The following is a 52,589-nucleotide window of genomic DNA, read 5'->3' as shown; positions in this document are numbered from 1 at the left end:
GTGATTGTCTTCCCCCCCATCTAGGTGTTGCTTATTTTCCCCAGTGTATTTAACCCTGTGTTTCCGCTCACTGTGTAAGTTTGTCTTGTATGTTTCCAAGTCAACCAGCGTTTTTCCCGTTCTCCTGCTTTTTGCATTCTCCTTTTTCTAGTCTCCCAGTTTTGACCCTTGCCTGTTTCTGGACTTTGTACCCACCTACCTGACCATTCTGCCTACCTTGACCACAAGCCTGTCTGCCACTCTGTACCTCCTGGACTCTGATCTGGTTTTGACCTTTTTGACTGTCCACGACCATTCTCTTGCCTACCCCTTTGGATTAATAAACATTGTAAGACTCCAACCATCTGCCTCCTGTGACTGCATTTGGGTCTCGCCTTGTGTCTTGATACTCCCTGGCACGCTCCAGTGGGGAATCTCCTTCCTGTGCCTCAGCGTACCTGGTCTCATCTATTGATTTGTCACTGATCTCCCCTCTGCTGGTTTCACCACCATTTTGCTGGTTGTGGACAGATTCTCTAAATCCTGCAGTTTTATCCTTCTTTCTGGTCTCCCTGCCGCTCTCCGGTTTGCTGCGGGACTGTTCCAGCAGGTCTTCCAGCAATGACATTCCGGAGGACATCGTCTCCGACCATGGCCCCCAATTCATGTCACAGGTATGGAAAGCCTTCATAGAGAAGCTGGGGGTCATGGTCAGCCTCACTTCTGGGTACCGGCCTCTGTCTAACGGGCAGGTGGAGAGGATGAACCAGGAGCTGGGGAGGTTCCTGAGGAGTCACTGCCAGGACGGGCAGGGGGAGTGGGCCCAATTCCTTTCCTGGGCGGAGTACGATTCATTGCGTCACTCCTCCAACGGGCTGACTGCCTTCCAGTGTGTTCTGGGATACCAGCCAGCCCTGGCTCCATGGACCCTGGGCCAGATCAAAGCTCCTGCGGTGAATGAGTGAGTGGTTCAGGCGCACTGAGGAGGTTTTGAACGATGCCCAGGTGAGGCTCCAGCACGCCCTCCGCAGCCATGTTCGCGTCTGGCTCTCCACCAGGAACCTCCCACTCTTCCTGCCCTGTATGAAGCTGAGACCCCAGTTTGTGAGGCTGTTCAAGGTTCTCCGGAGGGTCAACAAGGTAACATATAGATTACAGCTCCCCACTAACTACCGGCTCTCACCCTTTTCATGTTTCCTCCCTCAGGCTGGTGGTTCCTGGTCCGCTGGCTGATGCCGTCCTCCACCTCCCCTAGACATCGATGGGAGCCCCGCCTAACGTCATGGGTGCCGACTCCAGTACCTGGTGGACTGGGAGGAGTACGGTCCAGTGGAGCGGTGTTGGGTCCCGGTGGACGATTTCCCCCTTCGCCCACTGGCCTGCCCCTCGCCCTCGGACGTCCCCCTGACCGGCATCCCCCTGGGGCTGGAGCCGCGCGTCAGGGGATTCTGTCATGCCTACTCCCACACCTGGATTTTATCACTACCTTGATTACTACTCCTTTATTTAGCACTCTATAGCCTCACTCATCAGGCATTATTGGTTCTGTTTTCTTGTTCAGACACTTCTTTTGTTTTGTATATCTCCATGTTCGTTATTAAACTCACCAACTGCACCTGCTTCCCGACTCCCTGCATCTCCTTAACAGGCAAACAGGTAGAGCAAACATCTTTAATGGGTTTTTAGTAAAATGTCTACTTTTTGGTCAGTTAGTAAAAGAAAATGGAGCATATTTCCAGTATGTTGAGACTTTTATTTTTTTTATGTATGCTTAAAGTGAGGGTTTGAAGGTGTCTAAACTTAACAATAACCATACGCCTTAAAATGACACCCACCAATTGAACAGGGATGGTTTGACAAAATAATTAATGTTATATTTTCAAACATAAATTTGGAAAATGTACAGTCCCTATGCTGTTGCAAAATGAACTTATGCTGTTAAAGTGATGTGCTACATACCAACTAGTCATTCCTGTTGAATTTAAACCAAAAAGAATAGGTTGATAGACTTAGTGGTCATATATGAAAGCTGAAATGATTAACATAATTGAAGAAATGCACATCAGTGTGTCAAAATTATTTTGAAAACAATGGCTCATCTTTTTTAATTCAGGATGCAGTTCCTGGATCAGCTTGGTGAGTCACACTAGCCTATGAATACTAACTATGAACACAATTAGTATGATCACTCCTTTGAGTAACAGCAGAGAGACAAATGTTTGCATTTGGACAATGTGTGCTCAAGCTACTGAGCCAATAAAGTGTATTAATGTATTATTAATCTGTTATACATTGCCAGAGTTTGGGATGGCCATGGAGATACACCTTTTTGTTCTATCAAACCTCACTACTTATTATGAATGTATCTGTAATTATACATTAATCTACATTACATAAAGAAAAAGGATGTATTGTATTGTGGACCCCAGGAGGAGTATCTGCTGCTTTCGGAATAAGGGGGATCCTAATACAATACCAAATGCTTAAACCACTGGAGTGGAGATGCTGCCTGAGATAGATACTGAATGAGGAAGGAAAGGAAATCACATAAGACTAAGTAAATTATCTTGAGCAATATAATAAAGGACGTTATGAACCACCTGAGTTTATAATAACAAGAGGTACACAAATAATCCCAATAATAGAATACTTAATGAAAATGTCTAAATCTGTATGTAAATGCTCATGCTTAATGTACTGTTAATGTACTGAAAAACCTCATAAGACAGAACATTGAAGTCTTTAAGTCATTGAGTCATGTTTAACCTGTGGCCCCACCTTTGTGCTAACCTTTAAGGTCCCTCCTCAAATACAGGTGGTTATAAAGACCAGATCCATCCTAAGCACCTCTCTCATATCACCTGTGTAGGACCTGTTCACGACCCACAGGATCACCATGGGGACAACCAAGGATACACTGATATGGAGGCTGATATGCCTGGCACTACTGATCAGATCAACACAAACAGGTTGGTAGAATATTCATTCATTTGCCTAAATCAGAAACTTTTATGATTATTATTATAATACAATTATTCTACATTTTTAAAAGTCTGACAAATCTGTAAAATCTACATATTATGTCATAAATCACACTGAATATGAATTACAAATAGTAAGTATTCAGGACCACACCACATTATTATGATTATTGATACTTGAATGTATGTATGAAAGAATGTCATCGACATAATCTATGTTAATTCAGCAGGTCTATAGGTTTAAAATCTGTAACCACAAGTTTAGTTTACAAATATACCCTATCAATATATGATTAGGTGACTTTCAGATTTGATAATATATCTATATATTTTATGCAAAATCTCATTATCAAAAAAATGTATGTGTTAGCTATTCAGAAATGTACTAACATACAGAACATTGATTACATGTATTATACATGCATTATACATAGCATTTTGAAGAATTCGACAGTAGGTATACAGTAGCAGTTTTTACGCAATCAGTAATAACGGTTTTCCTGTTTTCTGCTTTAGGGCAGCATACACATGTACTACGATCATATGATTACATTATTCATCCAATTTCTGTTCCTTATACACATTTGCTTATGAGATTGTTTCCATCTAAATTTGAAAATGTTACATGTGGTGAAAAATGTGTAAACTTATAGAAATCATTATCATTAGTGATTGTTATCATGAGTGGTTGTAGCATAGTTTATAGTGTTATAAATACATAAAGCACTCCCCACACTGGGTGTGAGTTAATACTTTTGAAAAAAAAAGTTTGATCGGGAACGAAAACAAGAACAGAATACAAACTCAAATGTATATCTTTAAAATAACAGTTGTGGTAAGTAAGTCTGATGTCTGATATTACTCAAATAACAGGACAGGAAACTGACAGGATACTAACAGGAAACATCTGATGCCTAAATATGTAAAATAGGGAAGTGAACAGTCATCGGAGTTCAATATGTTTAGTTTACAAAGCAGATGACATTTGATAATGGAATCTTTAGGTCTGTTTTATTTGTCGGATGACCTGCAGGGCTGAGCTTTCCAAAAGCTTTGACCACACCTATGCGATTCAAAAAACATCAAAGTACTGTAGTTCAGGCACAGAATACTCCGCGTACGCAGGAACATTCCCTTTGAAATTAAATTGCATGATAGCACTGAACGTCGGCGATACGAATTGATTGGAGCCTTAGGTTCGCTGCAAATATTGAATGGGTCACATCATGCCTCAAATGTCTCTTTGTCTGGACATACTGCTGTGCAAATCAAATACACTTCTAAAAGCTCAGTGCAACAATCTATATCTGCAATTATTGAATTCCATCCGGAATATTCATTTAATATTGTAAAATACTCATGAATTGCTTTTATTTCAGTGAGCCCCACCACAAGTGTAACAATCATCCCGACTATGATCACAACGATATCCACACTTTCAGGTAAATCTCTGACAGAATGCACACCAAATAAATGACTGGGTATCCATCAATAATCTAAGAAGGAACTGACATTTGTATTCCTTGTCCCTCAGGAGTGAATGCCTCACACAATGACCAGGTCTGCAGCACGTGGGGTAACTACCACTTCAAGACCTTCGACGGGGACTTTTTCCAGCTCCCCTCCACCTGCAACCATGTTGTGACCTCACTGTGTAAGAGCAGCTATGAGGCTTTCAACATCCAGATGAGGCGGCAGGTGGTGGACAACCAGCCCACCATTAGCAAGATCACCATGAAGCTGGATGGTGTAGTGGTGGAGCTATCCAAGGGTGTTGTTGTGGTCAATGGGCAGACGTGAGTTTCCCTGTCATTTGACTTATACGCCATTCTGCAAGCACCTCTCTTGAGGATTTTATATGCTACATTCTGGAGTTTAATAAACATTACAATCATAATGTATAGGATGACCTTTAAGTATATTTTTCCTCCTGAAGGGTGACCCTGCCATTCAGCTTGTCTGGAGTCAGCATCGTGAAGACTACATCCAATGTGAAGGTCGTAGCCAAACTGGGGCTGGTTGCTGTTTGGAACAAGGATGACTCCCTAATGGTAAAATACCTGCTTTTCTAACTTTCCTCTTCAATGGTTGATTAGTTAATAATGCTACATTTTTCTTTAGATTAAAAGCATAAAATCTTTGTCATCGTTGGCAATGATCAGCAGTTGATCGTGAGTGAGAGACACCTATTTTTGGCTGCACCTTCTCTCACTGTATACTCCCCTCCTAAAATGTTAACAATGAAAGGCAGAATTACCTGAAGAACGAGGATGAATTTAACAGGATCTGTGAAGATGTATAGGCTATACACACACAGGCTAATGTTCCAATGTTTATTTGAAGAAGTGTTTGCAAATACTTGTAGATTTGAATTAGATTTTCTGTCACTCCCTAATATAAAGACTAACAAAAAGAAAGGTTTTAAATGTGGAAGACAGCCAGGACTTAGAACACGTGAATGGTGCTGAACAGGATGAGATTTTATGTTTTACTAAACACCTTGCGTCTGGTCATTCTACAGATTGAAATGAACGATAAGTACAGAAACCAGACCTGCGGACTGTGTGGTGACTTCAATGAAGTCCAAACATACAACGAGTTCATCATCAATGGTAAAATAAAAAATCAGACCAAACTATTGAAATTTAACTACATTACATACCGTAGGTGGAAAGGCTAATTGTCAATGTCTGTGTTGTTGCAGGTGGGAAACTCTCTAGCTCTGACTATGGAAACCTCTGGAAACTGGATGGTCCTCTGGAAGTCTGTGAGGAGCCTACGCTAACTTCTGAGGAGAGTTGTGGAGATGAGGTATTCCATTTCACACCACAGAAGAAGAATACAAAAACAATATTAATAGAAGTTAGAAATGGTAATTATTCCATGTGATCCATCAAATGTTTTCTATATGGTAACCTTTTGTGGTTTGTCTCTATTTGTAGGAATTTTGTCAGCAGCTGTTCTCCAGTGCAGCTTTCAGTAGCTGCACTAATTATTTGGACAAGGACGCCTTCGTCGAGACCTGCCTGGCTGACCTGTGCCACTGTGATAACAGCACCAACTCCTTCTGCCTGTGCAACACCATCTCAGAGTACTCCCGTCAGTGTGTTCACGCAGGGGGGAAGCCCCAGCAATGGAGGACTAAACAGTTCTGCTGTAAGCATGCAGATACTCTTCAACATGCCCACCAAACACTTAATAATCATGTTCACAATCTATTTTAAGGAAACTGTTCATCACAATGTTTATTTTGTCAGATAAGACATGCCCCTACAACATGGAGTACCAGGAGTGTGGAAGCCCCTGTGTTGACACCTGCTCCAACCCAGAGGCCAGACAGTTGTGTGAAGACCACTGTACAGGCGGCTGCTTCTGTCCTCTAGGTACCACATAGGTTCAACTCTGGTGTACAAGTTAACCTTAAGCACATCATGAAAAAACGTAACTTTTACCCATTATGCCTTTTATGTCAATGTGTGCAAAGTATCTGAATAAGGTGACAAAGGAAGGAGTAAATAATGAATGTTTTTCTCAGTTACTTCTTGGAGGCAGTGCAGTTTTCTGTGTAAAGTAAACATTAGAATAACACTCCTTACTGAATGCAGTTATAGCAATCTCTTAAACAGTGAAAAGGAATAATTTTCTGTCAGGAACTAAAATCTTTCTGAATATATATTGTCTTAAAATTCTGCCTGATCTCTCACCAAATAGGTACTGTTTTCGATGATGTCAACAACAGTGGCTGTATTTCAGTGAGCGAATGCCTCTGTGTCCACAATGGACAATTATACAAATCTGGAGAATCTTACACCAGCAACTGTAAAGAATGGTATGCCAAGTACATCACCTGATTTAAACATGACATATCCCATGCCTCATTTTCATGAATCATGCCAAATCATTCCAAACAGATGAGCCTGTATAAATGTTCCCTTTAGCACCTGTGCTGGTGGTCAGTGGGCCTGTACAGACAAGGACTGTCCTGGGATCTGCTCTGTGGAAGGAGGATCCCACATCAACACCTATGATGGGAAAGCCTACACCTTTCATGGGGGCTGCTCTTACATTCTGACCAAGGTCAGCGCAAATGGTGCAGTATAGCAAAGCAATATAAACTAGTAGAAAATATTCATAACTTTTCAGTGCAAAGGTGAGGTAAAATAGCTTTTCCTGCCATATGTTGAAGTAGATGTGTCCAAAGGGGTCATTCTTTAAGTGAGTCACTCTCATTTCATGTTTTTGTCTTCAAACTCATACTTGTTTTTTTCAGCAATGCAATGGAACTGAATTCACCGTGCTGGGAGACATTATGAAGTGTGGGTTGACTGACACTGAGACGTGTATGAGGGCTGTTACCCTTGCCCTCTCCAGCAGATCCACCGTAAGGCAACTCTCCAAATATGTTTCAGAGCAAATGATACAAGGACCTGTCAACTAATTTCCAAACAAAAACACTTATTTAAGATAATCATACTGGTTTGCAAATAAATGTTCCTCAAACATTTTGTCTTAACACACAATAACCTTATTTAAAATTGCCCTGATTTGGCAAATATTGCTGGGCTGTTTGCAACCTTATAAAATGCTCATGTATGGAAACAAATGAGAATTTAATACAATATATCATCTTATCTAATTCACAGGTGATCCGAGTCCAGTCATGTGGAAGTGTTTTTGTAAATCAGATTCTTTCTCAGCTCCCACTCTATACAGGTGAGATAATCCATTGTAATGCCAAATTAAACTGTAGTGTGGATCAGCGTAAAACTCCATATTATTTATATTCACTAGATGAAACATTAATGGTTTCCCTCTATTTATTTAATGTATTGCAGCTGAAGTGACCGTCTTCAAGCCCTCCTCATTCTACATTGTTATCCAGACAACTCTTGGAGTTCAACTTCAGATCCAGCTTTCACCAATTATGCAGATCTACATAACTACCATCTCATCCTACAAAGGAACAACCTGTGGTATGCTTCAGATTCATCCACCAGTTTCATACCTTTTTCTTCAGTATCACTATTCATAAAAATATAAGACATCATATGGCTTCAATTATTTTTCCTCAGGCCTTTGCGGAAACTACAATGATGTTCAGGCAGATGAGTTCAGAGTCATCAGTGGATTGGTGGAGGGCACAGCTGTAGCTTTTGCCAACACATGGAAGACCATGTCTAGCTGCCCTGATGTCAAGACTAGCTTTGAAAACCCCTGTAGTTTGAGCATTGAAAATGGTACATATTTATTAAGCCTACAGATGAATCACTTGTTGAATGATTATAACAAATGCATATAAGATAGTATATGCGTATGTGGAAATGATGATTGTCTTTTTCACAGAGAAATATGCCCAGTACTGGTGTTCCATGTTATCAGATCCTAAAGGAGTGTTCTCCCCTTGCCATTCTGAAATAAGACCTGACACCTACAAAACCGTAAGTTAGTTAAGAAGGATACAATCACAAAGTAAAACCATTAAACTCTTATGTGATGAGGTTATAGTCCTGACATACTTTGACTCTTTTTCCAACAGAACTGCATGTATGACAGCTGCAACTGCGAGAAGAGTGAGGACTGCATGTGTGCTGCCGTCTCCTCTTATGTCCACGCTTGTGCTGCCGAGGGTATCCAGCTCAGAGGCTGGAGAGACACTATCTGCAGTGAGTAGACAACACGGCATCAATGTGTCATTTTAATGATTGCTGAAAATGTATTAGAATAGAATGATTTACTGAAACAACAACTGTAGTGTTGAGTTACTAAATACAAACAACCTGAAGAAATAACTGCACAAATACAAAGATATAAGGAAACCAAAAATGGTCTTGCTAATACTACTCATATCTAATGACTTTTCTCAGATAAATTCGCCACTTGTCCAAGTCAAACAGTTTATACCTACAACATGACCAGCTGTGGACGCACCTGCCGCTCCCTGAGCATGACAGACCAATCTTGCCAGGTGGAGTTTGTCCCGGTGGACGGCTGTGGCTGTGCAGAGGGCACCTACATGGACGAGGCTGGCCAGTGTGTTGCCCCCACCAACTGTCCCTGCTATGACAAGGGCTCAGTGGTCCCTGCAGGAGAGACTATCAGCAGAGACGGTGCCACCTGGTAAGCACCTCCCTCATACGTATAAAGATAGGAGACCAGAATAAATACAAGTACTAATGAAACCTGATGGATATATTCAAAAATTTGTATTAAATTATGTGACAATGATATTTGCTGTTCATTTGATTATCTAACTATAACTATTAATACTGTAACTATTTTACAGCACTTGTAGACAAGGGACACTGAGTTGCACTGGGGGAGCAAGACTATTTAGTACGTTTTATGTTCTTTGCTTCCAATTTAGTAGTTATTTATAAAATATATGGCTTGATATGATTTAACCCTTTACATGCATCCTTCACAAAACAGGTACATTTGAGACGACCCAAGAGGATTCAAGCAATTCATGTAAGACAATGTGATTAATGCATGTGGATATTTCTGTACTTATTACAATTAAATTCTGCTTGTTTGAGAATTGAAAATCGTTTTTATAACTTGTATTCTTATATCATTATCCCCAGTATGCACACTGCCTATGGTTTTCTTCAACTGCTCAACTGCACCTCCGGGAGCTTCAGGTTCAGAGTGTCAGAAGAGCTGCAAAACTCTGGACATGACCTGTGTGAGTCCCTCATTCACTCTAAATGGGATTGTCAAACACTGTCACTATTATACAGATTTGTGTTGAATGAACATAACCCTTGGAAAATCGAAATTATGTCAAATAGACCCCCACATCTGCGCACAAAAACATAGTCCACATCTCTTTCATTTGCCATGACTTATTTATGTACTTTTTTTTGTTAAATCCCTTTAGATTAGCACAGAGTGCACATCAGGTTGTATGTGCCCCAACGGACTGGTGTCTGATGGAAACGGAGATTGCATCAAGGAGGAACTTTGTCCTTGTTCTCACAATGGAGCTACTTACCAAGCTGGAGAGACTCTTAAGGTTGACTGCAATACATGGTATGCCTGTTTTGTGTCTTACGTCTCATGGGGGAGAAAACATAATAAACACAGACTTACAAATAATGAAAAAACTGACATTATGTGTGTGTTGTTCACAGTACTTGCAACGACAGACAATGGCAGTGTACCACACATCTTTGTGATGGAGTTTGTGCAATCTACGGAGAGGGTCACTATATCACTTTTGATGAGAAAAGGTTCAACTTTAATGGAAACTGTGAATACACTCTCATTCAGGTTTGTGTCTCTTTATTTGGTAGAATTGTATCAGCATTGAAAAGTGTGAATTTTAACCATATTAATAATATTTTCCATTCGCACAGGACTACTGTGGCAATACTAACGGCAGTGGCAGCTTCAGAGTTCTCACTGAGAACGTTCCTTGTGGAACTAAAGGCACCACCTGCTCCAAGACCATCAAGCTCTTCCTGGGGGTAATGAGCAATTTGACTTCACACAATACTGTACATTCCATCCCTCATGTAAAGAACAATCAACAAATCATCAACCAAACATCAGGTTGAGATCCGATTTCAGACCAAGTTATGTACGAAAACATATTTCTCTTCTTCAGACCAGTGAGCTCATACTGGCAGATGGGAACGCTCAAGTTGTCAGGAGTACTCCAGAAGAGCAGTTTCCTAAACAGATCAGCCTTCTGGGGAATTATCTGGTCATTGAAGTCAAAAGTGGTCTAATCCTCATGTGGGACAAGAAGACCAGTCTCTTTATTAAACTTAGCCCACAATACCAGGTACATTAAGATACTCTGATAAAGAACTGCATTCAGTATTCAGTCAAAAGTGATATTACCAAGACTTTTGTAGAACCCTGCCAAATGAATCTCTTTAAATCATGATCTCTTTTCTTCAGGGGCTGGTGTGTGGTCTGTGTGGAAACTATGATGGCAACGCTAACAATGACTTCACCACTAGAGCCCAAGCGACTGTTGTTGATCCTGTGGAATTTGGAAACAGCTGGAAAGTTTCATCAAGCTGCCCAAGTGTATCCGCTGTAGTGCACCCATGTGCCTCCAACCCGTACAGAGCGTCTTGGGCCCAGAAACAGTGCAGCATCATTAACAGTGATGTCTTCGCAGCTTGCCAGAACCAGGTATGGATATATTCAACTAGGATATATTACTAGTAAGATATGTGGTCTTGTCTTTTGTGGACAAAGAAATGTACTTCACCATGCAACTTCTGTATATCTTACTGTATCATTGCTGTGCTTTTAAGGTGGACCCCTCTCCTTACTACGATGCTTGTGTGAGAGACTCATGTGCTTGTGACAGTGGTGGAGACTGTGAGTGCTTCTGTACAGCAGTGGCAGCTTATGCAAAGGCCTGCAATGAAGCTGGAGCCTGCGTAGCCTGGAGAACCCCTCGAATTTGCCGTAAGTTTCTTCACAATCAACAGTGAATGTGATTTTCAACTACATTAAGGCGCTTGTCAATTCAATACTGGACTAGGTTGACACATTATCATATAGGACAGTTGATCATGGAAAGGCATCATTATTCTAGTTCAAACAATGACACCTTTTTTGTCCACCATATTTTGTCCACCACAAACAGCACTGTTCTGTGATTACTACAACCCTACTGGAGAATGTGAGTGGCACTACAAGGCATGTGGAGCTCAGTGTATGAAGACCTGCAGAAACCCTTCCGGAGACTGTTCTAGTTTAATTCCAGCATTGGAAGGTAAGGATATGACCATCAAACTCATATTTTGTCTCATTTTGGATATTATTTCTGAATAACAATTGTAACTGAAACTGACCCCAACAATTGTTATACATCTACATGCTGTGTGTCTGAGCAGCCTCAGGCTACATTTACACTGACTACTGTTATCCTTAACAAGACTTGACCTTTTGTAACCTCTTGGCTATTGTGCTTATTACAGGCTGCTATCCTAACTGTCCTGCGGCACAACCTTACGTCAATGAGGAGACAATGAAGTGTGTGGAGAGGGAACAATGTGGTTGCTATGACAATGAAGGAAACCAGTACACCAATGGACAGAATCTTCCGGCACAAAATTGTGAAACATGGTATGTTTGAATAATTCAGTTCACAGTACCTGTACTATTTCAGAACATATTCTGAATGTTCCATCTGTGAAAGTACCAGGTACTCTGTGCTATCTTAATTCTAGGGAAGAGGGTAGGAGTTCGGCAAAGATTAGAAGGGTCATGCTAGTTTTTCCATAGTGATGCTAATTATGGTTGTATGACAATCTGAAAACGTGCCCTGCTCACAACTTACTTTATTACCAAGTCCTGACTAGTCTTATCTCTTTACTGTTATTTTGAACAATACATTTATATCTATATAATTTGAACCTGTGAATAATTTCAATGTTTAAATATTTTTTCTTGTTTAAAGCACCTGCACAATGACTGGAGTGAGTTGTAGTTATGATCTAAATGGTAAGGATGACATCCCCAAATAAAAGTAACATATTTAGCAATGACCAAAGCAACATTGATTAAATCTAATTGTAAAATACTTTCCCCCCTGTAGATTGTACATGCTTGCATAATGGTAAACAGCACCCATATGGAGAAACCCTCTACAATACAACAGATGGGATTGGTAACTGCATAGTTGCTGTTTGTGCCGCGAACGGAACCATTACCAGGAACATTTCCCCTTGTAAAGTGACCACAACTCCAGTACCAACCACAACATCCCCTCTGACCACAACAACTGTCCATGCAACTACAACACAGGCCTTTACAACAACACTAAAGCCCACAACTGTCTTCCACTTCTCAACACCTGGTAAGCAGCAAAACTCTTGAATGATTAAAGTGCAGCCAGATTTTTTCTAAATATCAATCTGGATGGCAATTAATAGAAATTGGTATGTAACGTGTTAGTAAATGCCTTTTCGGGTCCAAAACGTTGGACCCGAACCCGAACAAACCCGAGGACAATCAAACTCGGACAAGAACGGACCCAAAAACAATTATACCCAAACCCGACGACAACTAGATCTAGACCCAACTCATACCCTATCGGGTCTGGGTCTAGACCAAACCCGATTGGACCCAAGTGTCAAAAAAATTACGTTTATCAGCCAAGTTTCTCCACTGGTTAACAAAAAGGACTTTATATTTTGCCTTCTATAAGTATGTAATTTAACCTTATTAGCGTAATTTAAATATGCTATAGGCTATGCAGAGCTTTGATTGGGTAATTTCGGGCCAACTCAGGTTGATCAGCTGTACTCACAATTGACTCGAGACCTGATGACAATCAAACAGAAATCCACCCGAACCCGGGAAAACCTTTGCATTTTGGACCCGGACCCGCTCGGGTCACAGGTGGGGTCTTGAGTATTCGGGTTTGGGTGGACCCGTGAAGACCTCTAGGTGGTAATGATAAGTTAAATTCATATTAACGATATATTAACATTTTGAATTGTAAATACGAGCTATTTGGTAAACTAAAATGTCATTTTTCTGGCCGAGTTAACTAAAGATATATATTTTTCAAATACAGAACCAACATCTACATCAACATGGTCTTCAACAACAATGGAGACGACAACAACATCAGAACCCTCAACAAGTGGAGAAGCTACATCGGCCACAGCTGAAATTTCAACAAAGGAAGAAACCACAACTGAGATCATCGCATCCACAAAGCCGCCTAAAGGAGTCACCTCCGGCCCAACAACCACTTCCACCACTGTAATTGTTGAAACCTCAACATCACAGGCCACAGCAACAGGTGAAGAAACAACAGGGCCAGTTGTCATAACTTCCAATCCCACAACATCAACCACAATTACAAAGGCACCCATTACAACTACAGAGGTAACGACACCTACCACAGGTGGAACTACAACAGTTGAAGAAACCACAACTGAGACAAGTCCAACTACATCCACAAAGCCACCTAAAGAAGTCACCTCCGGCCCAACAACCACTTCCACCACTGTAAATGTTGAAACCTCAACATCACAGCCCACAGCAACAGGTGAAGAAACAACAGGGCCAGTATTCATAACATCCAATCCCACTACTTTTACAACAACTACAATTGCACCCACAACAACTACACCTACCACAGGTGGAACTACAACAGTTGAAGAAACCACAACTGAGACAAGTCCATCTACATCCACAAAGCCACCTAAAGAAGTCACCACCGGCCCAACAACCACTTCCACCACTGTAAATGTTGAAACCTCAACATCACAGCCCACAGCAACAGGTGAAGAAACAACAGGGCCAGTATTCATAACATCCAATCCCACTACTTTAACAACAACTACAGAGGTAACTACACCTACCACAGGTGGAACTACAACAGTTGAAGAAACCACAACTGAGACAAGTCCATCTACATCCACAAAGCCACCTAAAGAAGTCACCACCGGCCCAACAACCACTTCCACCACTGTAAATGTTGAAACCTCAACATCACAGCCCACAGCAACAGGTGAAGAAACAACAGGGCCAGTTGTCATAACATCCAATCCCACTACTTTAACAACAACTACAATTGCACCAACAACAACTACACCTACCACAGGTGGAACTACAACAGTTGAAGAAACCACAACTGAGACAAGTCCATCTACATCCACAAAGCCACCTAAAGAAGTCGCCTCCGGCCCAACAACCACTTCCACCACTGTAAATGTTGAAACCTCAACATCACAGCCCACAGCAACAGGTGAAGAAACATCAGGGCCAATAGTCATAACATCCAATCCCACTACTTTTACAACAACTACAGAGGTAACTACACCTACCACAGGTGGAACTACAACAGCTGAAGAAACAACAACTGAGACAAGTCCATCTACATCCACAAAGCCACCTAAAGAAGTCACCTCCGGCCCAACAACCACTTCCACCACTGTAATTGTTGAAACCTCAACATCAACATCACAGCCCACAGCAACAGGTGAAGAAACATCAGGGCCAGTATTCATAACTTCCAGTCCCACTACTTTAACAACAACTACAATTGAACCACCAACAACGACACCTACGACAGGTGGAACTACAACAGCTGAAGAAACCACAACTGAGACAAGTCCATCTACATTCACAAAGCCACCTAAAGAAGTCACCACCGGCCCAACAACCACTTCCACCACTGTAAATGTTGAAACCTCAACATCACAGCCCACAGCAACAGGTGAAGAAACATCAGGGCCAATAGTCATAACATCCAATCCCACTACTTTAACAGCAACTACAATTGCACCCACAACAACTACACCTACCACAGGTGGAACTACAACAGCTGAAGAAACCACAACTGAGACAAGTCCATCTACATTCACAAAGCCACCTAAAGAAGTCACCACCGGCCGAACAACCACTTCCACCACTGTAAATGTTGAAACCTCAACATCCAAGCCCACAGCAACAGGTGAAGAAACATCAGGGCCAATAGTCATAACATCCAATCCCACTACTTTAACAGCAACTACAATTGCACCCACAACAACTACACCTACCACAGGTGGAACTACAACAGCTGAAGAAACCACAACTGAGACAAGTCCATCTACATCCACAAAGCCACCTAAAGAAGTCACCACCGGCCCAACAACCACTTCCACCACTGTAAATGTTGAAACCTCAACATCACAGCCCACAGCAACAGGTGAAGAAACAACAGGGCCAGTATTCATAACATCCAATCCCACTACTTTTACAACAACTACAGAGGTAACTACACCTACCACAGGTGGAACTACAAGAATTGAAGAAACCACAACTGAGACAAGTCCATCTACATCCACAAAGCCTCCTAAAGAAGTCACCTCCGGCCCAACAACCACTTCCACCACTGTAAATTGTTGAAAGCCTCAACATCACAGCCCACAGCAACAGGTGAAGAAACATCAGGGCCAATAGTCATAACATCCAATCCCACTACTTTAACAACAACTACAATTGCACCCACAACAACTACACCTACCACAGGTGGAACTACAACAGTTGAAGAAACCACAACTGAGACAAGTCCATCTACATCCACAAAGCCTCCTAAAGAAGTCACCTCCGGCCCAACAACCACTTCCACCACTGTAAATGTTGAAAGCCTCAACATCACAGCCCACAGCAACAGGTGAAGAAACATCAGGGCCAGTAGTCATAACATCCAATCCCACTACTTTAACAACAACTACAGAGGTAACTACACCTACCACAGGTGGAACTACAACAGATTGAAGAAACCACAACTGAGACAAGTCCATCTACATCCACAAAGCCACCTAAAGAAGTCACCTCCGGCCCAACAACCACTTCCACCACTGTAATTGTTGAAACCTCAACATCACAGCCCACAGCAACAGGTGAAGAAATTTCAGGGCCAATAGTCATAACATCCAATCCCACTACTTTAACAACATCTACAATTGCACCAACAACAACTACAACTAGCACAGGTGGAACTACAACAGTTGAAGAAACCACAACTGAGACAAGTCCATCTACATCCACAAAGCCACCTAAAGAAGTCACCACTGGCCCAACAACCACTTCCACCACTGTAAATGTTGAAACCTCAACATCACAGCCCACAGCAACAGGTGAAGAAACAACAGGGCCAGTATTCATAACATCCAATCCCACTACTTTTACAACAACTACAGAGGTAACTACACCTACCACAGGTGGAACTACAAGAATTGAAGAAACCACAACTGAGACAAGTCCATCTACATTCACAAATCCACCTAAAGAAGTCACCTCCGGCCCAACAACCACTTCCACCACTGTAAATGTTGAAACCTCAACATCACAGCCCATAGCAACAGGTGAAGAAACAACAGGGCCTTTATTCATAACATCCAATCCCACTACTTTAACAACAACTACAGAGGTAACTACACCTACCACAGGTGGAACTACAAGAATTGAAGAAACCACAACTGAGACAAGTCCATCTACATCCACAAAGCCACCTAAAGAAGTCACCTCCGGCCCAACAACCACTTCCACCACTGTAAATGTTGAAACCTCAACATCACAGCCCACAGCAACAGGTGAAGAAACATCAGGGCCAATAGTCATAACATCCAATCCCACTACTTTAACAACAACTACAATTGCACCCACAACAACTACACCTACCACAGGTGGAACTACAACAGCTGAAGAAACCACAACTGAGACAAGTCCATCTACATTCACAAAGCCACCTAAAGAAGTCACCTCCGGCCCAACAACCACTTCCACCACTGTAAATGTTGAAACCTCAACATCACAGCCCACAGCAACAGGTGAAGAAACATCAGGGCCAATAGTCATAACATCCAATCCCACTACTTTAAGAACAACTACAATTGCACCAACAACAACTACAACTACCACAGGTGGAACTACAACAGTTGAAGAAACCACAATTGAGACAAGTCCATCTACATCCACAAAGCCACCTAAAGAAGTCACCACCGGCCCAACAACCACTTCCACCACTGTAAATGTTGAAACCTCAACATCAACATCACAGCCCACAGCAACAGGTGAAGAAACATCAGGGCCAATAGTCATAACATCCAATCCCACTACTTTAACAACAACTACAATTGCACCAACAACAACTACAACTAGCACAGGTGGAACTACAACAGTTGAAGACACCACAACTGAGACAAGTCCATCTACATCCACAAAGCCACCTAAAGAAGTCACCACTGGCCCAACAACCACTTCCACCACTGTAAATGTTGAAACCTCAACATCACAGCCCACAGCAACAGGTGAAGAAACAACAGGGCCAGTATTCATAACATTCAATCCCACTACTTTAACAACAACTACAGAGGTACAACAACTACAACTAGCACAGGTGGAACTACAACAGCTGAAGAAACCACAACTGAGACAAGTCCATCTACATCCACAAAGCCACCTAAAGAAGTCACCTCCGGCCCAACAACCACTTCCACCACTGTAAATGTTGAAACCTCAACATCACAGCCCACAGCAACAGGTGAAGAAACAACAGGGCCAGTATTCATAACATCCAATCCCACTACTTTACAACAACTACAGAGGTAACTACACCTACCACAGGTGGAACTACAAGAATTGAAGAAACCACAACTGAGACAAGTCCATCTACATCCACAAAGCCTCCTAAAGAAGTCACCTCCGGCCCAACAACCACTTCCACCACTGAAATTGTTGAAGCCTCAACATCACAGCCCACAGCAACTGGTGAAGAAACATCAGGGCCAATAGTCATAACATCCAATCCCACTACTTTAACAACAACTACAATTGCACCCACAACAACTACACCTACCACAGGTGGAACTACAACAGCTGAAGAAACAACAACTGAGACAAGTCCATCTACATCCACAAAGCCACCTACAGAAGTCACCACCGGCCCAACAACCACTTCCACCACTGTAATTGTTGAAACCTCAACATCACAGCCCACAGCAACAGGTGAAGAAACATCAGGGCCAATAGTCATAACATCCAATCCCACTACTTTAACAACAACTACAATTGCACCAACAACAACTACAACTACCACAGGTGGAACTACAACAGTTGAAGAAACCACAACTGAGACAAGTCCATCTACATCCACAAAGCCACCTAAAGAAGTCACCACCGGCCCAACAACCACTTCCACCACTGTAAATGTTGAAACCTCAACATCACAGCCCACAGCAACAGGTGAAGAAACAACAGGGCCTTTATTCATAACATCCAATCCCACTACTTTAACAACAACTACAGAGGTAACTACACCTACCACAGGTGGAACTACAAGAATTGAAGAAACCACAACTGAGACAAGTCCATCTACATCCACAAAGCCACCTAAAGAAGTCACCTCCGGCCCAACAACCACTTCCACCACTGTAAATGTTGAAACCTCAACATCACAGCCCACAGCAACAGGTGAAGAAACATCAGGGCCAATAGTCATAACATCCAATCCCACTACTTTAACAACAACTACAATTGCACCCACAACAACTACACCTACCACAGGTGGAACTACAACAGTTGAAGAAACCACAACTGAGACAAGTCCATCTACATCCACAAAGCCACCTAAAGAAGTCACCTCCGGCCCAACAACCACTTCCACCACTGTAAATGTTGAAACCTCAACATCACAGCCCACAGCAACAGGTGAAGAAACATCAGGGCCAATAGTCATAACATTCCAATCCCACTACTTTAACAACAACTACAATTGAACCACCAACAACTACACCTACCACAGGTGGAACTACAACAGTTGAAGAAACCACAACTGAGACAAGTCCATCTACATCCACAAAGCCACCTAAAGAAGTCACCATCCGGCCCAACAACCACTTCCACCACTGTAAATTGTTGAAGCCTCAACATCACAGCCCACAGCAACAGGTGAAGAAACAACAGGGCCAATAGTCATAACATCCAATCCCACTACTTTAACAACAACTACAGAGGTAACTACACCTACCACAGGTGGAACTACAACAGTTGAAGAAACCACAACTGAGACAAGTCCATCTACATCCACAAAGCCACCTAAAGAAGTCACCTACCGGCCCAACAACCACTTCCACCACTGAAATTGTTGAAGCCTCAACATCACAGCCCACAGCAACAGGTGAAGAAACATCAGGGCCAATAGTCATAACATCCAATCCCACTACTTTAACAACAACTACAATTGAACCACCAACAACGACACCTACCACAGGTGGAACTACAACAGTTGAAGAAACCACAACTGAGACAAGTCCATCTACATCCACAAAGCCACCTAAAGAAGTCACCACCGGCCCAACAACCACTTCCACCACTGTAAATGTTGAAACCTCAACATCACAGCCCACAGCAACAGGTGAAGAAACAACAGGGCCAGTATTCATATCATCCAATCCCACTACTTTAACAACAACTACAGAGGTAACTACACCTACCACAGGTGGAACTACAACAGTTGAAGAAACCACAACTGAGACAAGTCCATCTACATCAACAAAGCCACCTAAAGAAGTCACCTCCGGCCCAACAACCACTTCCACCACTGTAAATGTTGAAACCTCAACATCACAGCCCACAGCAACAGGTGAAGAAACATCAGGGCCAATAGTCATAACATCCAATCCCACTACTTTAACAACAACTACAATTGCACCAACAACAACTACACCTACCACAGGTGGAACTACAACAGCTGAAGAAACCACAACTGAGACAAGTCCATCTACATTCACAAAGCCACCTAAAGAAGTCACCTCCGGCCCAACAACCACTTCCACCACTGTAAATGTTGAAACCTCAACATCACAGCCCACAGCAACAGGTGAAGAAACATCAGGGCCAATAGTCATAACATCCAATCCCACTACTTTAACAACAACTACAATTGCACCAACAACAACTACACCTACCACAGGTGGAACTACAACAGCTGAAGAAACCACAACTGAGACAAGTCCATCTACATTCACAAAGCCACCTAAAGAAGTCACCACCGGCCCAACAACCACTTCCACCACTGTAAATGTTGAAACCTCAACATCACAGCCCACAGCAACAGGTGAAGAAACAACAAGGCCAGTATTCATAACATCCAATCCCACTACTTTTACAACAACTACAGAGGTAACTACACCTACCACAGGTGGAACTACAAGAATTGAAGAAACCACAACTGAGACAAGTCCATCTACATCCACAAAGCCTCCTAAAGAAGTCACCTCCGGCCCAACAACCACTTCCACCACTGAAATTGTTGAAGCCTCAACATCACAGCCCACAGCAACTGGTGAAGAAACATCAGGGCCAATAGTCATAACATCCAATCCCACTACTTTAACAACAACTACAATTGCACCCACAACAACTACACCTACCACAGGTGGAACTACAACAGTTGAAGAAACAACAATTGAGACAAGTCCATCTACATCCACAAAGCCACCTAAAGAAGTCACCTCCGGCCCAACAACCACTTCCACCACTGTAAATGTTGAAACCTCAACATCACAGCCCACAGCAACAGGTGAAGAAACAACAGGGCCAGTATTCATAACATCCAATCCCACTACTTTAACAACAACTACAGAGGTAACTACACCTACCACAGGTGGAACTACAAGAATTGAAGAAACCACAACTGAGACAAGTCCATCTACATCCACAAAGCCACCTAAAGAAGTCACCTCCGGCCCAACAACCACTTCCACCACTGTAAATGTTGAAACCTCAACATCACAGCCCACAGCAACAGGTGAAGAAACATCAGGGCCAATAGTCATAACATCCAATCCCACTACTTTAACAGCAACTACAATTGCACCCACAACAACTACACCTACCACAGGTGGAACTACAACAGCTGAAGAAACCACAACTGAGACAAGTCCATCTACATCCACAAAGCCACCTAAAGAAGTCACCTCCGGCCCAACAACCACTTCCACCATCTGTAAATGTTGAAACCTCAACATCACAGCCCACAGCAACAGGTGAAGAAACATCAGGGCCAATAGTCATAACATCCAATCCCACTACTTTAACAACAACTACAATTGCACCAACAACAACTACACCTACCACAGGTGGAACTACAACAGTTGAAGAAACCACAACTGAGACAAGTCCATCTACATCCACAAAGCCACCTAAAGAAGTCACCATCCGGCCCAACAACCACTTCCACCACTGTAAATGTTGAAACCTCAACATCACAGCCCACAGCAACAGGTGAAGAAACAACAGGGCCAGTATTCATAACATCCAATCCCACTACTTTTACAACAACTACAGAGGTAACTACACCTACCACAGGTGGAACTACAAGAATTGAAGAAACCACAACTGAGACAAGTCCATCTACATCCACAAAGCCTCCTAAAGAAGTCACCTCCGGCCCAACAACCACTTCCACCACTGAAATTGTTGAAGCCTCAACATCACAGCCCACAGCAACAGGTGAAGAAACATCAGGGCCAATAGTCATAACATCCAATCCCACTACTTTAACAACAACTACAATTGCACCAACAACAACTACACCTACCACAGGTGGAACTACAACAGTTGAAGAAACCACAACTGAGACAAGTCCATCTACATCCACAAAGCCACCTAAAGAAGTCACCTCCGGCCCAACAACCACTTCCACCACTGTAAATGTGAAACCTCAACATCACAGCCCACAGCAACAGGTGAAGAAACACAGGGCCAGTATTCATAACATTCCAATCCCACTACTTTAACAACAACTACAAGAGGCACCCATTACAACTACACCTACCACAGGTGGAACTACAAGCAGTTGAAGAAACCACAACTGAGACAAGTCCATCTACATCCACAAAGCCACCTAAAGAAGTCACCTCCGGCCCAACAACCACTTCCACCACTGTAAATGTTGAAACCTCAACATCACAGCCCACAGCAACAGGTGAAGAAACAACAGGGCCAGTTGTCATAACTTCCAATCCCACAACATCAACCACAACTACAAAGGCACCCATTACAACTACAGAGGTAACTACACCTACCACAGGTGGAACTACAACAGTTGAAGAAACAACAACTGAGACAAGTCCATCTACATCCACAAAGCCACCTAAAGACGTTGCCTCCGGCCCAACAACCACTTCCACCACTGTAAATGTTGAAACCTCAACATCACAGCCCACAACAACAGGTGAAGAAACATCAGGGCCAATAGTCATAACATCCAATCCCACTACTTTAACAACAACTACAATTGCACCAACAACAACGACACCTACGACAGGTGGAACTACAAAAGTTGAAGAAACAACAACAGAGCCAGTTGTCATCACAGGCCCATTAGAAACAACAAGATCTCCTTCAACATCGCATCAAGTGATTATTACACCTACATCACAAGTAGTCACCACCAGCCAGTGTATTTGCAATGTTAATGGGACACAATATCTACCAGGTAACATGTTATAAATATCATTCAGACAATCAAAATAAATTACATTTCCCTAATCTTTTAAAGAACTTTGCAAAATGAAATGTTCTAACACTTGCCTTTCTCAACAATCAGGGAACCTAGTGTATAATGTGACTGATGGTTCAGGGTGGTGCTTCACCGCTTACTGTAAAGCAACGTGTCAAGTTGAAGTGGAATCAAATCCATGTCCTTCCTCTACACCACCCACTGTATCACCCACAACGTCAGAAGAGACCACGACCACACCACCAACAACTCAAACCTCCCCAGACTGCACTAGCGCTCAGCCACCAAGAAAGGTCATTTTTTCCCTACAAATCTTTTTTTGGGGGGGTAATAATAAAATGGGTGAATGTTTATATATCTCTTTGTGGTGTACTGCTTGAGACATGGATTGTGTATCTGTGCAATTCAGAGGTTGAATGGGCAAGACAAAAGATTGAAGTGCCTTTGAACGGAGTATGGTAGTAGGTGCCAAGCTCACTTGTTTGTGTTAAGAACTGCAACACGGCTGGGTTTTTCCACACTAAACAGTTTCCTTTATGTATCAAGAATGGTCCACCACCCAAAGGACATCCAGGCAACTTCACACAACTTTGGGAAGCACTGGAGACAACATGGGTCAGCGTCCCTGTGGAAAGCTTTTGACACCTTGTAGAGTCCATGCCTTGACGTACACTTAGAGTATGTTTAACCCTCCTTGTGAATGATTGAGTAATTGCTTTCCCTTATCAAATCAATGGCAGAATGGAGAATCTTGGCAGCTGAATAGCTGTACCACAGCAATTTGCCAGGACGGCATTGTTGTCCAGCTACCAGTAAAATGCAAGCCAGTGGAGCCACTACAGTGTGAGAATGGCCGTCCACCTGTCAAGGTCTACGATTCAACTGGATGCTGCTTTACATATGAATGTGAATGTAAGTGACAACATACAACCCAACAATCTGAATGAAAATAAGACATTATTGCTCATTCGTTTTTAATGTCCTCTGTCAATAGCTTGATTATTATCAACTCATATTTTAACATGTTGCAGGTGTATGCAGTGGATGGGGTGGATCTCACTACATGACATTTGATGGAGTATATTACAATTTCCAGGAGAACTGCTCATACATCTTAGTGAAAGAAATCAACTTCAAATACAACCTTACCATTATTGTTGATAATCACTACTGTGGAAACGCTGACAATGGATTCTGTCCTCAGTCCCTTATCATTCACTACAATTCCTATGAAGTGATTCTTACCCAGCAGAGATCTGGTGAAACAACAGAAAACATGGTAACTATTTCAAAAATATCATTCTCATTGCTTGTATTTTTTTATGCTCCTGCATTTTTATGCTGCTGCGTTATCATGCATGATTAAAATCCCATAACTTTAAATTAAAACCAATAACGGGGTTAACATTGTCATGTTACTACTTTCAAGATAACACATGACTCAACCATCTAAATGTGTATTTATTTTTGCACAAATGCAGGTATATGTCAACAGTAAACGAATCTACCCAGCTTACAGAATGGGTGACATTGCTCTAACAAGTACTGGTGTGGAGGTTGTGCTGGAGATCCCTGATCTTAAGGTTCAGGTGTCTTACAAGGGGTCATCATTTAGCATCAACCTTCCTTACTCCCTCTTCCAAAGCAGCACAGAGGGCCAGTGTGGTGAGTATTATTAGAGGGTCAATATACATTTCACAGTTTCAAACTTTCAGTAGATGCTCCTATCTAGACCACTGTCGTGACGTTGTATTAGTTAATGTGACGACTGTTGCTCATCGAATGATTAACGGTTTATAATTACGTGATTAAATGAATTAAGCAATGAATCAAGCAATTATTAACTCATTAACCTGGGGCACCATGGGAACATTGTTTTGATTGAGTTTCTATTTCCCAAATTAACTCAAAGGATATCAGAATATCGATTACAACAGTCGCTAATCAATTTCCTCTACAGTCTCATAATCTGAAAGTCGTATAATCTGGGAATCTGCACGGACCCGGGCTTTACCACTGAATTTACCACACCAATCTTAGTTGATTATTTATTTACTAGCAAGCTAAAATGATGATAAAAATGCACATACACAAAACACAGTCTAGCTATTGATTAGGACTTAGTATAACGGGCCAACACACTATGGCGCTTGTTACCCAAAATGGGGATTTTAAAGAGAGAGAAAGAAAGGAAGTACACGAGAGAAATATACATTTGGGTTCATTTGTCAGCCATGCTTATTTAAAATTAGCCTTGCCCCGAACTGCCGCTCTTATGGGTCAGAATATAATGATGTAATTACGTGTTGTAGTTCTCAGGTGGGAAGCTCCGCGTGGGTCGTTTAGGCTTCTAAATGACGCACTTCTTCTCCGGCGCAACTCTCTGGTTGTCCTCACGATGTCAGTGTCCTTCTTGGCTAAGTGGTCTGATCCCTCACCCTTGATCGGAAAGGGGTCTTCTGAGGACAGACAGCTCTGTAGCTCAGAGCTCACAGCTTCGGCTCGAATGGTGTCGATACCACGATTCAATGGAGAGTGGAGGCTGGGTGGTTCGGCTTGAATTCACCCGCTTAGACACAGCTACTCGTCCGTAGCTCGTGTAGAAAAATATTTCTTTGTCTTCAACCTTGTGTTTCGTTTTGGGGTTCGTCGACTTTGTTAGACCTTGGCTGCAGCTTGGGGTCAATAGTCTTCCTGTTAATTCTTCACTCTCCTGTCTTATACCCTCGGGTCAGAAGTGGGTGTAACAGCCTTTAGGGCGATTCTCTGGGCGGACCAAGTCGAAGGGGGCAAGGCTTAGATTTGGCTAAAAATCCGATTTTAGACACTAACTTCACATTTCATCTTTATCAAAACATTCTGTTTGATTTGGATATTTTCCAAACAGCGTACAATGTATAAACATCAGGCATATACTGGGAAAACTCTTAAAGGTACAATGTTTTCATAATAACGTCATCTCTTAACCTTTAAAAACAAATACAAAAGTTACATACATTTTAATATTCCACTTTTCGTCATAACCACCATTGTGGCTGACGGAAACCATTGTTCCAAAGTCCCTTTATTGCATGTTTAATGTTCTGAGGCCAGTTCTCCATTGTTAGGACAAAGGAATTTCTCTGTATTATGGGCATGAGGTGTCATAAAACCCCCACATCTTCAGACCCCTAGATCTCTCCTCCTCTGTTGGGGGTTTGGGAGATAATCTGTAGGGTGGTGGTCTCCTGTACCCTGACCTGATCAGGACAGTCATGACACCACCCTATAAAAATTGAATACAACTAAAAACTATGACCTGGCCTTTCTAACTAGGTTTTACACTATGCAATATCCCTATTTTTCAAGGTACCTGTGATAATTCCCAGAAGAATGACTGCCAGTCACCTAATGGTCAGATTCAGAGCTGCTCAGTCGCAGCTAGCCAGTGGCTAATTCCAAACCAGGACTGTCCAACTCCTCCAACAGCACCACCCACAAGCACATCCCCTACCCCCTGCAAGACAGCCATTTGTGAAATCATGAACAGCAAGTAAGGAACATATCAAACAAAGTTTGAAAAAGGGAACAAGCACACAATAGGAATGCCTAAATGATATTTCACTTCCTAATGTGTTTTATCAATTGTAATGTACATTTTCTGTCATGTTGATTTGCTTGTATTTGAAACCTGTTTTTATCATAATACAGGTACCATGCCATTGGCATTTCTGGTTAAAGGTTGCACTCAATGCATCTCTCTAAATCACTATGTTCTTTTCTGTCAAAGGGTCTTTGAGGAATGCCATAAAGCAGTTTCTCCTGATGCCTTCGTTCAGGCCTGTAGATCAGATGTCTGCTACAATGCTAATTCTAGCTGCTCTAGTCTGGAGGCGTATGCATCTGAATGTGCAAATAAAGGGATCTGCATTGAATGGAGGAAGTCCACCGATGGAGAATGTGGTGAGCTATGAATCCAAGCATAGTAGTCATGCCACAAATTCATAGGCAGCAACTTTTGTCATAGGCAACTACTTTAAAAAAATGTTTGCTGGTGTTTAGCATAACTGTGACCTATTTTTGTCCTGCAGCGCATACATGCCCAGCCACTAAGGTGTACATGCCATGTGGTCCAGCAGTTGAACCAACATGTAATACCAGGTAAGCTTAAGTCTGATTGGATGTCATATGAATTTCCTTCATATGAGCCTTCTTTTAAATAAATGATCTCCTGCATAATCCCAAACCTCTTTTGCACTCAGATATAATGAGAAGTATTTGAACAACCAAACCCAAATGATCAATAAGACAAAGGAGGGTTGCTTCTGTCCATCTAAAACCGTCTTGTTCAGCACCTACTCTGATACTTGTGTGGTCTTCTGTGGTAAGAATGGGTTATGGGTCATTTTGCAGGTAGCTATCAATATAAGAATTAGACCTTTCTGTACTTTTAAACCTTTAATCCAGCATGAATCATGGTTTACTGGCTTTATTTGTAATGGAACAGTTAAAATGAGGAGGTGTAAAGAACTTGACCCCAACTATGTGAGACAAACATTTTAAACACACCCTGTATTTATTTTTCAGGCTGCACCGGACCTGATGGCAACCCCCAAATGGTAAGAATTTCCTCCATCTAAATATTCTCCAGATATTCATTCTCACATAGACATATCATGAGATGCATTTCACGTGAGTCACGGAAACTCACATACTTAGGATGGATACTTTTCATTGACATAGCATAGGTCTTGTCCTCTTTATTCCTTCCAAAGACCAGACCAGAAAACGTTTAATCTCTGAATAACCACGTCCAACCCATTTCTTCTCACCTAATGATGGTTCATATTAACTGCCATGTTTAAATCCAGTTCATTGCAGAACAAGAACAGCTGAGTTACTATTTTCTGTTTATGTATTGACCTGACATTACCCTGTTTTTTCTTAAGCCTGGTGATACATGGGAAAGTGGTTGCCAGCAGTGCACCTGTGACATGGACTCCATGATTGTCCAGTGCCAGCCTATCACTTGCCCCACACCAGCCATACCCATCTGCAATGAGACCGGTTACAGACTGGTGAACAAGACAGAAGGCTGCTGCCAGAAATATACATGTGGTGAGTGATGGAGCAGACCCTTCAGTAAATCATTAGAAAGCCAACTCTTATTCATACAGTACTAGACCAAGATTATCTGAAGTGTTCTGTAGGGTCATTGGGGTTATTTGACCCTCTATCGGCTTGTCTTTTAATCACTTCTCATTGGTTACCTCTGTAACAGAGTGCGATGCACTGCTTTGCCCCAAAGTCATGATGGACTGCCAGCCAGGGTGGGAGGCAACTATAAGCACGTCCATCTCAAGCTGCTGTCCAGAGTATACCTGTGGTAGGTCCCTTTGATTTACTTCATCAGTGGTTTAGTTAGTTCATTGACTTTGTAATTCCCAGGTATCACTGGTTTGAATTACGTTTGTGTTAACTATGACATGAATCACTGGTATCACTGACTGATTCCTTCTCAATGTGTGTCTGTTCAGTTCCTAAGGGTGTATGTGTCTACAATAACATCGAGTACCAGGTAAGAATAAATCATTTCAAATAAATTAAATTCAACAAGCTTCTGAAAGATACCCACACACATAGCTTAAGATAAGCTGTATTGTGAATGCTGCCCTCATAATTGGCCACATTCTACTATAGAACTGCTCCCTTTGCACTCTCACCCTCCTCTATTCAAACAGTCTGTTATAGTGGATTATAACTTGTGTCTCTCTCTTTCTCTCCAGGCTGGTGCTGAAGTTCCCAAAGGAACATGTGAGAATTGTATCTGCAGCTCGACCATGGATCCTAGCACCAAGCTCAACAACATTGTGTGCACAAATATCTCCTGCGACACTACATGTTCACAGGTAGTCATGTCTCTATTAACAAAGATGAGAAACACATTTACGTATTTATAAGAAACTTGCACTAGCCTACTCTGGAGGCTACTGCATGCTTATAAAATAAGTGAATAATGATTCAATGATGGCTCTCCATCCTCGTCTTAGGGCTTCCAGTATCAGGCCATACCTGGTCAGTGTTGTGGGAAGTGTGTACAGACAAGCTGTGTGGTTAATATGCCAGATAAGACCCAACACACTATTCAGGTGAGTACCACAAGAGTGTATGAGGATGCATAATCTGTCTGCATGATCTGAAACTCCATCATAATTCTTCATCAACTTCTCCTTGTGCGACAGGTGAACGAAACATGGTCACCACCTGGTGACAAATGTGTGATGTACACGTGTGACAAAACTGATGACCAATATATACCAGTGGAGGTGAAGACTGTGTGCCCTGCATTCAGCCCAGAGAACTGTGTTCCAGTGAGTTTCTATCCTATCTCACCTCCTTCGTGGGGACATTCAACACTGCAGTTACACTGTTTCCCATTCTCACTCAGAATGTTACTATAATTTCTAGCACTCTTGGGTCATAGCGATAGATGTTTCAGAAACATTTAGAATGGAAGGGAGCTCGCATAATGTATACAATCTGCCGCTTATAAATCATCTCTCCTATTTTTCACCCCAGGGAACTGAAAAGACAGATGCAAATGGATGCTGCAAGACTTGTAAGTAACACGTCCAGCCAAATCATTCCTAATAACCACACAACTACTGGTTAATAATAGCATGCTATGTCACCTAAATAAGAAAATAAGACAACAGGAAACATTGTGCGGCTTCATGCTGGCCAAAAATGTATATGTTGGCTGTTTCTGCTTCATCTACTGTGTCATACTGTTTCAAACAATAACTCTTGATGCATCTTTCCTGACCAGGCACAGAACGCAGGAATGTCTGTGAGATGAAGTACACCACCAATAGCATTGTCATCAGTGGCTGTGCGACCGCTGAGCCTGTGGAGATCAATTCCTGCTCAGGAAACTGTGGAACCTCTTCCATGTAAGTACTACAGATGCTGAATGCAGCACTAGTCAATGACATGCAGGCCCCAGTCCGTGATCACCTATTCACTATCTGGTGTGCCCTTTATGAACTAGGAGCCTATTTGACTTACTTATTGTTCCTGTGCTCATCTTGTCAAGACAACCCAGGGAATTCAAGCCCTCTTTTCAACTTATCTTGTGTTTCTGTGAATGTGCAGGTACTCAGCAGAGGCGAACACCATGATGCACTACTGCTCCTGCTGCCAAGAGGCGACCACTAGCCAGAAAGAGGTGGAGTTGATGTGCCCTGATGGGTCAAAGGTCAAGCACTCCTACATCCACGTTGAGTCGTGCGGATGTCATGTCACAGACTGTGATGCAGGCACGACCGCCGCCCCGGGGACAACCAGACAGCGCAGGAGGAGGCGCTAAACATCTAGGGAGACAACATCGGAATTGTCCTCATGACATGAATGTTTTATTGAGAATTTGTTTTCTTGTTACGTTTTAATTCAATCTGTCATGTCAGTGTATCTCTACAATCGGCAGCACTTAGTATTATGTTCTTATACCTTCATTGTAGAATGAATGTATTTTCTATGATAAATGTAGAGGGTAATCTTTTTTCTAATTTGTAGTGATTAATAAACAACAGCAACATCATGTGCTTCTGCATGTTCCTTTTGCTCTTTGAGCAATTCTCACATTCATTCAAGCTATTCACAGTGACCACTATAACAGTAACATTATGCTACTTAGAAGTATGTATAGGTAACTGCCAAAATAACGGTAACACCAACATAAAGTGTCCTCATAGGGCTATGGGCCAACACGAGTCGCCAGAACAGCTTCAATGCAGCTTGGCATAGATTCATCAAGCGTCTGAAGTTGAGGTATGCGACTCCATTCTTCCATGAGAAAATCCATCATTTGGTGTTTTGTTGATGGTGGTGGAAAATGCTGTCTGAGGCTTCCCTCCAGTATCTCCCATACATGTTCAATTGGGTTGAGATCTGGTGACAGACGGCCATGGCATATGGTTTACACCGTTTTCATGCTCATCTAACCATTCAGTGACCTGTGGATGGGGGCATTGTCATCTACTCCCATCAGGATATACATTTTTCACCATACTTTAGGTTGGTATATTGATGCAACAAAACCACCAGTAAGCCACAAGTTAATAAGGTATAGAAAATATGTAGCTAGAATAGGGTAGTGATGTTCCTGTATCATTGACAACATGGTGGGGTTTAAAGGGGCAATCTGCATTTCAGACAAAAACAAAGTGGATACCCCACCTCTGTTTTGTTAAAAGCTGGGGGATGGGGCTGTAGAAATGTAACCACTCTCAAATCCACAAACAGAGCTATGGATGTAAGGACCGACCATCCATGAGATCAAAATGATTCTTTAAGGGCCAGATTCAATCCGATCACTTTTTGCCCACTATATGCATGTTTAAAGTCAATGTTCCAGCGATCGCAAAGATCACGTTAATGGTAAATGCAGCATATGTCGGCTTAATCGAAAATTACCGTTACGTCAATTGCTCTGTAACACAGATCTTCCACAGTCCAGATTGAATCTAGGCCTTAATCATGTTGAGTCTATACATTGTTTGGTTACAATTATATTGTTTACAAACAAAGAAGTAAAACAAGCTTATATTTTGGGTTCTGATGGGGTATGACAGTTGAACTAAGCTCATGAACTAGGCAGGTGTGAAAAAATGTTGTAAAGTAAGAATGCTTTCAAAAATAGACACGTTAGTAGATTATATTTATCAATTAACAAAATGCAAAGTGAGTGAACAGAAGAAAAATCAAATCCATATTTGGTGTGACCACCCTTTGCCTTCTAAACCGCATCAATTCTTCTAGGTACACTTGCACAAAGTCAGGTTTACATACACCTTAGCCAAATACATCTGGCTAAGGTGATGCCATCTATTTGGCTAAGGTGATGCCATGATGCCATCTATTTTGTGAAGTGCACCAGTCCCTCCTGCAGCAAAGCACCCCCACAACATGCTGCTGCCACCCCGTGCTTCACGGTTGGGATGGTGTTCTTTGGTTTGCAAGCCTCCCATTTTTCCTCCAAACATAACGATGGTCATTATGGCCAACCAGTTCTATTTTTGTTTCATCAGACCAGAGGACATTTCTCCAAAAAGTACGATCTTTGTCCCCGTGTGCAGTTGCAAACCGTAGTCTGGCTTTTTTATGGCGGCTTTGGAGCAGTGGCTTCTTCCTTGCTGAGCGGACTTTTCGCACCAAATTACGTTCATCTCTAGGAGACAGAACGCGTCTCCTTCCTGAGCGGTATGACGGCTGCGTGGTCCCATGGTGTTTATACCTGCATATTATTGTTTGTACAGATGAAAGTGGCACCTTCAGGCATTTGGAAATTGCTCCTAAGGATGAACCAGACTTGTAGAGGTCTACAATTTTTTTCTGAGGTCTTGGCTGATTTCTTTTGATTTTCCCATGATGTCAAGCAAAGAGGCACTGAATTTGAAGGTAGGCCTTGAAATACATCCCCTGTTACACCTCCAATTGACTCAAATTATGTAAATTAGCCTGTCAGAAGCTTCTAAAGCCATGAAATATTTTTCCAGAATTTTTCAAGCTGTTTAAAGGCACGGTCAACTTAATGTATGTAAACTTCTGATTCACTGGAATTGTGATACAGTGAATTTTAAGTGAAATAATCTGTCTGTAAACAATCGTTGGAAAAATTACTTGTGTCATGCACAAAGTAGATGTCCTAACCGACTGCCAAAACTATAGTTTGTTAACAAGAAATGTGTGGAGTGGTTGAAAAATGAGTTTTAATGACTCCAACCTAAGTGTATGTAAACTTCCGACTTCAACTGTATAGTCAGGTGTATGATTAAACAATTATACCAAACAGGTGCCAATCAATTCAATATGTAGGTTGAAACACAATCATTAAGTGAAACAGAAACAGCTGTGTAGGAGGAATAAAACTGGGTGAGGAACAGCCAAACTCAGCTAACAAGGTGAGGTTGCTGAAGACAGTTTACTGGCAAAAGTCATTCTATCAAATCATCAGCTGGATGGAGCCCTAAGCTGTGGCTAGCGAACTTGCAACATTGTATCAACTAGCCTATTCCGGGCCCTCAGAGTAACACGGGAAAGTGAGCTCACAACAGAGTATACAACAGAGTATTTGACAAATACTATAATTTGCGATGGATATATATAAAAAAAAGATTTTGTTTGCAATGTGTGAGGTAAGAAAAAAAATGACTGAGAAGCTCATTTTATTAGTGGTGGACATGGTCAAAAGACAATTAAAAATGAGACATTGCCAAATGGGCACTTTCCTACATTTGCGTGCAGCAGGCCAGGTAGGGCTACTTCTATGCGAGCTGAGGCTCATTCTCCCTCAACATTATCAGGATAGAGAAAACAGCCACATCATCAGAGCACTCCAAACAAAATACAATTAAAATATTGACAAAAAACTCTTAATGGTTATGAAAAAAAAAAAAAATTGTTTCTCACAAGTGTAACTGATTGTTAACTCTGCAAACAACATTTCCACTCCAGGAATAAGAATATTAAATACAGTAATTAATACATACATAAACATAAATGCATGTAACCAAATGAAGAGGGATTAACGGTACATTTACTAGGCCTACTGGTGACATGTAATAGGGAATCGATAAAAAAAACAAAAAAACATCAAAGGGCAAACAATTCACACAACGAAACAATGAAGGGCAAGAATAGGTGGGAGACAGCTGAGTGCATTCTGGAGAGCAGATTGCCTGCATTATGGAGAAAGACAACACATATTCGCCACACACCCCTCCCCTTCTTTTTGTTGCAACATTTTTAATTATACTCAAGACATTATCTTCAAACATATTTTAGATGCTTTTCACTGACAGCCGCAACTCAGCCGGCCCTGATTGTCATCCTGATCAGAGCTCTATAAATATCCATCAATGATTGTCTGTCAGCACCCCATTCATAACCAGATACCAAGCACATAAGATTCACCATCTTCTTACACTTTGTTTCAACATTTATGACATGATCTTTCCATGCATATCGCTCACTAAACCAAATATTTCAACCTACAAACCCTCCCCCTAGGTTGTCCATACAGAAACAACAGTACATTCATCAGCAACTTTCTTCTTCGAGAAGAACATACAGCAAGACTTTGCACACTGACAATTAAAAACTCCAGTCAATCGACCATCTTTCAACAAATCTGTTGAATAGATTTGGACGAGTCATTCCTTCTCTGGTTCCAAATAGCGCCATCATCGGCTTATAGGGAAGCCCCAATGCCCTTACCCACATTCAAAAACACATTGTTAATCATAACATTTAACAAAATAGGACTGCTAGCACTGCTTTGAGGAATACCATTGTCAACTCCATAGGCATCAGATAAAAGGAATCCTATTTTAACTAGAAAAGAGCGATTAAATAAGAAGGCCAAAACCCGATTATAACGTCCCACCAATACCAAGTCATTCCATCTTAATCAGAAGGCCTTCTCTTGACAAAGTGTCATGTGGCTTTTCAATGTTAAAAATGGCCCCCCTGTAAAATAAAATAAATGTAATGCAGCCACCAGCACCACCTGCTGGCCCAGAGGACCATGTGCTAGGTTGTACGAACTTGGTACATCACTACCTGTATCTAGAATTACACAAGCAAGAGGTTCAAGCTCAAGAGGACCTCTTCACACTGCTCTACAAGACAAGAATTTCACCCAGCTTACAGAACAGAAGAATTCAGAGCCCCTCTGTACCAGCTACCAAGGGCCGTCTACATTCCTGGATATTGACCTCTCACAGCTGGAGAGGTGGTTTGGCTGGTGTGAGTGGTGTGGCAGCCCTAGCCATCACTGAGTAGACAGAGGCCTGGGACCCAGAATTCTGTGGAAGTTGTGAGGACTTCGTACATGACTAGCAAATGTGCCCAACACCTCAGTTCCTCAACACCCACCAGACCATCCTGATACTCTGAACCTATAGACCAGTAGATGCTGAACAGCTGCCACCACTCCTCAGCCCAATGGAGGCCAAGACATCACAGTCCTCCAGCCATGAGGGAGCCATCTTGCAGCTCTGTAATCCAAAGCCCTTCTCCAGCCCTACCGAGGCCAAGCCATTGCCGCCCTTAGGCAGCCACCCTTCTGTCCTCTAATTCTCAGCCCTCCTTCAACCCAGAGGAGGCCGAGCCAAAGCCAACCTCCCAATCGAGGCAGTCTACCTGCTGCCTTATCATGCTGAGGGGGACTCAAGGAGCTGCATGTGCTGTCCCTCACACTGCCTAACCTGCAAGGGGTGGGGGGGGGGGGCAATCTTCAGTCAGCCAATAGCCTCCTTCATGTGGGAAAGAAGTGTGGTGCTGTAGAGCAAATCCTCTTACCACACCCTTCCAGCACCTTCCCAGTTAGGAGGCTAATAGAGCCCAGCTGAGGTTCATTAGACAATCAAGTGTGTGATTGGCTGGACAATTAGCCCAAACAATTGAGTAGGCTGAGCTGCTCACATTTAGAGGAGAAAGGACTGGAGACAGGAGCAGACAGGTTGGGAGCTAAAATACTTTCAGTTTAAGAGAAACTGTAGTTACTTAACTTGCACTTTAAGTTCCTTATTCTTGAGCATATTTTTGTATAATTATGTAATAAAGCATAACTTTGAACTGTTTACTCTGCCTCACTGAGCCTCTTTACCCCGAGGCCCCTCCTAGCTATGGTCCCTCTCCCCAGTCTCTGCTACAATAGCATATTCTTTAACTACTTACCTGATATAGTGGATGGTTATTTTGGTGAACTTTGATACTTTGTAGAAAGTGATCACATGGTGAAACATACTAGCTATCCCACCCTGCATGAACTAGTTGAATCAATGTTTCATTGTAATTTGTCAATGTATTGTGATGTGGAATCTACAAGGAAAATACACTGGATTTGAAAAAAGTAATCAACTTGTTTTGAGGGTGAAATTTCAACCACAGGATTATGTCCTCATGGTAACCAAATTTCAACATGAACACACTTTGAATAAAATGTGTTGAGTTTGTACCTTTTTAAACAACATCAGATCTTCAACTTTATATCAACTATCGGGAAGAAAAAACAATAGGCTGGGCAGCTGTTGATGACTTTGCAAATGCTATTGGTGGTTGTAGCGCTGTTCCAGCCCTTTATGTTAATTTAATCATATACAAATACAAGCTGTGTATTTATGCAAATTAGGTAATTATAATTTTCTTGATTTTTAACACAATATTTATAAATACCTGATACCATTAGAAAATGTATATATGACTACATGTTTTTATTTATTGAATACCTGAATCCTCACCAAAATTCCTGAACTCCATTATTTGTCTGAGCCAGTAAAATGTTTTGTGCTATAATTCAAAGTTTGAAGTATCTATATCTATTGTCCAACTCTTGCATTTGTTAGAATTGTTTTTAAAACCTTTTAAGAATTTTGATGACCGATGCCAGTAACTTAATGTTTCTCCTCACCACATGGTGATTACAGGTGTAAGTCTGACCGCTGGGGACCGGCTTCGCTTCTCTCCAAATTGGTACACTATGCACTAATTGTTGTTGTCTCTTTGCCTTTTTTCTCTGGTGGTCATAGTCATGGCAGTGTTGAACTGTCCCTGTACTAGAGGTATCTGTAAGGATGATAACAGTTTACAGGCGATATGGAAATCACATAGCTGCTGCTGCTGCTCTCATTTATTTATTTGAACCTTACCGATCATGCTTGCTGTGGATGGCTGTTCACAAATATGTATGTATGTATGTATATATATTATAATATCCTAATAATGGTTGAATTGAATAAGTTAAAGATGACTATCAATCATTGTTTTTGAGACCAGGGGTGTATTTATTATGGAAACAGAATGGAAGCAAACGGAGCAAAATTAGAGTTTCTATTGGACATTTTCAGGTGGGTCCCTTCCCGTTTCGTTCTGTTTGCAACAGAATCGGCGTAATGAATATGCCCCAGTGGACAGCCAGTAAAAAAATGTGCTCTTGCAACACGTGCATAGTGTGGATTCCAGTTTATGGAATTAAAGTTTCAGTTCCTCCCTTCTAAACTCCCATGTGGTATTGTGCTCCATACTGTCAAAAATAAGTTAATTTAAGAAGACCACGAGGGCTTTATTGCACAGTCTAATTTGTGCTTATAAAAAAATGCTATAGGCCTAACGGACACATGCTCATGTCATTCTGAGAGTAGCATTTATTTTTCAACTGGAAGCAATGAAACCAATCAGTCCTCAATGACAACAAAATCATAAACAACAGAGTTGGCTAATTAGTCCTTAGTTTTTTGGGGGTATGAATTTAATTGGAATAACTGAAAATCTGAGACTGTTTAAAAAAAAATATGTATGTAAAGATCTAGCCTAATCATAGTATGATCTGTAGTAGAAAGCAATGGGTTAGAAGAAGCCTACAGTGCATTCGGAAAGTATTCAGACCCCTTGACTTTTTCCACATTTTGTAACGTTACAGCCTTATTTTAAAATAGATTAAATAAAGGTTTTCCCTCATCAATCTACACACAATACCCCATAATGAGAAAGCGAAAACAGGGTTTTAGAAATGTTTGCAAATGTATTAAAAATATAAAACAAAAATACCTTATTTACATAAGTATTCAGACCCTTTGCTATGAGACTCGAAATTGAGCTCAGGGGCATTCTGTTTCCATTGATCATCCTTGAGATGTTTCTACAACTTGATTGGAGTCCACCTGTGGTTAATTCAATTAATTGGACATGATTTGGAAAGGCACACACCACAGTTGACAGCACATGTCAGAGCAAAAACCAAGCAAGGAGGTCAAAGGAATTGTCCGTAGAGCTCAGATATAGGATTGTGTCGAGGCACAGATCTGGGGAAGGGTACCAAAACATTTCTGCAGTACTGAAGGTCCCCAGGAACACAGTGGCTTCTATCATTCTTCAATGGAAGAAATTTGGAACCACCAAAACTCTTCCTAAAGCTGGCCGCCTGGCCAAACTGAGCAATCGGGGGAGAAGGGCCTTGATCAGGGATGTGACGAAGAACTCGATGGTTACTGTGACAGAGCTCCAGAGTTCCTCTGTGGAGATGGGAGAACCTTCCAGAAGGACAACCATCTCTGCAGCACTCCACCAATCAGGCCTTCAAGGTAGAGTGGCCAGACGGAAGCCAATTCTCAGTAAAAGGCATATGACAGCCGGCTTGGAGTTTGCCAAAAGGCAACTAAAGGACTGAGACCATGAGAAAGAAAATTCTCTGTTCTGATGAAACCAAGATTGAACTCTTTGGCCTGAAGGTCAAGTGTCACTCCCTGAGGAAACCTGGCACTATCCCTACGGTGAAGCATGGTGGTGGCAGCATCATACTGTGGGGATGTTTTTCAGAGGCAGGGACTGGGAGACTAGTCAGGATCGAAGGAAAGATTAATGGAGCAAAGTATAGAGAGATCCTTGATGAAAACCTGCTCCAGATCGCTTGGAACTCAGACTGGGGCAAAGGTTCACCTTCCAAAAGGACCCTAAGCACACAGCCAAGACAATGCAGGAGTGGCTTCGGGACAAGTCTCTGAATATCCTTGAGTGGCCCAGCCAGAGCCCGGAGAGACCTGAAAATAGCTGTGCAGCAACGCTCCCCATTCAACCCGACAGAGCATGAGAAGATCTGCAGAGAAGAATGGGAAAAACTCCCCAAATACAGGTGTGCCAAGCTTGTAGTGTCACACCCAAGAAGACTTGAGTCTGTATTCGCTGCCAAAGTTGCTTTAACAAATTATATACTTATGTAAATGTAATATTTTCGTTTTTTATTTTTAAGAAATGTGCAAAAATGTCGATAAACCTGTTTTTACTTTGTAATTATGGGTTCCTGTGTGTAGATTGATGAGGGGAAAAAACGATGTAATACATTTTAGAATAAGGGGTCTGAATACTGTCTGCATGCACTGTATATAACCAACCCATGAAATAAAATGCTTCATCAATTTATGGCCAGCTATGTAAACTCTAACACTGAACTATCCTGCAATAGATGTTCAATTGGTAATATACATTTTTGTCTTCACTAATGCCTCTTCAGCAGGTTGATGGTTATTTGGATGAGTCTTGTCCTTGAGGCTGAACTGAGTGATATCTGCTAGATGGGCCAGCTGCAAAGTCAACATTTGCTATATATACAGTACCAGTCAAAAGTTTGGATACACCTACAATACCGGTCAAACGTTTTGGAGCACCTACTCATTCAAGGGTTTTTCTTTATTTTTTACTATTTTCTACATTGTAGAATAATAGTGAAGACATCAAAACTATGAAATAACACATATGGAATCATGTAGTAACCAAAAAGTGTTAAACAAATCAAAATATATTTTATATTTGAGATTCTTCAAATAGCCACCTTTTGCCTTGATGACAGCTTTGCACACTATTGGCATTATCTCAACCAGCTTCATGAGGTAATCACCTGGAATGCATTTCAATTAACAGGTGTGCCTTCTTAAAAGTTAATTTGTGGAATTTATTTCCTTCTTAATGCGTTTGAGTCAATCAGTTGTGTTGTGACATGGTAGTGGTGGTATACAGAAGATAGCCCTATTTGCGGCCAGGAGGGGCATCAGCTTCATTGCACGTTTGCACGTTACATACCTGAATTAATAGGTTAAAATAATGAGACGGAGAAAGTTAGTCATTTTCAGTAGTAGACATTCTCCAAGAGATTGAAGAAGAAACCAGACCTCACGATCTCACTAATGCTCCCCATTGACTTCACAGCTCCCCCCAAACGCCAGTAATCTTATACATTACTTTAATGCAAATACCTGGGAGGCCTAGGAAATAATACAAGTGATGGCTCCATAAAATAACAAACTAAATTAAACATGCAAAATATGACCATACATGTGTGTCACGTATGGCAAATGCTTGGGTACTACCTTGACATCTCTGATCTGCTTGCATCAATAAATTAATGGTAGAACATTGGTAGCCTGAGTTAGCTATTTGTATTTAGTCTCTTAATAATTGTAGAATTTTGCAAGTTCTACAAATGTTATCTTTTGTTTGCATGTGAGTATGTATTTTTTTGTCGGTCCGGTCAATGTTGAGGGATTACATGCCTCAGCACGCATAGAAGGCTACTTTGCCTGCTTGCAAATGTGTGCTCAAAGTGGGGATGTTTCATCGTTTTTCTGATTATCTTATCTACCCACCACCAATTAACAACTTAAACATTTTTTTTTACAGAAAACCACAGAGCCACCATTGCAATATAGGCCTACACTCAGGAAAAAAGTGCCATCTAAAACCTAAAAGAATTATTCCGCTGTACCCATAGGAGAACACTTTTTGGTTACAGGTAGAACACCTTCTATGCCTAGGTAGAACCCTTTTGGGTTCCATTCAACAGCGGGTTCTACATGGAACCAAAAAGACTTCTACCTGCATCTTCTACCTGGTGACAGTCAAAGAACCCTGTTGGAACCCATTTTTCAAAGAGTGTACTCAACAAGTTCAACCTGTTAAGTTTACACCATTTCATTCTGTACTCAAACATTTTCCTGGTATAAAAGATAACACGCAACATAGCACCACCATCTTTGAAGGTTTTCGTCAACCTCTGCTCAGACTTAAATAGCAGTGTTCCAAGAACCTCCACCAGGGGTGACTGTAGTTTCCTAAAACTGACAAAAAGGAGACACAAGAGGGCACCCTACACTCATTTTAGATCCCAAGGGGTCTTTATTTTCATACTGTACGCTCTCACTCTCATCACTATCTCCTTTGTTATAGTCTCTCTGTGGATACATTATCACTTTCTATTAACTGTAGGCTACACTATAGCTCAAGGTGGCTACATTGGAATGTTGGACTGCACGGGAAAAACAGTACGTTTCTAACATTTATGGTTGATATTTAATTACTATAAATATATATTTTTATTTTTATTTAACCTTTATTTAGGTAGGCAAGTCAGTTAAGAACAAATTCGTATGTACAATGACGGCCTAACAAAAGGCAAAAGGCTTCCTGCGGGGACGGGATTGGGATTTAAAAAAAATATATATATATATATATATAGGACAAAACACACATGACAAGAGAGACAACACTACACTACATGAAGAGAGACCTAAGACTACAACATAGCAAGGCAACAACACATGACAACAAAGCATGGTAGCAACACAAAATGAAAACAACATGGTAGCAACACAACATGGTAGCAGCACAACACATGGTACAAACATTATTGGGCACAGACAACAGCACAAAGGGCAAGAAGGTAGAGACAACAATACATCAGGCAAAGCAGCCACAACTGTCAGTAAGATTGTCCATGATTGAGCCTTTGAAAGAAAATATAAAACTGTCCAGTTTGAGTGTTTGTTGCAGCTCATTCCAGTCATCAGCTGCAGTGAACTGAAAAGAGGAGCGACCCAGGGATGTGTGGTCTTTGGGGACCTTTAACAGAATATGACTGCCAGAATGGGTGTTGTATGTGGAGGATGAGGGCTGCAGTAAATATCTCAGCTAGGAGGGAGTGAAGCCTAAGAGGGTTTTATAAATAAGCATCAACCAGTGGGTCTTGCGACGGGTATACAGAGATGACCAGTTTACAGAGGAGTATAGAGTGCAGTGATGTGTCCTATAAGGAACATTGGTGGCAAATCTGATGGCCGAATTATAAAGAACATCTAGCCGCTCGAGAGCTTACCTGACGATCTATAAATTATAGATCCGTAATCTAGCATGGGTAGGATGGTCATCTGAATCAGGGTTAGTTTGGAAGCTGGGGTGAAAAAAGAGCGATTACGATAGAGGAAACCAAGTCTAGATTTAACTCTAGCTTACAGCTGTGATATATGCTGAGAGAAGGACAGTGTACCATCTAGCCATACTCACAAGTACCTGAATGAGGTGACTACCTCAAGCTCTAAACCCTCAGAGGTAGTAATCACACCTGTGCGGAGAGGAGCATTCTTCTTACCAAGCCACATGACCTTTGTTTTGTAGGTGTTCAGAACAAGGTTTAGGGTAGAGAAAGCTTGTTGGACACTAAGAAAGCTTTGTTGTAGAGCATTTAACACAAAATCCGGGAAGGGGCCAGCTGAGTATAATATCAGTATAGTATCATCTGCATATAAATGGATGAGAGAGCTTCCTACTGCCTGAGCTATGTTGTTGATGTAAATTGAGAAGAGCGTGGGGCCTAGGATCAAGCCTCTGGGTACTCCCTTGGTGACAGGCAGTGGCTGAGACAGCAGATTTTCTGACTTTATACACTGCACTCTATTTGAGAGACACCAATACTCCTTAGCTGACCCACAAGAATGGAATGGTCTACCGTATCAAAAGCTTTGGCCAATAAAGTCAATAAAAATAGCAGCACACCATTGCTTAGAATCAAGGGCAATGGTGACATCATTGAGGACTTTTAAGGCTGCAGTGACACATCCATAACCTGAGCAGAATCCAGATTGCATACCAGAGAGAATACTATAGATATCAAGATATCAAATATAAACTATGCACCTTATGACTTTCATTAACACAAAGGTGTCACGCAGACGTTAGTAAGGCGTTGGTATGACAACATGTTAGTTACACGTTCAATGGTAGGTGATAGCCACACGGTATTCCTGTTGCCTAGGTTTGTTAAGATGCAGACATCACACAGACGTTAGCAAGGCGTTGGTATCATCATGTCAGTCAGACGTTCAATTGTAGGCGATAGCAACACGGTGGTCTAGGCTGAATTTAGGCCTTTATCACCCACCATAGGTACTCACTAAGCAAGCCGCTGTCTGCCCTCCTGAAGCATCTTACCAGTGGCGCCACGCAAAAAAACGATCTATTTGCGGGTGCGAGTCGGGACACTTCAGGCTGAGGAGTAAGTTTCACACATACCCATGTGCTACAAAGTCAACATTATCATTTGATTTCTCCTCCTCGTAAAATGTGGGTAACAGTGCAACGCATCAGATTAGGGGAGACCGGGCTCGTTTATATTGCTAGTTGGGTTATGGGGTGGGGGCAATCCAATGAGTTGATTCTGAGGCTGTTGGAACCGACTCTGATGGGTGTTGGTTGTATTTAAATTGAGCTTTCGCGTCACCTCATAGTCATTGCACAGCACATAATACTCTGTGTGCATATTACCAGCTACGTTATAGTCTCTCTGTGGATACATTATCACTTTCTATTAACAGTTAAGAGCAACCTGGAGATCATCTAGACTAGCCCTGTTATCACTCATATGGAGAGAAAGAGAGAGAGAGTATGAATGAGAAAGTGGTGCACTGTGCCATAAGACCGCCTCCTCCACTTAATATTCTTTATTCCGTTAATGGACCCTGCCTCAGTAATTGATGGCCAGTTTGTGGTGGAGGTTGACTTTGTCGTAACCCGGCACAGGGGAGGGAAGGATATAGAAACATACAGAGCTTCTTATGCTGGTGTAATCACTTCACTTAATCATATTTAACCATATTAAAAGCTTGAATCTGCATGAAAATGAGATTTCTCGCTGTGGGTACACATGGGCTTTTATTGGTATTCAGCTGAAGGTGTACTCTGAGCTACACGTTGAACTAGTTCATCTAGAATCAGCCTGGGGTAAATCATAGCGAGAGAAAGAAAGAATAAGATAGCCTTTTTACTGTATTTTAAAGGTCAGAAAAGAGGATATTACCTTCTGAATCAAATCTTTAGAAAATTGGTCTGGAGATTGTGAGTGTATTCTAAATGCAGAGTGGAGTGAAGAGAGAGATGAGTGATTTAGACCAGCAAGCCCATAAATGAGTGAAATATGGCAGAGAAACTGAGTCTCAAGATGGAAGCCACAAATTCCAACCGAATAAAACAGGTGAATGGTCGTGAAAACGCAGGGACGGTTGTGATTCACTGCTGTTTTAATGAGGCTGTTGTTAGACATCGCTCAGAAAGATAGGGCTCCAGAAAGATTACCTTCTCTCCTCAATCTTAAATGTACTCTCTTTTCCTCCATTATATTTCTCAACATCCCTTCCCTAGACATGCTCTCATTCAGTTTCTTTTATTATTCTTTCTCTGTCACTTCACTCTCTCTCTCTCTCTCTCGCTTTTTCCTTCATTCCAATCTTTTTGAAACCAGGCCCAGGCTTCACCAGGCTGCCACCCAGCAGTATGTGGGTATCTGTCTTGCAGAGTTATTTTAGGATGAGCTCCTGTATCTGTCGTACATTGAGCAGTAACAGCTTGCGTTGAGGCAAAAAGAGAGAAGATAACTCAGCCTCATCCCACATTGCAAGATGGAGAGACACATTTATCATCCTCTACATGGGTGCTTGGGAGTGAACATGTCATATTTCTCTGCTAGGCTCTCAAAATACACTACATGACCAAAAGTATATGGACACCTGCTTGTCGAACATCTCTTTCCAAAATAATGGCCATTAATATGGAGTTGGTCCCCCCTTTGCTGCAATAACTCTTCTGGGAAGGCTTTCCACTGGATGTTGGAACATTGCTGTGGGGACTTGCTTCCATTCGGCCAGAAGAGCAATAGTGAGGTCGGGCACTGATGTTGGACAATTAGACCTGGCTCGCAGTCAGCGTTCCAATTCATCCCAATGGTGTTTGATGGGGTTGAGGTCAGGGCTCTGTGCAGGCCAGTCAAGTTCTTCCACACTGATCTCGACAAACCATTTTTGTATGGACCTGGCTTTGCACGGGGGCATTGTCATGCTGAAACAGGAAAGGGCCTTCCCCAAACTGTTGCCACAAAGTTGGAAGCACAGAATCATCTAGAATGTCATTGGAACTAAGGGGCCTAGCCTAAACCATTATTCCTCCTCCACCAAACTTTTCCGCCAAACCCATATTCGTCCGTCGGACTGCCAGATTGGGAAGCGTGATTCATCACTCCAGAGAACGCGTTTCCACTGCTCCATAGTCCACTGGCAGCGAGCTTTACATCACTCGAGCCATCGCTTGGCATTGTGCATGGTGATCTTAGGCTTGTGTGTGGCTACTTGGCCATGGAAACCCATTTCATGTAGCTCCAGAAGAACAGTTCTTGTGCTGACGTTGCACAAGGCTCAGCGCTCTGCAATTTTTACCTGCTACACGCTTCAGCACTCGGCGGTCCCGTTCTTTGAACTTGTGTGGCCTACCACTCCGCGGCTGAGCCGTTGATGCTTCTAGACGTTTGCATTTCATAATAACAGCACTTACATTTGACCTGGGCAGCTCTAGCAGGGCAGAAATTTGACGAACTGACTTGTTAGAAAGGTGGCATCCTATGATGGTGCTCTGTGTGTGCCTGTGTGTCTTCCGGAGTCTGAGCTTATCTTTGGTATTTGTTCCGTAGTGTTGTACCGATAAAGCACCAATCAGGAACGAATTTGCATCCTGATAAGAACAATGAAATGCACATTGTTTGATTTTTGTCAGCTGAGCAGTGAGGATACAATCAGACTATTCCAGAGCACTATTCCTGAACTATTCCTGAGAACCACCTGGAACACTGAGGAAGGAGGACATGATGACCTTTCAAGTGATTCCATATACTGTACTGTATATGGAAAGGCAACAAAAGCAAGCACATGGCTTCCAATCCTTCTCCATTAAATAAACAACTTTATATAGTCCTAGTGAAATACAGTAAAATGTAACTGCTTCAGTGGATATAGTTGAATGTCAATGAGTTAAGTAAAACATTTAAAAACATTCAAAAGGTGGTATGCAGTGCAGGTGCTAGAAGTGCTCCCAGAGTGTTGTGTTAATCTATTGCCATAAATATGGACAGGTCTGTGACGGACTCACCAGGAGTCCTAATTCACTTTACTGGGTAATGGGCCCCATTGGCTGACAAACACTTGAGGAAGCATTCCGCCCAATCAAAGCAAAGCTGTCTTGATTGTCTGGAAATCTATTTATGTTCCTGTAATTTCATCAAAGGACTGAGGAGAGTCTAATTAGCCATCATTGCAGTACACTTAACACACACACACACGCACGCACACACGCGCACACACACACACACACACACACACACACACACACACACACACACACACACACACACACACACACAGTCCCACCCCCGAAATGTCAGTCCAAATAAACATAAATTAAAATCCAAAGTGTTTTCTGAATAATGAGGTGTGTCAACCGATCTGATACTATACAACGGCCCCAAAATCAGACTAGACAATCAGCCATACTGTCTGTGGGCTGACATCTCCTTTTTTGTTTCTACTTTGTCAGAAGAAGCTGTATCTGCACTGTATTCTATTACTTACTGTAACTGTTGTGTTTTAATTCTTAGAGAAATTAAGATGTTCTGTTATTCCATTATATTCTTAAAATATATGGGTTGACTGAATATACGCAAGTGATGTCTGCTAAATTTGTTGATGACACAGATAAATACAAAAATAAAAAGGTTTCACACATTTTCAAGACCTGAGCTATTTAATTGATTTGTTTTATTTATTACATGTACATGTGTAATGTCACCAATTATACAACGGGTGGGTTTAATCCTGAATGCTGATTGGTTAAAAGTGCATTCCAGCCAGTGTCTATTCCACAAGTTCCCACCGGCTAAATCTATGACGTTAAAATGCCTATTTACTCTGTTCCATCTGACTATGCAATCCACTGTCTCATCAGCCCAGCCAGGCACTTTATAAACTTGATCTCCACAATAAAAAGCATCTCATTTCTTTTAGACTAATATTTTGTTTTGAACAGCGGAGATTTGTATAAAACTTGCTGTCTGTCTCGCCAACATTTGCAACATTGTTTCAATATTCAAATTCGATCTCCAGTAATCCCATCGTAATGAACGTGTCGGGAGTCGGGATGAGACAGACAGGCAGGAAGGCAGCGTTTCTTAGACAGTAAAAATCATGAATCAGCTGGCATCATTTTTATGCATATATACGTACAAAGAAATGTAAATTGAAAAAGGTAAAAATTTAACGAACTGCCGGTAGTGTGCAGTCTTTCAAGCTTCAGTTTGAAGTTATTGTGTTAGCTGTGTTGATGGCTAGCTCCTCTGAACAATAGTGTCCTCAAATCAAATCAAATGTTATTGGTCACATACACATGGTTAGTAGATGTTAATGCAAAGTGTAGCGAAATGCTTGTGCTTCTAGTTCCAGCAGTGCAGTAATATCCAACAAGTAATCTAACGATTTCCCAACAACTACCTAATACACAAATCTAAAGGGGTGAATGAGAATATGTACATATAAATATATGGATGAGCGATGGCCAAGCGGCATAGGCAAGGTGCAGTAGATGGTATAAAATACAGTATATACATATGTTATGAGTAATGTAAGATATGTAAACATTATTAAAGTGGCATTATTTCAAGTGGCATTGTTTAAAGTGACTAGTGATCCATTTATTAACCTCTCTGGGCCAGTGGGACGCTTGCGTCCCACCTACTCAACAGCCAGTGTAATCCCGTGGCGCGATATTCAAATACCTTAGAAATGCTATTACTTCAAATTCTCAAACATATGACTATTTTACACCATTTTAAAGACAAGACTCTCGTTAATCTAACCACACTGTCCGATTTCAAAAAGGCTTTACAACGAAAGCAACACATTAGATTATGTCAGCAGAGTACCCAGCCAGAAATAATCAGACACCCATTTTTCAAGCTAGCATATAATGTCACATAAACCCAAACCACAGCTAAATGCAGCACTAACCTTTGATGATCTTCATCAGATGACAATCCTAGGACATAGTTCATATTTATATCAAAAACCAGTTTTTTACATTAGCATGTGACTAGCATGTGACTAGCATTCCCACCGAACACTTCCGGTGAATTTACTAAATTACTCACGATAAACTTCACAAAAAACATAACAATTATTTTAACAATTATAGATACAGAACTCCTTTATGCACTCGCTATGACCTATTTTAAAATAGCTTTTCGGTGAAAGCACATTTTGCAATATTCTGAGTAGATAGCCCGGCATCACAGGCTAGCTATTTTGACACCCACCAAGTTTGGTACTCACCAAACTCCTATTTACTATTAGAAAAGTTTGATTACCTTTGCTGTTCTTCGTCAGAATGCACTCCCAGGACTTCTACTTCAATAACAAATGTTGGTTTGGTTCCAAATAATCCATAGTTATATCCAAATAGCGCCGTTTTGTTTGTGCGTTCAAGACACTATCCGAAGGGTAAAGAAGGGTGACGCGCCTGACGCGTTTCGTGACAAAAAATGTCAAAATATTCCATTACCGTACTTCGAAGCATGTCAAACGCTGTTTAAAATCTATTTTTATGCAATTTTTCTCGTAAAAAAGCGATAATATTCCAACCGGGAGTCGTTGTTTTCGTTCAAAGAGAGAGAAAGTAAACATGGTGTCGGCTCGTGCACGCGCCTCCAGTCTCATTGTCCTCAGATCGACCACTATCCAAATGCGCAAATGTTTTTCAGCCATGGCCTGCAAAGCCACCATTCATCGTTCTGGCGCCTTCTGAGAGCCTAGCGTTAGAAAATGTCACGTTATGCCAGAGATCCCCTGTTTTGGTTAGAGATGATCAAGAAGGCCAAGAAATAGTCAGAGAGAGCGCTTCCTGTTTGGAATCTTCTCAGGTTTTGGCCTGCCAAATGAGTTCTGTTATACGCACAGACACCATTCAAACAGTTTTAGAAACTTTAGGGTGTTTTCTATCCAAATCAAACAATTATATGCATATTCTAGTTACTGGGCAGGAGTAGTAACCAGATTAAATCGGGTACATTTTTTATCCGGCCGTGCAAATACTGCCCCCTATCCCCAACAGGTTAAATGACTTGCCTAGTTAAATAAAGGTAAAATACAAGGGTACTTGCCTACGAGTGCTTTCAGAAAGAATTCACACCTCTTGACTTTTTACACATTTTGTTGTGTCACAGCATGAATTTAAAATGGGTTACATTTAGATGTTTTGGGTTCAGTGGCCTACACACAATACCTCATAATGTCAAAGTGGAATGATGATTTTATAAATGTTTACAAATTAATAAAACATTTAAAGCTGAAATCTCTTGAGTCAATAAGTATTGAATCCCTTTGTTATGGCAAGCCTAAATAAGTTCAGGAGTAAAAATGTGCTTATCAAGTCACATAATAAGTTGAATGCAATAACAGTGTTTAACATGATTTTTGAATGACTACCTCATCTCTGTACCTCACTCAAACAATTATCTGTAAGGTACCTCAGTAGAGCAGTGAATTTCAAACACAGACTCAACCACAAAGACCAGGGAGGTTTTCCAATACCTCACAAAGAAGGACACCTATTGGTAGATGGGTAAAAAAAAAACGGAGAATGACTATTAGTACAAAGATACAGGTTTCCTTTCTAACTTAGTTGCCGTTTGGGCTCCCGAGTGGTGCAGCGGTCTAAGGCACTGCATCTCCGTGCAAGAGGTTTCCCTGGTTCTAATCCAGGCTGTATCACATCCGTCTGTGATTGGGTGTCCCATAGGGCGGCGCACAATTGGCCCAGCATCATCTGGGTTTGGCCGTCATTGTAAATTAGAATGTATTCTTAACTGACTTGCCTAGCTAAATAAAGGTAAAACATTTTTTTTTATATAATCAAAATAAAACCTCAGGGATTTCACCATGAGGCCAATGGTGACTTTAAAAGAGTTGCAAAGTTTAATAGTTGTGATAGGAAAGAACTGAGGATCGATCAACAACATTGTAATTACTCCATAATACTAACCTAATTGACAGAATAAAAATATTCCAAACATGCATCCTGTTTGCAACAAGGCATTAAAACAATACTGCAAAAATGTTTGGGGCAAATCCAATACAACACATTTCTGAATACCACTCCATATTTTCTAGCATAGTGGTGAATCGTGTTATGGGTATGCTTGTAACTGTCAAGGACTGGGGAGTTGTTCAGGATAAGAAATGGGATGGAGCTAAGCACAGCAAAAACCTAGAGGAAAAACCTGGTTCAGTCTGCTGGGAGATGAATTCACCTTTCAGCAGGACAATAACCTAAAACACAAGGTCAAATCTACACTGGAGTTGTTTACCAAGAAGACAGTGAATGTTCCTGAGTGGCTGAGTTTTGACTGAAATCTACTTGAAAATCTATGGCAAGACCTGGAAATGGTTGTCTAGCAATGATAAACAACCAATTTGACAGAGGTTGAAGAATTTTTTAAAGAATAATGGGCAAATGTTTCACAATCCAGGTGTGGAAAGCTCAGAGACTTACCCAGAAAGACTCAATGCGGTAATCACTGCCAAAGGTGAATCTAACATGTATTGACCCGGGGGTTGAATATTGTATCTTGCCAAGATATATTAGTGTTTCATTTGTAATTTTTTCAAAATTCCACACATTTCAAACCGTAATAACTTGTTTTCCGTGTTCAACACAAACTATAATGTTCCATTGCCAATATCACTTGGTTGAAGGAGTTTATCATTGTTTGGTAATGCTGTATCCTGATGTTCTCCCATTTGAGCTTGAGGAAGAAAATCCCAACATGACGCAAATTCCACATATCAAGATAGAAAAGGGTTAATTGTAGCAATGAGGCACATTTTACGTTCTATTTACATTAGACTGTTGTTTTACCATACATATGTAAATGCAACCACATACACTTGAGGCAGAGAGGTTTTGACCCTCATTATCTGAGGTCTTAGACCTGACTTCTAGATTGCTCCAGGGGTGGGGGGGGGGTGATCTGTCTGTCAATCTGTCTGTGTATTTGTTACAACCTGGGTACATGTTATACTTTTTAAGCTAATGATGGACTGTCATTTTGGCAAAGTGGTTGTATGCTAATATTAGCGTGAGAAAGGCTAGCAGGTTTTTTGGTTGCTTACCAATGTGTAACTTGGATGGCACCAATGAGTTGCAAATATTTGCAAAAGGACCGACAAATATTGAGGTATGGACACCCAGCAAGGACTGTGTAATCGCATACGCAAACAGAAGCATATGTTAAGTGCCTGTGTTTCACCACATAAGGTCTTTCGTCCAGAACTTTTTTCACAAATCTGAGTCACTGCTTCCTGACACTCCCTGCGGGCAGCCACTCCACCTGTGTATCTAGAGGTGGGTAAGGCTTTTGAACCAGTACCTTGTCATTGGTAGAGAATCCAAAGTATGAACTGATGCTTGAACATTCCACAATTCATCAAACACTTTTTTGAGGTTTCTAAATTCTTTAGCTACAAGTACGTATAAAAAACTATTCAAAAAACATTTCAAGAATATTGTTACATCTTGGGAGATTTGTAACGGCAGTCGAAAGGAGTAGACCAAGGCGCAGCGTGGTGAGTGCTCATCATTAACTTTTAATAGAACACTTTCAACAAAACAAGAAACGAACGACAGCTAAACAGTTTCGTCAGAAACATGAACTAAACAGAAAGTACCACCCACAAAACCAAAAGGAAAACAGGCTGCCTATGTATGGCTCCCATCAGAGACAACGATAGAAAGCTGTCCCTGATTTGAGAACCATAGCCGGCCAAAACAAAGAAATACACAAAACATAGAAAACGGAACATAGAATGCACACCCTAGTCACACCCTGGTCTAACCAAATAGAGAACAAAACCCTCTCTATGGTCAGGGCGTGGACAGTACCCCCCCCCCCCTCAAAGGTGCGGACATCCGGCCGCAAAACCTGACTCTAAAGGGAGGGTCAGGGTGGGCCTTCCTTACGGCGGTGGCTCTGGTGCGGGACGTGGAACCCGCTCCACCTTCGGCTTGGCCCACTTAGGTGGCGCCTCTGGAGTGGGGACCCTCGCCGCCGACCCCGGACTGGGACCCTCGCAGCGGGCCCCGGACAGGCGGTCAGACTCTGGCGGCTCCTGACAGGCCGGGCGAACTCTGGCGGCTCCGGACAGGGAATGCGCACTGAGGCCTGATGCGTGGGACGGGCTTTGGAGGTGCCAGACTGGTAACACGCACCTCAGGGCTAGTGCGAGGAGCAGGAACAGGATGTAAGGACTTGGCATGGGCGCACGGGAGGCCTGAATGCGTGGGACGGGCTTTGGAGGTGCCAGACTGGTAACATGCACCTCAGGCTAGTGGCGAGGAGCAGGAACAGGATGTACTGGGCTAAGGGAGACGTACCGGAGATCTGGAGCATGCAGGGCTGTCACACACTCAGGCCTGGTTGGATGGTCACCGATAGAACCAGGCACGGGCCGGAGCGCTGGTACAGGGCGACTGGGCTGTGCTGGGGAATGATGGCTGCCGTGTGTAGAGCAGGCGCAGGGTAGGCTGGATCAAGGAGACGTACTGGTGGCCAGATGTGCTGTGCCGGCGCACTTCTCCTTGGCTGAGTGCCAACTCTAGCACGGCAACGCTGAGGAGCACGTATCGACCGTACCGGGCTATAGCTGCGCACTGGTGACACAGTGCGTAACTCAGCATAACAGGGTGCCTGCTTGAACAGTCGCTCCCCATAATAAGCACGGGGAGTTGGCTCAGGTCTCCAACCTGACTTACCCCAACTCCCCGTGTGCCCCCCCCCCCCCCAATGTTTTTGGGGCTGCCTCTCAGGCTCCTGTAGCTCCCTTAACTTGTCCTCCCAGAATCGACGTTCTGACTTCCATGTCCATTCTTCTCCCCGGTGCTCCAATCCACGCTGCTTGGTC

The 52,589-nt window shown here is 42.0% G+C and overlaps 2 protein-coding genes across 2 annotated transcripts; both read left to right on the top strand.

Annotated features, from left to right (window-relative positions):
• Nucleotides 1–2,775: 2,775 nt before the first annotated feature.
• Nucleotides 2,776–9,104, top strand: LOC115203191 (mucin-5AC-like). Its single transcript, XM_029767634.1, has 17 exons — nucleotides 2,776–2,948; nucleotides 4,340–4,402; nucleotides 4,495–4,756; nucleotides 4,897–5,011; nucleotides 5,482–5,572; nucleotides 5,665–5,771; nucleotides 5,903–6,116; nucleotides 6,218–6,343; nucleotides 6,672–6,789; nucleotides 6,899–7,037; nucleotides 7,231–7,341; nucleotides 7,604–7,673; nucleotides 7,796–7,933; nucleotides 8,033–8,197; nucleotides 8,304–8,398; nucleotides 8,497–8,623; nucleotides 8,825–9,104. Exons 1-17 carry the CDS (start codon nucleotides 2,876–2,878, stop codon nucleotides 9,079–9,081), a joined length of 2,271 nt encoding a protein of 756 aa, XP_029623494.1. The 5' UTR covers nucleotides 2,776–2,875; the 3' UTR covers nucleotides 9,082–9,104.
• Nucleotides 9,105–9,558: 454 nt separating this feature from the next.
• LOC115204744 (mucin-2-like) lies at nucleotides 9,559–30,538 on the top strand. The gene is made up of 24 exons (XM_029770456.1): nucleotides 9,559–9,645; nucleotides 10,319–10,429; nucleotides 10,570–10,749; nucleotides 10,869–11,108; nucleotides 14,748–14,935; nucleotides 22,793–22,935; nucleotides 23,047–23,252; nucleotides 23,700–23,871; nucleotides 23,991–24,238; nucleotides 24,441–24,624; nucleotides 26,308–26,491; nucleotides 26,729–26,901; nucleotides 27,030–27,099; nucleotides 27,201–27,322; nucleotides 27,526–27,557; nucleotides 27,888–28,056; nucleotides 28,220–28,324; nucleotides 28,476–28,516; nucleotides 28,725–28,847; nucleotides 28,989–29,087; nucleotides 29,181–29,309; nucleotides 29,518–29,557; nucleotides 29,768–29,891; nucleotides 30,094–30,538. The coding sequence occupies exons 1-24, from the start codon at nucleotides 9,559–9,561 to the stop codon at nucleotides 30,305–30,307; spliced, it is 3,384 nt and encodes a 1,127-aa protein (XP_029626316.1). The 3' UTR covers nucleotides 30,308–30,538.
• Nucleotides 30,539–52,589: the final 22,051 nt, after the last annotated feature.

This window comes from Salmo trutta, chromosome 12 (assembly GCF_901001165.1).
Source record: "Salmo trutta chromosome 12, fSalTru1.1, whole genome shotgun sequence".
Lineage (NCBI taxonomy): Eukaryota > Metazoa > Chordata > Actinopteri > Salmoniformes > Salmonidae > Salmo > Salmo trutta.
The sequence above is the reverse complement of the archived record's forward strand: the minus strand, read 5'-3'. Positions and strand labels throughout refer to the sequence as shown.

Coding starts and splice junctions, on each gene's coding strand:
- LOC115203191 (XM_029767634.1), top strand. CDS start 2,876: ATGGGGACAACCAAGGATACACTGATATGGAGGCTGATATGCCTGGCA. Junction 2,949..4,339: donor GATCAGATCAACACAAACAG/GTTGGTAGAATA, acceptor CTTTTATTTCAG/TGAGCCCCACCACAAGTGTA. Junction 4,403..4,494: donor AACGATATCCACACTTTCAG/GTAAATCTCTGA, acceptor CTTGTCCCTCAG/GAGTGAATGCCTCACACAAT.
- LOC115204744 (XM_029770456.1), top strand. CDS start 9,559: ATGGTTTTCTTCAACTGCTCAACTGCACCTCCGGGAGCTTCAGGTTCA. Junction 23,872..23,990: donor CTTTACATATGAATGTGAAT/GTAAGTGACAAC, acceptor AACATGTTGCAG/GTGTATGCAGTGGATGGGGT. Junction 27,323..27,525: donor TACTTGTGTGGTCTTCTGTG/GTAAGAATGGGT, acceptor TTTATTTTTCAG/GCTGCACCGGACCTGATGGC.